The following is a 56,980-nucleotide window of genomic DNA, read 5'->3' as shown; positions in this document are numbered from 1 at the left end:
ACCGCATACTACCTGTCCGCCGTAGTCCAATTAATAACGAGTGTCCCACGACGATCTCCCCTATAGAACAGTGACATCGGGTGACGTCACTGCTCTATAGGACCCTCAGTGACACACTGACAGGAGACAATGGCTCCTGCAGTGCATCACTGAGGTTACCTGAGTTCAAAGTGTCACTTTATATAATTGCTGCATGGGAAAATGTCTCATACAGCAATGCCATAAAGTGAGACTAGGGACTTTTTTTTTTACAGCGGCGGAGGAATACAGTGGCGGAAGGATACCTTCCTCCCGTCATTGTGTTTCTGAGCCCCTAGAGAGCGGTCGCATTATTTGATGCTGCTGCTCTCCACGGGAGATCGTCGTGGGACACTCGTGGATTTCTGCGGACAGGGAGTATATTGGTTGTTTGTTTTTTTCACATTTTTTATAGATGACACTGGCTTCGGGGATCAAAATGACAAGTAATGGTGAGTATGTAATCTATGTTTAATGTAATGTATGTCATGTATGTAATGTATGAATGTACTGTATGTCTATATGTATTTATGTATGTAGAATGTATGTATGGAGTATTTTTTTTTTTTTCATTCAACACATTAGCCGGATGATGGGACTACTACTGTCCCATCATTGGCTAATGTGTCAATCACTGTCAGTGTAGCAGGCATAGCCCGATGGGACTTGTAGTCCCATCGGACGATGCCCGCACTGAGACCCCCGCACGCCGCAGAGACCCCCCCCACGCCGCAGAGACACCCCACGCCGCAGAGACCCCCCCCACGCCGCAGAGACCCCCCAGCACGCCGCAGAGACCCCCGCACGCCGCTGAGACCCCCGCACGCCGCATAGACCCCCCAGCACGCCGCATAGACGCCCCAGAACGCCGCAGAGAGCCCCTCACGCCGCATAGATCCCCCAGCACGCCGCATAGACGCCCCAGAACGCCGCAGAGAGCTCCTCACGCCGCATAGACCCCCCAGCACGCCGCTTAGACCCCCTCACGCCGCATAGACCCCCCCAGCACGCCGCAGAGCCCTCCCACGCCGCATCAAGCCCCGGCACGCCGCATCAAGCCTGGGCATACAGCGCCGGCCGCATAGAATGAGATCCCTGGCAGGCCCGCACAGACCCCGCCCGCACAGAGACACGCAGTCTCCGCCCACGCACCGCCCACACTCTCCCCCCCCTCCAGAACCCCATATAGAAGGACAGAAAGGGCTGATTTACCGTCCGATACTTGAGTCCCATTCACTTGTATTGGTATCGGGTATCGGTATCGGATTAGATCCGATACTTTGCCGGTATCGGCCGATCTTTCCGATACCGATACTTTCAAGTATCGGACGGTATCGCTCAACCCTATTCAGTAAAAAAAAAAAAAAAAATAAGAACCGTGCTCATTCCTTCTTTCCACTATCAATCAATGAACCTCCCAATGGGCCATGAAGTTCGTGTAAAACCATTACAATACAGTGAAACCCAGTGGAAACACTTGAACAAAGCAGTGTTACTCCAAGTCAGTCACACTTCTGTGAAATCAACCTGTCCAGTTATGAAGCATCACTGATTGTGAATCAATTTCTCCTGCTGTTGTGCAAATGGAACAGACAACAGGTAGAAATTATAGGCAATTAGCAAGACAACCACTATGAAGGAGTGATTCTGCAACTGGTGACCACAGACCATTTTGCTATTCTCATCCTTTTTGGCTGTTTTGGTCACTTTTGCATTTCATCATTGCTCTCACCCCTAGAGGTACCGTACAGTAGCACGAGACAGTGTCTACAACCCACACAAGTTACTCAGGTAGTGCAGCTCAATCAGGATGGCACATCAATGCGATCTGTGGCAAGAAGGGTAGAGGTGTCAGCACAGTGTCCAGAGCATGGAGCAAACACAAGAAAACAGGCCAGTACACCAGGAGACATGGATGGGGCTGTAGGAGAGCAACAACCCAGCAGCAGGACCTCCACCTCCTCCTTTGTGTAAGGAAGTAAAGGAGGAGCAGTGCCAAAGCCCCGCATAATGACCTCTAGCAGGACACGAATATCCATGTTTGCTCTGTCAGAAACAGACTCTATGAGGTTTGTATGAGGGCCCGACGTTCACAAGTGGGTTTTGTGCTTACATCCCAACACCATGCAGTGCAATTGGCATTTGCCACAGAACACCAAGATTGGCAGATTCGACATTGGCGCCTGTGCTCTTCACAAATGAAAGCAGGTTCAAACTGAGCACATGTGACAGACGTTAGAAATTCTGGAGACACTATGGAAAACGTTCTTCTGCCTGCAACGTCCTCCAGCATGACCAGTTTGGCAGCGGGTCAGTAATGGCGAGGGTAGGAATTTCTTTGGAGGACCGCTCGGTCTTCTATGCGCTAGCCAGAGGTACTCTGACTGCTATTAGGCACCGGGATGAGATTCTCAGGCCCCTTGTGAGACCATATGCAGATGCAGTGGGCCCTGGGTTCCTTCTGATGCATGGCTATGCTAGTCCTCATGTGGCTGAAGTGTGCCAGCAGTTCCTGCAAGATGAAGGCATTCATGCTATGGACTGGATAACCCGTTCCTCAGACCTGAATCTAATCGAGCACATCTGTGACATCATGTCTCACTCCTTCCACCAACACCACATTGCACCACAGACTGTCCAGGAGTTGACTGATGCTTTAATCTAGGTCTGGGAGGAGATCCCTCAGGAGATCATCCGCCGCCTCATCAAGACCATGCCCAAACGTTATGGGGAGGTCATACAGGCACGTAGCGGCCACCATTTTTGCTATATGCAGCAATACTATATAGTAATAATAATCTTTATTTTTATATAGCGTTAATATTCTGCAGTGCTTTACAGTTTGCATACATAATCATTGTTGTCCCCAATGAGGCTCACAATCTAAATTCCCTATCAGTATGTCTTTATAATGTGGGAGGAAACCCACACAAACACGGAGAGAACATACAAATTCCTTGCAGATGTTGTCCCTGGTGATATTAAATATATATATATATATATATATATATATATATATATATATATATATAGTGCATTTGGGCTGGCGCCATCCAGCAGGAGGAAGCTACGGATAAGGTGGTGTTGCATATTTGCCTCCATTAAGTGATCTCACGCTTTTGAACATTTCTTGTATTTACACACTGGCTACATTTGAACTGTTCTGCATCAACTATTCTACTTCACTATATTTATATTCTTGCCAACTACCCTGGTTCCTCTTTATCATGCCATCATTTTCATTTTATATGTAGATTTATTATTCTCCACCTCATGCCCCTTGCTGTCTTTTGTCGCCCTCTTGTGTTCCTCTATTTTAATACACTTGGATTTTATCAAGCTGAAGACAAATTTGTCGGTTTTTCATTGGCAGGAGCAACATATTTTCAAAATGTATAGAGCATAAAATTATAAATTAATTAAAAAAAAATACACAAATAAGGACTATTATGATTCAAATGTATTCTCAGAATTCCCAGCTTCCTTGGGTGTCTGTAATAAATGCTGCAATAAATTATCACAGATCAGTTGAATTTAAACAAAATAAAGTTATTTTAAAATAATATATCTATGAACATAGATATGACATTAAGGGGGTGGTGTCCTGAATAAGATTATGTACCCGTGTTGCTCAAGACATATGAACAAAATTCCTCTTGTGAAGAAATTTAAAATTTGTGGAATTCTTCATCATACAGTCTTCATGTGATGCTCTGCAATAAATGGACTATACATACCACAAGGGCTCCATTGGAAAGTAACTTGTAGTGCAATATACATTTTGGGCTCATGCACTTTTTTGTATAATAATAATTAAAAAAAAAAAACGTTAAAAAAAATTCTATAATGCACAAATATTATATCATATACATACATTATAAGAAATGTTGTACATAAAGATTTTATCCTACAATATGTTACATTAAAAAAAATTTGCAAAGTGATAGTGGTTATCTACCATAACCAGTGGTTATTTATTGATTTTGCAGTTAAGTCTTCACCCGTTAATAAGGGGGTGTCTTTTGCTGTTGCCAGATAGGAGGTTTTGTCAGTACTTTATTTCTATAAATATATATAAATTTTTATATAAACATTGCAATACTTTATGGATTATCTGGCGCTCTATTAAAAGGGGCTTTATCATTCCAAGAAATAAGGTCTGCAGTCACTCCCTGTGCAAGTGGGCGCCGGTCCCATCAGCAGTCACTCCCTGTAGGAATGGACACCGGTCCCATCTGCAGTCACTCCCTGTAGGAATGGGCCCCTGTCCCACCTGCAGTCACTTCCTGTAGGAATGGGCCCCTGTCCCACCTGCAGTCACTCCCTGTAGGAATGGGCCCCTGTCCCACCTGCAGTCACTCCCTGTAGGAATGGGCACCGGTCTCACCAGCAGTCACTCCCTGTAGGAATGGGCACCTGTCCCACCTGCAGTCACTCCCTGTAGGAATGGGCACCTGTCCCACCTGCAGTCACTCCCTGTAGGAATGGGCACCTGTCCCACCTGCAGTCACTCCCTGTAGGAATGGGCACCGATCCCACCTGAAGTCACTCCCTGTGCGAGTGGGCGCCGGTCCCATCAGCAGTCACTCCCTGTAGGAATGGACACCTGTCCCACCAGCAGTCACTCCCTGTAGGAACGGACACCTGTCCCACCAGCAGTCACTCCCTGTAGGAACGGGCACCGGTGCCACCTGCAGTCACTCCCTGTAGGAATGGGCACCTGTCCCACCTGCAGTCACTCCCTGTAGGAATGGGCACCGGTGCCACCTGCAGTCACTCCCTGTAGGAATGGGCACCGGTGCCACCTGCAGTCACTCCCTGTAGGAATGGGCACCGGTCCCACCTGCAGTCACTCCCTGTAGGAATGGGCACCTGTCCCACCTGCAGTCACTCCCTGTAGGAATGGGCACCGGTGCCACCTGCAGTCACTCCCTGTAGGAATCGGCACCTGTCCCACCAGCAGTCACTCCCTGTAGGAATGGGCACCTGTCCCACCGGCAGTCACTCCCTGTAGGAATCGGCACCTGTCCCACCAGCAGTCACTCCCTGTAGGAATGGGCACCTGTCCCACCTTCAGTCACTCCCTGTAGGAATAGGCACCGGTCCCAACCATCAGTAACTCCCTGTAGGAATGGGCACCGGTCTCACCTGCAGTCACTCCCTGTAGGAATGGACACTGGTCCCACCTGCAGTCACGTGCCAACTAGTTTCATCTGGCTTCCCTCGACATAAGAGCAGCACAGGAGTCTTTGGTACGCGACCACTCACATGGTGAACACGAGGGACATCATGGCAGTATACCCCATATAGGGACTTCTCATAGCCTGGAAAAAAGCCTTGACAGAGCAGTTTGCTTCCTTATACACCTCTTACTCCATGACGATCTTGAGCATGGGCACCTTAGGAAAAGAAATTGCACAGTTTCCATATAACACATGGTGCCCTCTACCTCAGCAACTCCAAGTTTATATGCCCTCTTATTCACCAATATTTGCATCAAAATTAAATCTTTTTATGTGTAAGGAAAATTTATTAAGGGGGGGAGAAAAGAACACAAACAAAACACCCCACTCACCCCTGAATTTTGACTTGTATCAAATACGTTTTAGGCCTCCTTCACATTGTCATGTTTCCATATTGTCACAGCTACCACACGTATCCATTATACCCTATGGTGTTATGCGCATGTGGGAGTTTTTCCATGGACCGAGTCTGTGCAAAACACAAGGAGACATGTTCATTTTGTTTCGACAGCACCGATGACAAGGGCCATTACAAGTCTATGGGTCCGTAAATAATCAATACACCACATTCACGTCTGTGCTTTATACGAACGTGTGAAAGAGGACTTATGCTACTGTGTGCCAGGGTGGAGAAGAAGCCTATGACAACTTGGCGAATGGGCCCGCGTCTCATAAAGGAGTCGTGGGCAAGTGCACGACAGTCTGGGACAAAATTTTGCCAAAAATTTGTCAAAGTAAGCCAACTAATACGTAGTTTAGTCTTTGAGTAAACATGCAAATCTTTATTTTGCCTAGTCTAACTGCATGAGCTATGGTACTGAAAACTTTGGAGGTGAAGTGGTATCACTAGTGTAAGTAACCTGAATGCAGTAAAATCTTTATCAGTGGCTGGCTTCTTCTGCTATTGGTGCCACTCTAGTCGTTTATTTGTTGTACATTAAGAGCTCGTGACTGTTGGATGTGACTTCCAACAAATCAGAAAGCTGCCACAAGATGATGGAGCAGGACAGGGGACAGACGTTGATACCAGGTTGGGGGGTGTGTGTGGAGAAAAGAAAAAAAAAAATACTGGAGTGGTGCTTTAAGACAGAAATTGCAAACATGGACAATGAATGAGAAAGTGTCCAGAATTTTCCCTCAATATGTTACACATGTTGGCGCTTGGGCATTAGGGAACTTACTAACATTGGCACTCTTGACATTCTGCATGCAGGCCCATGTGATTCCTTTTTGCCACATTGAGAATGGGTATCAATATGTTGGAATTCAGTTGATCTTAGACACTTTTGCAGATAAATCAATCGTAACAGAACTGTTGATTATAAATACAGGGAATAATTATGTATATGCTGTGGGCTAAACCACCAGTATATAAATTTGATATTACTCTCTGAAATTTTTGGTTTTTACCCTTAAATTATATCAAACACAATTTGGTATTACTCTATTGATGTTGCATTGACTTTTTGGTTGTCTTATGAATTATTATATTGTTGCTCTGTGTACAAAGTTTAAGTTCTACATATGTATTTAAAAGGGCTATTCCCAACTATAAGGAATGAGGACATGTATGAGGACAGAGCACTATCCTAAAGCTATTAATGTGCAAATCGATCCTATATAAGCAGGTCAATAGTGTTGTCTATGTTAGCATTGTGAGTTTACCTGTGGATTCTCAGCATGGAATACAATTCTGAGGAAAGTCCACAAAAAAACTCAGTGTAACTGCAAGAGAAAACAACATGTGTATGTCAACCCCACGCAGCAGGTCAGTCTACGCCATGTCAAAATTAAGGCAAAATGGAAATGAGATCTCTATAAATCTCACTCAACTTGCTGGAATTGCAAGATGCAGCATTTTTCTTTGTGCAGCGAAAGTATGCAACATAAAAAAATCATCATGAGAACATAACTATACAATGTCATCCTGTAATTACATCTACAGAACACAACGCAAATAGTAAGGAAAGAAAGGCCGACACTATTAAGACCACATACTGTGATCAGAGGAGACTGCAGGACAGCTGGCCAACATCGTGACAGACAGATGCTCTACCCGAAGCAAACGGGTCCTGGATGCAGACGGTGAGAGGAAAGAACATGGCACTCTCGTACAAGTAAATTTCTCTGTGAACTTTATTCCTTGAACACAGGATTACGACATGAAACGGGGTTCCTACGGGACAACAGCTGTTTCACATTCAAATGACGCATCAACAGGTCCAGGTACGAAAGATACAAAGGAGTGTAATTTGTTTGTTCTTATAAGTGGGATCCTTCAGTAAAATGATGTATGTGGTGGTATCTGATAGCTGTCGAACAGCCTCATTGATGTAAAAATTCCCCTCGACAAAAGTACTACATTGCCTTGCTTGTCTGATATGCGGACAATTACATCTTCCCAACTTTTTGTTCTTTGCAACGCAACACATTCCCTAGTGTTGTTTTAATGATAAGGTAGACATGGCTCGGTTTTTATAATGAAATTTCACCTTTTGCCGTTTTGGGTGCTATTGTATTTTTTTAATCTTTGATACGACACGAAACTGGTGGTGTGGTCTCTATTTAATGGTCTCCCCTCCTTTGTGTCTTCTGTACCTGGACCCGTTTATGCATCATTTAGATGCAAAACATTTGTTTTCCCATAGGAATCCCAATTCCCGGCTGCATGTTGTAATCAAGTGTTCAAAGAATAAAGTTGACAAAGAAATTTACGTGTACCAGAGTGCCACCTTCTTTCCCATCGCCGTCTAATTCCAGGACATGCTATATGGAACACAATGACTGTTCATACAGAATTTGTATCATACACGTAATAGAACTTGTCACACATTTAGCATCTGACAAACAAATTTATTTTCCTTTCTGCATGATTGATTTCCAGTCAGTCAGCAAGTAAACATTCAGGTTAGTTCCTTTATATTTTGTGCAGCATTTCCCTTTATGAAACATGAACAAATACACATTTTCTGGTTTGGAAAAGTTAAGAATATTACAATTTTACAAATAATTGCAAAATATTTTCACTTTGCAGCTGATGTCCCTTCTTTGCATAGATTCCTGTACTAGCATTGTGTTTGATAACACGAGGAATATAGCCACAATAAGATACAGCAATCAATAGACAGTATGGCATAAAGACACCTCTTTCTATGGGCACTCTTAGTCCTCAAAAATCGTGTCAGTTGTAATAATAAAAGAACTATAAAGATGGCAATGTTTAGGATCAAGAAGAGTTTTGTATAGGAAGCAGATATTGACGAAGACTTGTTGTAATGTGTTGTCAACATGTGTTGGGAGCCATATGTTCTAATAGGACTAGATTTCTGCCTTACTGATGGCTCATCTACAAAATCTAGAAGGTCTTTCATTTCTTCATCCTCATTTACTGGACTTTCACTTTGAGCCTGAGCCATTTCTTTTTGTCTCGTCTGCTTTTCATTTACTTCTATTTGTGCAAAAATGTTAGGAACAGCATTAATAAACTTGAAATTTTTTGGTCCCTTTTTGGTTCGCTTCACTTTCCCAGTCTGCTTTTGCTGTTGAGAAATTGAAAACAACTTTTCAATGGCCTCCTCTGTGTTCCTTTTATCGGAAAATCTAAGAATCCGCTCTGCGGTCTGCCTAAAGCTGGCGGTGTTCTTTACGTGAGACAAGATTTGTTTCTCTAGTTGTTGAAAGACCGGCTTGAAATGCTGGAGTTTCTGCTCCAGAATTGTCACATAATCCTTTACCTCATTTGGTGAAGAGCTTTTGATCGCTGAACTTTTATCAAACACAATTCTTTGTCGGTCTGCAACCACTTTAGCGTAGATTGACTGATTTGGCATTTCACCGGTGAAAAGGTAGACCGCATAAGCATGGTCACTAGTTGCTAGAAACACATCAACCTGCTGATAGTCTCCATGGACACTGAAACTCTCAACATCAACAGATGGTCCAATGAAAAGGTATATTGATCTTGTGATTGGCTTCCTGAGATGGGTTGTAATATTCACAAAATTAGTTCCATTATAAGGGTAACCATGTGGGTAATTTACAGATTTAATGACTGGTTTCTCACTCAAGCCCGTGTCATCCATCCAATACATTTTATATTGTTCACCTCGGTTCCTAATTATTGCTCCATGAACACCGTCAATGGAGGTTTCTTCAAAGGGAAAGTCTACATTGTGGAAAAAAGTTGTTGTGGCCTTCAAAGTACTACTATGGTCTAGGTGAATATGGTCAACAAGTAGCAGCAGTTGTGGATGGAGTAACACAAGATTCCTTTGAACACTTTTCAGTTTTAGTTTTGGGCTATAGGCTGAATTGCCTTCACCCCTAATGAAAACAATGCCACCTTTCTCCATAGTTGCAGTCACCCTTCCATGAGAGTCGGCAGCTTCTTCAAGCTTATATTTAAGCCATTTTGAAGTACACTCTTCAGTCACCTGACCTTCCCATGGAGAAAAGCAACAATCCGACACAGATGGTGAAAACATTAAGACATTATTTAAATAAGTATATTTTGGTCCATATAAAGCTTCTGTTATAAAAGGAAATCCATTTGGTGCAAATGTGAAGGAGTTTTGGTCTGGATGCTCATGGCCAGCATTAAAGTTTCTCCATCCTTTAATCCAATTGCTGTATTTGTTTTTGTGAACAATATCAAATATTGCACGACCACCAAGCTTTCCAGATTTGAAGGAGAGAAAAGACCTGTTGATTTCAGCAGGTAGAGAGCTCCCATAGGTCACCACACCCCAGTCTTCAAAAAAATGTAATTTAGGAATGCCATAGTCTGGTGGAGGTGTAGATGGTAATGTTGCATCATACCTGTAAAACAAAATATATTCTTTAGTACATATATTCTACTACAGTGAAGACACAGATAATCTACCAGAATTGTTAAAGTCGGAGAGGTTTTTTTTTTTGACATAGTGTGGCCCTGGACAAAATTAAAAGAGGAGCCCCAAATGCTAAGATATAGCAAAGGTTGATAGTTGCTTGCTTTACTCAGGAACTCATGAACAATGATTGGGATGCATATTATACAATCTCGCTGCAACAGTCATTGTTCATGAATACACACCACCTCCTCTTCAGTTCCTTCAGACTCCCGCAATGTAAATTACATTAGTTATAGAAGTAGATTACAAGAGATCCTTCTAGGTTTCCAAGCTTGAAAATTGCACAGATAATGCCAGTACTGTATTACCAGTGCAGTTTCTTGCTTTTGAAAGTAGTTGAGCAAACAGAATAACAGCAACTATGTATGGTCCTGCAGGGTGCCCTTTTTTCTAATAATTTGCCATATTGGGCTCCAATTGGCTGATACGTCCTGATGTCAGACAAATTAGAGCTCAATAAGAGAGGTATATTATATATATATATATATATATATATATATATATATATATATATATATATATATATATATTATATATTTTTTAATCGGCTGACAGAAAATGAAATATGAAAGCATAGCTGTGCTTTAGAGAAGTAAAACGGATATACAAGTTCATGATCCATCAATAAGTAGTGATTTAGTAAATTCAGAGAGGAGACTGCTTGCTTACCAAAGAAACTCTGTGTGCAGAGTACACCACCGCTGACCCTTGGCTGGGGTCCCAGGTCCTTCCTGGACTCTGTTAAGTTGAATCTGTTCTGCCAGCCAATTGCCGCTCCCATTCCTCATTACAAACTTATCCAGAAACACCAACTGGCTCTCAGGGCCGTAGAACCAATTATAGTTTGAATCTGCTATTGCAACAGATCTCTGAAAACCTAGGATAAAAAGGATGATAAATAGCAAACCATACTTTTATTTAAGAAAGGTATTTATATACATACTTCAAAACTAGACAAGGCGCAGTTATACTTTTTTAATTGAAAGTTGGGGGGGCAAGTTCAAAGACTGTAAGCACTTCATTTAGATAGCGGGACTGGATGTTTCCATTTAGTGCACCGTGACATATGTATGCACAACTGGAGCAGGAGTTGCAGGGGGAATACCTCTGTGGCAGATGTGAGCATAATGGTCACCTGGAAGCTCATATTAGAGATCTGGAGGAGTAAAATACAACGCAGAGCTCAATTAAAAAGCTTGGGAGGAGCATGCTGCTCACTGAACAAGCAACTAGTGGGGAGGAGATGTAGGGTGGACAAGTGGGCCAGGATGAACAGTCAAATAGCTGGGTGAAAAGCGAAAATGTAAAAAGCTTAATTTTATACAGTTAAACTGTAGTTTTTTTACCACTGTATCCACTGGGAATTTTTATTTTTTACTAGTATGTCAGAGCACGACACTTCTACACAGCAAATATGGTAGCCCCAGGACATAGGAGACAGCAGCTGCCACTTCAGATGTAAACTATACATGCTCACTAGAATGCCCACTTTGCAGGTGTAGGTGGAGCCCAGTGCCATTTTATTGTAGCGCTTAGCTATAGTTTCCCTCTGTCACAATTATTTACAGTGATCACAGCAGAACAGTCAAATCAAATGGGGAGTAAAGGGAACAGAGGAAACAAAAGTCCGTATGTTAAAAGTGATATGAAACAGAGTGAAAGGCAATAGGGGTGGCTGAGGGAAGTTGAAACCTAGTGAGTGGAATTACAATGAGGCAAACAGAAGGTAATTTTTAATGTAATCTATCGACCCGCCAATACCACTGAGGAGTTGGAGAGTTGGCTGCATAATCTTATGCCACGAGTTGCACAGACTGGAAGAGCAGTGCTTATGAGAGATTTTAACTTCTCAGATACTGACTGGGGTCATGGTTCTGCTTTAGCTGCAAAAAGGATAATCTGTGCAGGATAATTGTGGGTCAGTGTTTGGAAGAATCGACGCTCTGTGGGATCTTGTCAGCCTAACAATGCAGAACTTGTTGGAAATATGTCATGTATTCACACACAGACACAGGCTGGGAGGGTAAAAAAACAAAACAAAAAAAAAAAAAAAAAAAACAACAATATTTTTATAAGGGGGCAAGTTTTCTCAAATTGAAGGCTAAATTTCAGGGCAATGACTAGAAATCATTACTATCAGATAGTGATACAAAAAGATGAATGGGAGTGCTTTAAAGATTTTAGTGATCATACTTCTAGGAATACATTTTGCAGTAACAAGTATAGACGACAAATTAAACCCGGCTTGGCTTACTCCTACAGGTTCCCTTTTAAATGTCTTTGCACCCAAACTCCCATCCAATCAAAACTTCTGGCATGTAGTCATACAGAAATGTTTTTTTTTTTTGTTTTTTTTTTAAGAAGTTACGGTACTGTGTAAAGTACAAGATTTAAAACAGTAGAATCATATTTGGATGCCAACATCATAAACTGACTGTCTTAAGCAAGGCCTAAAGTAGAATGTATCCATTCTATAAAAAATGCTTTAGGATGACAATCTGACAACTCTGTAAAGAGAGGCAAAAAAGCAAATGCAGAAAGTGAGCACTGTCAAGATAGAAATACTGACAGTGGGGATGGAATTAACGTTCCATCCCTTTTGTGCAAAGTATGGCTTCTCTGAACTAACCTCAAACTGTGAAAGCTTGCAATTACAATATTGTTTAAGGTTTTTGTGGTTGTACTTGCACATGCAGCTTTGCACACAAGTCAATGAACAGCCACCACTGCAAAATGTTTCTACTGGACAGAGAAATGGAATTTCTGAAGCCAATGCTAGACAGGACCTAGGCACTTTCCTCTAAATCCTGAGTAAACAACTTTAAAAAGTCAAGGCTTTCCTAGTCATCAGCTACTTGTAGAACAGAATCCTACTCCCGTGAATGCAGTCATAGATCAATTCACACAACTTCAACTACTTGCGCATCAGGGTCTCCTGATACACATTAGATTGAAGTCTACATGGTAAAAACATGTGTTTATCAGGTTTCTGTTTTATATTTAAGTCAAATTAACCCTTTACAAAAATGGATCAAATATGAATGACCAAAAAAAGGAAACGCACAGGTGCACACACACACACACACGACGTATGCTTATTATGATCTGGTCATTGTGCAGTATGCTTTTTAATGCAGTGACTGCAATCGCTCGTCGGGATGTAGGAGAAATGTCGAGCCAGCATGTAAGAAAATAACCTGGTGAGCAAGAAAAGACAAGCCCAGCCCTCAAAATCTCCGTCACTTTCAGAGCAGTTCTCAGCTTTTCATGCTAGCCATATTATCCCCTTACAATTAGAGATGAGCGAATTTGATAGGGTCCCTGCTTATTTGAGAAAAACAAAAAAAAAGGAAACCCTGGTATATTTTTGATAAGATATATGCAGCCCATAGATGCAGCCAAGAGGCCCATGATCACTCATGATAAACTGCAGAGATCTACAACTGAGGTGGGACAGTCTGTCCATAGGACAACAATCAGTCGTACACTGCACAAATCTGACCTTTATGGAAGAGTGGCAAGAAGAAAGCCATTTCTCAAAGATATCCAAAAAAAGTGTCATTTTAAAGTTTGCAACAAGCCACCTGGGGGAGACACCAAACATGTGGAAGAAGGTTCTCTGGTCAGATGAAACCAAAATTGAACATTTTGACAACAATGCCAAACGATGTTTAGTGTAAAGGCACCACAGCTTGTCACCCTGAACACACCATCCCCACTGTCAAACAAGGTGGTGGCAAGCATCATGGTTTGGGCCTGCTATTCTTCAGCAGGGACAAGGAAGATTGTTAAAATTGATGGGAAGATGGATGGAGCCAAATACACAACCATTCTTGAAGAAAACCTGTTGGAGTCTGCAAAAGACCAGAGACTGGGACGGAGATTTGTCTTCCAACAAGACAATGATCCCAAACATAAGGCAAAATCTACAATGGGATGGTTCACAAATAAATGTATCCAGGTGTTTGAATTGAGGTCTGGACTTTGACTTGGCCATTCTATCGAGAATCTGAAAAGAGCTGAAAACTGCTGTTCTCAAACAATCTCCATCAAACCTCACTGAGCTCGAGCTGTTTGCCAAGGAAGAATGGGCAAGAATTGTAGTCTCTCGATGAATAAAACTGATAGAGACATACCCCGAGCAAATTGCAGCTGTAATCGCAGAAAAAGGTGGCGCAACAAAGTATTAAGTTAAAAGGGCCGAATAATATTGCACGCCCCACTTTTCAGTTTTTGAATTTCCACAAAAATTAAAAAATAAGCAATAAATTTTGTTCAGCTTGACAATTGTGTTCCACTTGTTGTTGATTCTTCACCAAAAATTTACATTTGGTATCTTTATGTTTGAAGCATGATATGTGGGAAAAGGTTGAAAAGTTCCAGGGAGCCGAATACTTTCACAAGGCACTGTATATAATAAACCAAGAAATCTCAGCATGATGACAGCATAGATCTAGAATATTTATGTTTCAGATGTCATGAAAACCTCTATGCGTTTCTCCATTTAAGGATCATCAGGAGGCTGGATAATGATGCATCATATTATCCAGCCTCTTGATGATCCTTAAATGGAGAATAGTTTTCAAATACCTCTATTCACACATTTATTCATTGTGAGATATCTCTTTGTATGTATGGTTAGTCCTTGGCTGCTATACGGTTAGTCCTTGGCTGCTATACGATTATACTCCTTTTCCCTATGTTTGTATAAAAGGCTGATTGAATGATGCACCAACATAGGGTTATCTAGGAGGTTTAAGGAAGAGCCGTTGAGGAGCGCCATTTCTCATTTACATGTTTAGGGTGGCAACCTCCATTGTCAGGTAGACATCTGGCATAGGGTTCAGAGTGTAGAGTGAACATAGTGAGCACTATATTTGCACGGTGATTGTCTATTTATTTTAGAAGATATTTTGAATAAAAGTTTTTATCAAAATTATACCAGGGGTTTTTTTTTGTTTTTTTTTCCTTGATTCATTAAAGCCCAATTGATATATGTTTTTTTCAACAACTTTGTCAGGTCCCTGCTAAGGCTTCTTTCACACTTGCGTCGGTACGGGTCCGTCCCTAAGCGTCGGCGCGACGTACCGACGCACGTTGTGAAAATCTGGCATGACGTGGGCAGCGGATGCAGTTTTTCAATGCATCCGCTGCCCATTCTAAAGTCTTGGGAGTAGGGGGCGGAGTTCCGGCCGCACATGCGCGGTAGGAAATGGCAGACGCGACGTACGAAAAAAATTGTTCCCTTGAACGTTTTTTCGTGCCGACGGTCTGCCCAAAACACGACGCATCCAGCGACGTATGGCCATAAGTCGCGATCCGTCAGCAATACAAGTCTATGGGCAAAAAAAATGCATCCTGCGGGCACATTTGCAGGATCCGCTTTTTGACCAAAACCACGGATTAAAAAAAACCAAAACGCTAGTGTGAAAGTAGCCTTATTCGGCAAGCTACAGTGGGGGGGAAATAAATTTATGATCCCTTGCTGATTTTGTAAGTTTGCCCACCGACAGCCATGAACAGTCTATCATTTTAAAGGTAGGTTAATTTTAAACATTGAGAGATAGAATATCAAAATTAAAATCCAGAAATCACATTCAATAAAATTATATAAATTTGCATTTTGCAGTGAGAAATAAGTATTTGATCCCCTACCAACCATTAAGAGTTCTGGCTCCTACAGACCAGTTAGACGCTCATAATCAACTCATTACCTGCATTAAAGACAGCTGTCTTACATAGTCTGTGGACAGAAGTCTTTTATAAAGGTGACTCAGACAGGCTCTATCCTCTACAACACAGGCAAGACCAAAGAGCATTATAAGGATGTTAGGGACAATATCAGATCTGAACTAAGCTTGAATGGGCTAAACAACCATAAGTAAGACACTGGGTGAGAAGGAGACAACTGTTGCTGCAATAGTAAGAAAATGGAAGAAATACAAAATTACTGTCAACTGAAATCAATCTGGGGCACCATGCAAAATATCACCTCGTGGGGTATCCTTGATCACGAGGAAGGTGAGTGATTAGCCTACAAGTACATGGGGGGAACTTGTTAATGATCTCAAGGTAGCTGGGTCCACAGTCACCAAGAAAACCATTGGTAACACATTACCCCGTAAAGGTTTAAAACCTGCAGTGCCCGCAAGGTCCCCCTGCTCAAGAAGGCACATGTGCAGGCCCGTCTGAAGCTTGCCAATGAACACCTGGATGATTCTGTGAGTGATTGGGAGAAGATGCTGTGGTCAGAGGAGACAAAAAAAAGTTAAGATCTTTGGCATTAACTCAACTCACCATGTTTTTTTAGGAAGAGAAATGCTGCCTATGTTCCAAAGAACACTGTCCCTACTTTCAAGCATGGAAGTGGAAACATTATGTTTCGGGGGTGTTTCTCTGCTAAGATAACAAGACTACTTCACCGCATCAATGGGAGAATGAATGGAGCCATGTGCAGTAAAATCCTAAGTGACAATCTCCTTCCCTCCACCAGAACATTAAAAATGGTTCGTGGCTGGGTCTTCAGAGTTGCCAAGTGACAGCCTCAAAGAGGAGTGGGCCAAAAATCTTTATGGACATGTGCACAAACCTCATCAACTACAAAAAAAGTCTGACTGCTGTGTTTGCCAACAAGGGTTGGTATGAAGTCTTGTTTGCCAGAGGCATCAAATACTTATTTCTCACTGCAAAATGCAAATAAATATAAAATTTATACAAGGTAATTTTTGGGATTTTATTTTTAATATTCTCTCTATGTTAAAATTAACCTACCCTTAAATTATACACTGTTCAGGTCTTTGTCAGTAGGCAAACTTACAAAATCAGCAAGGGATCAAATACTTATTTCCCCCACTGTATAGCGCTTACCTAATAAGCTGCAGAGGGAGCCCAGATATATGGAGCGTGCCGGCTGCATGTGTTGTGGCTGTGTCACTGATACAGTAACGTCACATGCATGGAGAGCCCAACACGCAGCTCTCCATGCACGTGTTGTGACGAACACAGCCGCGTCACATGCAGCTGCGGCGCCGGACAGCTCATCAGCCAGCGTGCTCCATGTATCCGTGCTCCCTCTGCAGCTTAATCAGTAAGCGCTATAGCTTGCTGAATAAGCAGGGACCCAATCAAATTCGCTCATCTTTACCTACAATGTGATCTGACTGAGCCCTCTTGCTGGTTTGTCACTCCTCATAGGTTAGGGCATCATCACTCTGCATTAAAAAGAAGATCCTATTTAGAATACCTTGGAATGGAGAACAGAATCATGGTTAGTGGAGTGGAAACTAGCCCAGTACCCGAAATGTGTGTCAGATTATGCTTCGTTTCGGAGTAGGAACAGAGGCTGAGCAGTAACCAGATGACATATTGTTTGAGTATCCCAATATGCACTGGGGGTTCTCAAACTAAAGTGACAAACAGGAAGTTGGTAAAAAAATAAATACCGTAATACAGTGAGAAGAGAGGGAACATTAAGTTATTTTTAAGCATATTATAAAAGCAATTAGATTGTTACATTAAAAAGACATTTAGAACTAAAATCTGTGCTTAGGTCAGACCAACTCTAGCCATAGGTTTCCCTTAAAATTATGCAATTTCTGAAATTATATTAAGTTTATACTGTTTAAGAAGAAAAAAAAAATACTAATTGATATTTGCACATGCACGATTTTCTGTGAAGAGGGGGAAAAAAATGTTTTTAAACATGTTTAATTCCAGTAGGTTCATGAACTCACAGCAAATATTACATTTCATAATAAAAAGATCGTATTTTCATCTGGAAAAACAGTTTTGCTAAGATAAATTGCCTTTTTCCAGAGTCTCTTACCTGGCAAGACAGTTCTGTACATAAAGGCAAAGTGTTCTTTTAGCCAAGGATGGTTGAAATGATTGATATCAAAATGCCTTTGGACAAGAAACATGTACTGGAAGAGTGATCTTGTTGTATAGCTGCCATAAGCCACTCCTTCATACAGTGACCCATCTGTCACATCATTTAGCAGGACTATGGACTTTTCCATGATAGTAAGAACTTGCTTAGTCCAGAAGTAAGCCTCTTGCAAATATCCTTGGGAGAAAAAAAAACAAAATTAAATAAATTAACTTAACCCATGAAGGATGTAGCAACTTTCTACGTTAATTACCAATTCTCATTTTTCAAATCTGACATCAGTCCCTTTATGTAGTAACTAGATGGTAGCCCGATTCTAACGCATCGAGCATTCTAGAATATGTATGTAGTTTATTTATGAAGATTTTAGAATACATTGAATACACAGAATTCGGCCAACCGCCACCAATTAGAGAAGCGTGGTTCAAATCCCACGCCAATTTGCGGCCGGACTGCCCGTGTCGCTGATTGTTCGCGGCCGGCCATGTATTATATAACAGCCCTCATAGTAAATAGCACAGCCCACATATTATATTGCACAGCCCACGTAGCATATTGCACAGCCCACGTAGCATATAGCAATGTGGGCATCATCCCTGTTAAAAAAAAAAAAAAAAAAAAAAGTTATATACTCACCTTCCGTTGGCCCCCGGATACAGGCGAAGCGGTTACCGACGCTCCTCATGCGCTCTGGTCCCAAGAGTGCATTGCGGTCTCGCGAGATGACATAGCGGTTTCGCGAGACCTCTACGTCATCTCGCGAGATCGCAATGCATGGAGCGGTCACCGGAGCGTCACGAGGAGCGGGAAAGGCCTGTTTTGGATCCGACGGACGGTGAGTATATAACGATTTTTTTAAAATTATTTTTAACATCAGATCTTTTTACTATTGATGCTGCATAGGCAGCATCAATAGCAAAAAGTTGGTCACACAGGGTTAATAGCAGCGTTAACAGTGCATTACACCGCGGCATAACGCGGTCCGTTAGCGCTGCCATTAACCGTCTGAGCGCTGACTGGAGGGGAGTATGGAGCAGGCACTGACTGCGGGGAGTGAGGAGCGGCCATTTTGCCGCCGGACTGTGCCCATCGCTGATTGGTCGCGGCAAAACAGGCACAACCAATCAGCGACTTGGATTTGCATGACCGAGGCCGTGACCAATGAATATCTGTGACATCTGTGACAGAAGGACAGATGGAAGTGACCCTTAGACGATTATATAGTAGATAACCGTGGAACACTTCAACACATCCCGGCGATCCAGAGACTGTTTTGTCTTGATACATTGTACGTCAGGATAGTCATAAATTTAGCCGCCAAGATTTGCATTTATTTATAAAAAAAAAAAAAAAAATTTTTTTTTTTTTTTTTTTTTTTTTTTTAAATTCTCAATTTTTATACTCTCTAATCAGATAGTTAAACTACACAAAAATAGTTAATAATGAACATTTCCCACACGTCAGCATCTTTTTTTTTTTTCTTAAACAATCTTTTGTTAGTACGTTAGAATGGCTAAAACATTTATCAGCCATTTTTCCAACAAAACGTTTTTGTTTTTTTTGTTTGTTTTTTTTTTTAGGCACATTCGAAGTGACTAATGGCCTGCAACAAAAAATACCCCCCAAAAAAGTGTTCCCATTTTAAAAACTTCACCCTTAAAAGTGCTCAAAAACCACATTCAGGAAGTTTATTAATCCTTTAGGTGCATCACAGTAATTAAAGCAATGTAGAAGGAAAAGAAAAAAAATAAAAAATTTCCCCACAAAAACGTTGGTTTAGCAAATTTTTCATTTTCACTAGGGTACAAAGGAGAAATTGTATAACAGACTGCATGGCCCATTTTCTCCTGAGACACATACCTGATATGTGGTAGAAAACTTCTGTTTGGGTGCACAGCAGAACTCTGCACAGAAGAAGCACCATTTGACTTTTGGAGACCAAAATTGACTTGAATAGATAGGATAATCAACGTTGCGTTTGCAGAGCCCCATAATTTGTTGTGCAATTTCTCTTAAGTACAGGGATATGCCATATGTTCTCCGAAACTCTGGTTTTGGCACACAACAGGGCACGAGGTGATCGTGATTGCATTTTGGAGTACAATTTTTGCTAGAATAGATTGCGGATGTCATGTCACAGTGGGAAAGCCCCCCCCCCCCCCCCCCCCAGAGATGCCAAAACACTAGAAACCCCACAAGTGAAACTGCAGCTCTCAAATAACTCCTATAGGGTAGAGTGTTTTAATCATCACAGACTTGTATAACATTGGGCTGTTAAAAATTAAAAATTTTCTCAACCAAAATGTTTTAGCCTTAAATTTTCAAAAGGGCCAATAGGAAAAACTGGAGAAAATGGACCACACAATTAACTTAAGAGTACAGAAATGCCCCATATGGAGTCAGAAACTAACTTTCAAGCACAATGCAAATCACAAAAGAGATTGAGCGCCATATCGGAGTACAGATTTGCCTGAAATGGTTTGCTGTTGCCATGTCACATTATTATTATTTTTTATTGTTATAGCGCCATTTATTCCATGGCGCTTTACATGTGAAGAGGGGTATACATAATAAAAACAAGTACAATAATCTTAAACAATACAAGTCATAACTGGTACAGGAGGAGTGAGGACCCTGCCCGCGAAGGCTCACAATCTACAAGGGATGGGTGAGAATACAGTAGGTGAGGATAGAGCTGGTCATGCAGCGGTTTGGTCGATCGGTGGTTACTGCAGGTTGTAGGCTTGTCGGAAGAGGTGGGTCTTCAGGCTCTTTTTGAAGGTTTCGATGGTAGGCGAGAGTCTGATGTTTTGTGGTAGAGGGTTCCAGAGTAGGGGTGATACGCGAGAGAAATCTTGTATACGATTGTGGGAAGAGGAGATAAGAGGGGAGTAGAGGAGATCTTGTGAGAATCGGAGGTTGCGTGTAGGTAAGTACCGGGAGACAAGGTCACAGATGTATGGAGGAGACAGGTTGTGGATGGCTTTGTATATCATGGTTAGGGTTTTGTACTGGAGTCTCTGGGCAATGGGGAGCCAGTGAAGGGATTGACAGAGGGGAGAGGCCGGGAAATAGCGGGGGGACAGGTGGATTAGTCGGGCAGCAGAGTTTAGAATAGATTGGAGGTGATTATTTGTTAAGTCATACTTGTTATTGAATTAGAACACTTCTCTGGACTTTGACATGACATGATGTCCTTTTGCTAATAAAGTATGACTAATTCTTAGGTAGAAATAGAATCATAAATTACCAAAAAGGTAATGAATATTGATTAAGAGATGTTAGGATAAGTTACATTTTAACATTGATCAATAAGTAAAAATCTATACAGTGCCTTGCGAAAGTATTCGCCCCCCTGGAACTTTTCAACCTTTTCCCACATATCATGCTTGAAAACAAAGATACCAAATGTAAATTTTTGGTGAAGGTACACAATTGTGAAGGTGAAAGAAATGTATTGCTTTTTTTAAAAATTGTGGAAATTCAAAAACTGAAAAGTGGGGCGTGCAATATTATTCGGCCCCTTTAATGTAATACTTTGTTGCGCCACTTTTTGCTGCGATTACAGCTTCAAGTCCCTTGGGGTATGTCTCTATCAGTTTTGTACATCGAGAGACTGAAATTTTTGTCCATTTTTCCTTGGCAAACAGCTCGAGCTCAGTGAGGTTTGATGGAGATCGTTTGTGAACAGCAGTTTTCAGCTCTTTCCACAGATCCTCGATTGTATTGAGGTCTGGACTTTGACTTAGCCATTCTAACACCTGGATACGTTTATTTGTGAACCATTCCATTGTAGATTTTTCTTTAGGATCATTGTTTTGTTGGAAGACAAATCTCCGTCAAGTCTCAGGTCTTTTGCAGACTCAAACAGGTTTTCTTCAAGAATGGTCGTGTATTTGGCTCCATCCATATTCCCTGTCCCTGCTGAAGAAAAGCAGGCCCAAACCATGAAGCTGCCACCACCATGTTTGACAGTGGGGATGGTGTGTTCAGGGTGATGAGCAGTGTTGCCTTTAAGCCAAACATATCGTTTGGCATGGTTGCCAAAAAAGTCGATTTTGGTTTTATCTGACCAGAGAATCTTCTTCACATGTTTGGTGCGTTTCCCAGGTGGCTTGTTGCAAAATTTTAAATGCCATTTTTTATGGATATCTTTGAGAAATGGCTTTCTTTTTGCCACTCTTCCATAAAGGCCAGATTTGTGCAGTGTACGACTGATTGTTGTCCTCCTATGGACAGACTGTCCCACCTCAGCTTTAGATCTCGGCAGTTCATCCAGAGTGATCATGGGCCTCTTGGCTGCATCTCTGATCAGTCTTCCTTGTTTGAGATGAAAGTTTAGAGGGATGGCCGGGTCTGGGCAGCACGGTGGCTCAGTGGATATCACTGCAGCCTTGCAGCGCTGGAGTCCTGGGTTCTAATCCCACCTTGGACAACATCTGCAAAGAGTTTGTATGTTCTCCCAGTGTTTGCGTGGGTTTCCTCCGGGCACTCCTGTTTCCTCCCACATTCCAAAGACATACTGATAGGGAATTTAGATTGTGAGCCCCATCGGGGACAGTGATAATGTGTGCAAAACTGTAAATCGCTGCGGAATATGTTAGCGCTATATAAAAATAAAGATTATTATTGGTAGATTTCCAGGGGTAGGATACTCCTTCGATTTCAATATGATCACTTGTACAGTGCTCCTTGGGATGTATAAAAGTTTTGGAAATCATTTTGTATCCAAATCCGGCTTTAAACTTCTCCACGACAGTATCACGGATCTGCCTGTTGTGTTCCTTGGTCTTCATGATGCTCTGTGCTTCAAACAGAACCTTGAGGGTATGTGCACATGTAGAATGGTCCTCTGTGGATTTTTCCGCAGCGGATTTGATAAATCCGCAGGGCAGAAACACCAAGGTTACTTACGGGTAGCCGGTTTTTCCGGAGCCCATGACGGCACACCTGAGAGAGGGGATCCGCCCAGTCAGGACAGGAAACCCTACTGAAAATAAAAGGGCGGTACCTCTCCCTCGCTTCAGTTGGTTTTCAGAGCATGAGAGGCCCCCCTGGTTAGTACACATGGCAAATCCATCACCACATTATATTAACTAAACACACCCAAAACAATAGTGCACACCGAAGGGTGATAAAAGGGGGGGAATATACGGGTGCCGTCATGGGCTCCGGAAAAACCGGCTACCCGTAAGTAACCTTGGTGTTTTCCCTTCCCCCATGACGGCACACCTGAGAGAATTTTGTAGAATGAAACCTTTAGGGAGGGACCACCGCTTGGAGCACCCTTCTACCAAAGGTTAGGTCAGCAGAGGAGGAAAGGTCTAGCCGGTAGTGTTTGAAAAAAGTTGAGGGTGAGGACCAGGTAGCGGCCTTGCAAATTTGGTCAATTGATACCTCAGCTTTCTCTGCCCAGGAGGTAGCCACAGCTCTGGTGGAGTGAGCCTTGATGCCGTCAGGAACCGGAGTGCCACTTGCAGAGTAGGATAAACTAATGGCCTCCCTGATCCATCTAGCAATAGTACTTTTAGCTACCCCGCACCCTCTTTTGCTACCCTGAAAGGCTACGAATAGGGTTTGGTCTTTCCTCCACTGACTAGTCATAGACATGTAATGTAACATAGATCTTCTCACATCTAACATGTGGAACTTTTGTTCCCCTGGATTTTTAGGATTACTACAGAATGATGGTAAAGTAATCTCTTGACTTCTATGGAACTTTTGAACCACCTTGGGGAGATAAGCCGGGTCTGGTCTTAGAACAATTCTGTCATCAAAAACCTGAGTATAAGGAGGGCATATTGACAGGGCCTGTAAATCACTTACCCTACGTGCCGATGTTAAGGCTACTAGTAAAACTGTTTTAAGGGTAAGTAACTTAGGTGATAACTCCTGCAAAGGCTCAAAGGGCTGTTTAGTCAGGGCTTCTAAGACCAAATTTAGATCCCAAGGAGGGATTTTTGGGATAATGACCGGCCGAGATCTACTGCAAGATTTTATGAATCGTGAGACCCATCTATTTGAGGCAAGATTACAATTATATAGGGCCCCCAGGGCAGAAACCTGAACTTTAAGGGTGCTGGTTGCCAACCCAAGATGTAACCCTGCTTGCAGAAACTCTAAGATAGGACCTATAGGAGCCACCTCCCCCAATGGTTCACCCAGGAAGTCGAGGAATTTTTTCCATGTCCTACCATAGATCCTGGAGGTTATGGGTTTTCTGCTTTTCAACAGGGTGGAGATTAACCCTGGAGAGAATCCTTGGCGACTTAGTAACGCCCTCTCAAATTCCAGGCTGCGAGATGGAAGCCCTTCACCTGAGAGTGGGTCACTGGGCCCTGGGTTAGCAGGTCCGGAACCTCTGGCAGGATCCATGGGTCTGTTACCGACATCTGCCTTAGAAGGGAGAACCAAGGTCTCCTTGGCCAAAAAGGAGCTATGAAGATGATATTCGCCTGATCCTCTCTGATCTTCCGGATCACAGCTGGAATCATCACTATCGGGGGGAATGCGTAGGCCAGAGAAAACTTCCAAGGTATCAGTAGGGCATCTACTGCGAAGGGATGTTCTCTCGGATTCAAGGAGCAGAACCTCCTGACTTTTCTGTTGTGGGAGTTGGCGAACAAGTCTATCTCTGGTGTGCCCCAGGCTTGGACTATTTGTTGAAATATCTGGGGGTTTAATGACCATTCCCCCTGCTTTAAGCCTCTGCGACTCAGGAAGTCCGCTTGAGTGTTTTCTGTGCCTTTGATGTGCAATGCCGACAGAGATGACAGGTGTTGTTCTGCTAGTTGAAAGAGTATGTTTGATGCCTGCATGAGGCCTTTGGACCTCGTTCCCCCCTGATGATTGACATACGCCACCACTGCTCGATTGTCCGTCAGGATTCGAGTATGGCGACCCCGGAGTAAAGGAAGAAAATGTCTTAGGGATTTCTCCACTGCCCACAGCTCTTTTTCGTTTGATCCATAGTTCTTTTCTCGTATGGACCAGGTCCCTTGTACAGAGTGAGACCTCAGGTGAGCCCCCCAACCTGTACCACTTGCGTCGGTCGTGATAATGTCTATGACCGGATTTTGCCACCGGACCCCCATTGTCAGGTGGTTTCTCACAGTCCACCAAACTAGGGAATCCCTTACGCCCAGGGAGAGACATAGATTTCCTTCTAAATGCCCTTTTAGTAGTCTTTGAGCTGAGAGAACTTCCCACTGTAGTTGTCTTAGGTGGAATTGTGCCCATTCTACTGCCGGAATACACGATGTTAACGAGCCTAGAAGGGACATTGCCTTTCTCAGAGTCATTGTCGGCTGGCGTATTGCTGTACTGGTCAGATTTATTATTTTGTCTACCTTGTTTTCTGGAAGAAGGCAGAGCTGACGTTCGGAGTCCAGTATTAACCCCAGGAAAGATTGTAATTTTACTGGCAGCAGTCTGGACTTGGGGATATTTATTATCCAACCCAGCTCCCTTAGAGTTGATGTTACCACTGATACTTGATGAGTGCAGTGGGACTCTGATCTTCCTATTACCAGGAAATCGTCCAGATATGGGACAATGACTACATCCCGGGACCGGAGGTATGACATAACCTCCACCATCACCTTGGTGAAAACCCTGGGAGCTGTAGACAGACCGAACGGAAGGGCTGTGTATTGATAATGTTTTATCTGGTTCTGGACATAGAGAGCTACTCTCAAATATTTCTGATATTCCGGATGTATTGGTATATGATAATACGCGTCTTTCAAGTCGATTACTGCCATGAAGCAGTGTTGGAAAAGGAGTTTTATGGTCGTATTTATAGACTCCATCTTGAAAGAGTAGTTCTCTATGGATTGGTTGAGTTTTCTCAAATTTATAATAGTTCTCCAAGAACCATCCGGTTTTTGGATCAAGAAGAGGGGGGAGTAAAATCCCTCTCTCTCCTCCCAAGCAGGAACCTCCTGAAGAACCCTTTTTTGGATGAGTCCCAAGACTTCGGTTTCTAGGGCAGATTGTTCCTGCAGAGACTTTCTTCGGGGAGTTATGATAAAGTTTCGTCTGGGTGGACAGGTGAATTTTATTTTGAGGCCGTCTCTGATGATATTTATGACCCAGGTACTGGGGGAGATGTTTACCCAGGCCGGAAAGAAGAGGGAGAGTCTTCCTCCCACTTCTGGCGTAATGTCATTGGGGGGATTTTTTGGCTGAAGTAGAGGGCCCTTTAAACATATAGCCTGAGCCTCTTTTATCCCTAAAGTCCCAGTTTTTCCTCTCCCCTGGGGGGCGACCTCTATTAAATCTTCTCCTCCGAAAAAAGGGTTTTTTGGACTCTTTAGGGATATTGGGAAAGCCTTTCTTTTTATCTCCTGCATGTTCCAGGATTTCTTCAAGCTTCTTCCCAAAGAGAAGTTGACCATCACATGGGATGGAGCACAGCTTGTGTTTAGATGGTAAATCCCCCGGACAACCTTTGAGCCAGAGGGCTCTTCTTGCCGCATTAGACAAGCTCGCTGCTCTGGCCGTTAGTCTTGCGGAATCTGCAGAAGAGTCTGCTAAAAAGGCTGCTGCTCCTTGCACTAAGGATATATTGGCAAGGATGTCGGTTCTGGGTACCTTGTCCCTTAGCTGATCCTCTATCTGCTGTAGCCAGACCATCAGAGCGCGGGCCGTACATGTTCCAGCGATTGCTGGCTTCAGGCCCCCCGCTGAGGCTTCCCAGATATGTCTGAGAAACCCATCTGCTTTTTTGTCAAGCGGGTCTTTAAGAACACCCGAGTCTTCTAATGGGAGGGATGATTTTTTTAAGCATTTGGCTACCGCTCCGTCAATTTTTGGGATCTTTTCCCAGGGTTCAGAGTCTTTATTCTCAAAGGGATATCTCCTTTTGGATGAAGAGGGCAAAGAACCCATTTTTTCAGGTCTTTTCCACTCTCTCGATTAATGCTTTTATTTTTGCATTAACTGGAAACGTGCGTTTCCTCCTCTCTTCTAAGCCACCAAACATGACATCCTCTAGTGACCTAGGGGTCTTCTCTTCTTTAAGGCCCATTGCAGACCTAACTGCTTTGACTAATTTGTCCACGTCCTCAGTGGGAAAGCATGGACGACCCCCTGAATCACTGTCCGAGGAGGAATCTGAAGAGTGGACCGAGGCTGGAGAAGTAGAGGGAGATCGGGATGTTTTATGACTCCCCTGTCTCTGAGAGGTATCCGACTCTGTAGATGCCTTACGGCTTCTCCCTCTTGGCTCGCTAAGGGCCAATTTCAAGGAGTCTTTAATTTCAGCCTGTATAATGGCTTTAAGGCTAGTGGCGAAATTAGGGGTTTCTTCTTGAATAGTCTTATTAATGCAGTCAGCACAGAGATCCTTCTGATACTGCACTGCAAGCGGGTTTTTACAAAGGGCACACTCTCGGTTCTTTGTTTTACCGGTAGCTTTCCTGGACCCCTAGTGATCAAAACAGAAAAATGGACCCTGTTACCATAAGGGATACATTCACGTAGATCACTCACCACCGCCGACAATCAAGGGTACCGATTTTGGAGGCTGGACAGATGCACGTGAAGCGTCCCTCCTGGACACCGACGAATCTTGCCGGACGGAACGACCACTGTTTCTACCACTTGAGCGGCTGCTCCTGGTATGCTGGTGGCTCGGCAAGGCATCTGGTGAGAGCTCCTGCTGCTGTTGCTGTTGTGAAAGCGGCTGCTGCAGCTGCTCTTGTTGTCCTACTTCCATGGTGAAGTTTTTGGACATGAGCGCGTCTTCTGTGGTCTACCACCCTTTTATGGGGGGACCACTGCACTCCCCGCCTCTCCGGTGCCCAGTAATGGCCCCTCCCCCTCTCTGCCATGCCGCCGGAGTCTTCATTCACCGGCCGGCGTTTTCTTCATGGGCGCCGCCATCTTGGATCCGGCGCCTGCCTCCGACGCCACACGGGCACGCCCATTCCCAGCGTGCCTAGCGTGTGACGTCAGAAGAGCGACCCGGAAGCGGCCGCCGCGCCTGGACGCCGGCAGAGAGGGGAGGGCGGCGTGGCAGCCATGGAAGGAACCCGGTCCTCCAACCATGCTGCGCAACGCCCGCACGGACGCAGTGACCCGGGGGGACCTGCGGACGGCGCCTCCAGGACCCGAACCTCCGACGCACAGGCGCTGCCTGTTCTTCCACGCCGGGACGGGACCTGGGTAAGTTGAACCGCCGTGTTCAGTACAAGGGTCCCTGTCAGGACAGGAAACCCAACTGAAGCGAGGGAGAGGTACCGCCCTTTTATTTTCAGTAGGGTTTCCTGTCCTGACTGGGCGGATCCCCTCTCTCAGGTGTGCCGTCATGGGGGAAGGGAAAATACTGCGTTTTTCCTGCGGATTTACCGCGTTTTTTTGTGAGGATTCCACTGCGATTTTACAACTGCGGTTTTCTATTATGGAGCAGGTGCAAAACGGCTGCGGATTCCGCACAAAGAATTGACATGCTGCGGAATGTGAACTGCTGAGTTTCCACGCGTTTTTTTCCACAGCATGGGCACAGTGTTTTCAGTTTCCCATAGGTTTACATTGTACTGTAAAACTCATGGGAAACTGCTGCGGACCTCCAGCTGCGGATACGCAGCAAAATCCACATCGTGTGCACATAGCCTGAGACTATCACAGAGCAGGTGCATTTATACATAGACTTGATTACACACAGGTGGATTTTATTTATCATTAGGCATTTAGGACAACATTGGATCATTCAGAGATCCACAATGAACTTCTGGAGTGAGTTTGCTGCACTGAAAGTAAAGGGGCCGAATAATATTGCACGTCCCACTTTTCAGCTTTTGAATTTCCACAAAAATTTAAAATAACCAATACATTTCATTCAACTTCACAATTGTGTTCCACTTGTTGTTGAGTTTTCACCAAAACTTTACATTTGGTATCTTTATGTTTGATGCATGATATGTTGGAAAAGGTTGAAAAGTTCCAGGGGGCAGAATACTTTTGCAAGGCACTGTATAAGTATCGTATATACTCGAGTACAAGTAGAGTTTTTCTGCACATTTTTGCTCTGAAAAAGCTCCCCCTCGGCTCATACTCAAGTGAGGGTCCAAGAAGATTGAGGGGGAGCGGCAGAGAAGCAGGTCAAAAGGAGGCAGGAGCCGGCTGCTGTGGCCAAAGCCTGTGACCGCTGCTAAAGAGATGAATATTCACTGCCCTCCACACCATGCATCCTGATACATACGGCTCCCCTCAGCCATTTTTTAGGCTGGGGGGGAAATTTCCATGCCCCCTTACCAGCCCCCAGCTGTCTGCTTTAGCTTGGCTACTTAAAAAAAAAAAAAAAAAAAAAAAGGAAAAAAACATTTCCTATCTCCCCAAAATTTGGGATGAGCCTAATGGTCCAGTGGCTCTATGAACATTAGATTGGTGCTGCATTCCAACTCCTTTCAAGGTATTCCTCAAGGGAAAGGAAACCAGGGGTTTTAAACCCCCATTCTGATAGGTGGTGGTGTTTCTAGTAATGGGACCTCAGAGATCAGAATCACAACATATTCTGTGCACAGGCAATAAATGTTCATATAAAAATTAATGACAGGATTTTTCTGTTAAAAAAGTTCAATGACAAATTAAAGACATGTCCGATAAAAGCTTGGTATTGACAAAAGGCAGCCTCCTAAATCATACATTCACCTTCTAAAGCTTACCTTGATTCATCATGACCAAGCTTCCTGTCAGCAGGGCTACACAGTTAGTAGGCTGATGGTTGTGAAGATATTGAAATCCCCATCCTCTCCTGTAAGAGGTTTCATACATGGTCCCTGAAGCATTAGCGATTACTTCAATAAACCGCTCTTTCTGGTGTCTAGAAAGAAAGTCGTACAGAAAGTCATAAGCAGTGGCAAAGCCTACGAGGGAGTGTGCCAAGGGAACCTCATCCCACGGAGCATCCTTCACCAACCTACAAAACAAATAGACAGCATATGGGTTACTTTTATCATTATTACATATGAATAATACAAAGTATGTAAGGGTTAAATTTATGCAAATTACACAAAGTAAAATGTGCCAGTCATAGGATGCATAATAAATGCATTGAAACAAAGCTTCATCTTATAGATCTAATTTAAACTATTGTATGTAAAAGCAGTTTTCCATATTTTTGCTCCCCTTCCCAGAGCCACAACATTTTGAGTCATAATGACCATGTGAGGACTTGTTTGAGGGACAAGTTGTACTTTTAAACAAACACCACTAGTTTTAACGTATGGTGTACTGAAAAGGAAAAAAAAAAAAAAAAAAAAAGTCTCGTTACCAAGGTGCCACACAAGAAACATCTCATGACCAGTAAGCTGTCTCAGGACCTTCACAACCTTAGGCCTGTTTCACACGTCAGTGGCTCCGGTACGTGTGGTGACAGTTTTCTCACGTACCGGAGACACTGACTTCACATAGACACATTAAAATCAATGTGTCTCTGCACATGTCAGCGTGTTTTCACGGACCGTGTGTCCGTTTGAAAAACACGGAGACATGTCAGTGTTCGTGGGAGCGCACGGACCAATTAAAGTCAATGGGTCCGTGTAAAACACGTACCGCACACGGATGCTGTCCGTGTGCAATCCGTGTACCATGCAGGAGACAGCGCTACAGTAAGCGCTGTCCCCAGCTTGTGGTGCTGAAACCCCCATTCATTTCTGCTCTCCAGCAGCGTTCACTGGAGAGAAGGAATGAAAAATCGTAGTTACTTACCGATAACGGTATTTCTCTGATCCCATGATGGCACCACGGAGAGAGGGGTCCGCCCCCAGGGACAGGAAACCTACAGGTGAAAAAGGGCGTACCTCTCTCCCACATCAGTTGGTTTACAGAGCCTTTATACAGAACTTCAGCTGCAACTCAACATTTGCACAAATTAAAACTTAACCAATTTTACTTAACAGAAGCACCGTGACTAAGCTAATGACTAATACATTATAATGTGCACACCTGTGTGTGAAAAGGGAGGGAATATACAGGTGCCATCATGAGATCAGAGAAATACCGTTATCGGTAAGTAACTACGATTTTCTCTATCCCCCATGATGGCACCACGGAGAGATTTGCATAGATTGTAACTCTTAGGGAGGGACCACTGCCTCTAGAACCCTTCGCCCAAAAGGTGAGATCTGAGGAGGTCAAGTCTAAGCGGTAATGTTTGAAAAATGTAGACTGGGAAGACCAAGTGGCAGCTCTACATATCTGTTGTATTGATGCGCCAGCTCTCTCCGCCCAGGATGATGCCACTGCTCTGGTGGAATGGGCTTTAATATTCTCCGGAATGGTCGCCCCACATGATGAGTAGGATAGAGTGATGGCATCCCTTATCCACCTCGCCAGCGTGGCTTTTGATGCTTTCTGTCCCTTCCGTGGACCCTGGAAGCAGATAAACAGAGCCCTATCCTTCCTGCACTCCCTAGTGGCTGACAAATATTGGACCAGACACCTTTTTACATCTAGGGTATGCAGTGTTTTTTCCCCCTCATTTTTGGGGCTGGGACAAAAGGAGGGCAAAGAGATCTCTCTTGGGTTCTATGAAATTGCGATGACATTTTAGGCAGGTAGAGTCCTTCTTAAGACTGACCCAGCCCATCTTCGAGAATCTGAGTAAAGGGTGGGTATGCAGACAGCGCTTGTATATCGCTAACACGACGGGCCGAGGTTAAGGCTATCAGGAGTGTGGTTTTTAGAGATACAATTTTTAAAGAAGCGTCTGCGAAGGGCTCGAAGGGAGGTTTGGTTAGAGCATTTAGTACAAGGTTTAGGTCCCAGGGAGGAGAGGTATGGAGGGGAATAGGCCTGGATCTACTTGAAGCTCTAATGAACCTCATGATCCAGCGACTTCTGGCTAGATCACGGTTGTACAGAGCCCCCAAGGTTGCTACTTGGACCTGTTGGGTCTGCTCCGGATACTGACATGAATTTTTTCCACACTTTCCCATATATTTTGGTGGTTACAAGTTTCCTACTCTGCAGTAGAGTTGATACTAGATTGGGGGAGAAACCCTTATCGCTTAGTAGCTTCCTTTCAAAAGCCAAGCTGTCATGTGTAGGATCTTTACATTGGGGAGGAAAACTGGTCCCTGGGATAACAGGTTCGGAGTGTCTGGTAGGACCCAAGGGCTTGATATGGACATTTTCCTTAGCCACGAAAACCATATTCTGCGTGGCCAGAATGGAGCTATTACTATCACTGTTGCTCCCTCCTCCCGAATCTTCCTCAGTACTAAGGGAATGAGTGATATCGGGGGAAATGCGTAAGTGAGATGACAGTTCCAGGGAATTGTGAAGGCGTCTAACGCTACTGTGCCCCCCCCAGGGATCGATTGAGCAGAATGTCTCTACTTTCTTATTTTGACTGCTCGCAAACAAGTCTATTTCTGGAAGCCCCCAACGTTTTATGATCTGGTTGAACACTGATTGTTTTAGCTCCTACTCCCCTTGTTTTAAAGCATGTCCTGCTCAAGAAATCCGCAGTTCGGTTTTCTGAAGCCTTTATGTGGAGAGCTGTCAGGGATTTTAGATTGTGTTCTGCTATGTGGAATATGGATTGGGTCACTCCCATTAACGCCCGAGACCTGGTGACCCCTTGGTGGTTTAGGTATGCTACCACTACTTGGTTGTCTGAAAAGACTTTTACGTGATGGGAGCAAATGAGATTTAGAAAGTGCGTTAGGGCCAGTTTTACTGCTAACAGTTCTTTCATGTTTGAAGAAGCTAGTTGTTGATTTTGGCTCCAATTCCCCTGTGCCAATTGATCGTCTATGTGTGCTCCCCACCCCCAGGGGCTTGCGTCCGTTGTTAGGATTTTTTCCGTCGGTAGTGCCCAAGGAACCCCTTTGGTTAAATTCACTGGGTCTGCCCACCATAGTAGGGAGTGTATTGTGTTTGACGAAATACTTAATCGCCGTCTAAATTTCCACGCAGAGACATGCTTGAATCTAATGTTTCCCATTGCAGGTCCCGGGTGTGACATTGTGCCCACTGTACTGCTGGGATACAGGCGGTCATAGATCCCAACAGGGACATCGCTTTTCTTAGAGTAGTGACCGGGGATGTTGTCATCTGTAACACTGTCATTTTTTGGATCTTTCCCTGTGGAAGATAGCATTTCTGCGTGGTTGAGTCTAGGACTATCCTCAAGTATTCCTGTACTTGGGTTGGCACTATTCTGGATTTGGGTATGTTCAGTAGCCAACCTAGACTCGTCAGTGAAGCCATGACCATCTCCAACTGTTGTTTGCAATGTTGGGATGAAGTTCCTACCACCAAGAGATCGTCCAGATAGGGAACTATTAGAACATTCTGTTCCCGTATATGGGCCATTACCTCGGACATTATTTTTGTGAACACCCGTGGTGCGATGGCTAACCCGAATGGGAGAGCCATGAACTGGTAGTGTTTTACTTCCCCCTGGATAGTCACTGCCAGTCTGAGGTATTTTTGATGGTTGTTGTGGATAGGCACATGGTAATACGCGTCTCGTAAATCTAGAACGGTCATGAAGCACAAGGGAAAGAGCATCTTTACACAAGATTTTATGGTCTCCATTTTGAAATGTTGAATCTCGAGGAAATGGTTTAATCTTTTGAGATTTATGATCCTGTGCGATCCGTCCGGCTTTTTGCTGAGGAAGAGGGGGGAGTAGAAGCCCATGCCTTTTTCCTGGTTGGGGACTTCTTGTAACACTCCCTTCTGAATTAAGTTCACAATCTCTTCCTGCAGAGCTGACTGTTCGTGTGATTGTCTCTGAGGTGTTATCATGAAGGAATTGCCGGGAGGGGTGTGGAATTTCAGTTTGAGACCTTCTCTTATGTTTAGTATCCAGGTACTGTTTGAAATTTTTTCCCAGGCTGGAAGAAAACAGGCCAATCTCCCTCCGACCTGGGGAATACCTTCATTGTGATTTTTTTTTTATTGTCGGCGGGGGGCTTGTTGAATATGAAGCCTTTCTTATTTCTTCTATCCTCCCAACCATCTTTGTTCCCTTTTGGGGGTTTTCTCCGCATGAACTTTCTGCTCCGAAAAGGACGCCTGTAGGACTGATTGGGGAACCCGGGAAAAGATTTCTTCTTATCCCCGGCTTTGTCTAGGCTGTCATCCAATGTTGACCCGAATAAGAACTCGCCTTCACATGGTATTGAGCATAATTTGGTTTTGGTTTGCAAATCCCCTGGCCAGCATTTTAGCCACAGAGCACGTCTTGCGGCGTTTGAAAAGGAAGCTGACCTAGCCACCAGTCTGGCTGAATCAACTGATGCGTCGGCCAAAAATGCTGCTGCACCTTTCATAACGGACACTGACTTTTGAATTGTCTCTCTTGAGACCTTTTCTTTTAGTTGGGAATCTAAGTGCTCGAGCCATACCATTAAAGCACGGGCAGTGCAGATGGCCGGTTTTAATCCACCTCCTGCTGCTTCCCAGGAGTTTTTTTTTTTAAGAAAGTCTCGGCTTTTTTGTCCATCGGGTCCTTTAAGGTATCCATGTCTTCGAATGGCAGGGCGAATTTAGAGGCCTTTGCTATGGCCACATCCAATTTTGGCGCCTTACTCCAGGATGAGCAGGCTGGGTCGTCGAAGGGGTATTTTCTCTTAGGGGTTAAGAGAAATTTTTTGTCAGGTTTCTTCCATTCTCTTTTAATTAGGGAGTGAATCTTTTCGTTTATTGGGAACGCTCTCCTTTTCTTTTGTTCCAGACCACTGAACATGATATCCTGCGCCTTTTTTTTTTTTAGGGCGTTCGTCTACCAGACAGATTGTTGCCCTGACGGCTTTTACGATGGCGTCTGTCTCTTCAATAGGGAAGCAACTGCGTCCCCCTTCTGAAGATAGCGAAGAGGATTCGGAATCTGATGAATCACTAGAATCAGATATTTCGCTTCCCGACTCGTCTATACTGGATTCAGGGGACCTATGGCTTGATTTGCGTTTTTTTTTTGAGGTCTTAACGTCCCTAAGGGCGCTTTCCACCTGGCTCCTTTTAATGATTAAGTTAGAAGCAAACGCCGGGGATTCTTCCTGAATTGTTTTTTCTATGCAATTGCTGCATAGCTTTTTCTCCCATGAGGAAGGTAACTCTTCCGGGCATATAGCACATCCCTGTGCTTTGATTTGGTTATGCATTTCTTTCCCTAAAAGAAAAGAGTGACCTTGTATTAAACTCAGGACGTTTACGTAGATCACTCACCTTCCTGTGAACCAGAGATACCGTCTCGGGCCTGGGAACTATATCCACCGCTGGATTCGTCACAGGTCGTGCGGTTTTCGCAGAAGCTCGGCTGCGTTGTGATCCTGAGCATCCGCTGCTGCTGCGCTGCTGGGAGGAAGCGTTTCCTTTGCGCTGATTCTGTGTGCGCTGGTGCCGCTGTACCTGCGCTTGCTCAGGAGATAGCTGTATGATCTCCTGTGCATCTTGCTGCTCCTGGTCGCTCATAGTCTCCACACTGTTTTCAGTGAGAATAGCTGAGCAGCGATTCCAGGCTGCTCAGCCGTTTATATTTCCCGCTCGCAGCGCCTAACTTCCGGTTTTCCAGGCTCCTGCACTGACCCGGAAGTGCTCCCGCCGCGCCTGCGCACTAATTTGCGGCCAGTCTCGCGCGCCATTCCTCTGCTGCGCTCCCTGCTAGTCGCCGGCTCCTGGGGCCCGCCGCCGCCTTTATTGGAGGTACACCTGCCGGTGGCCGCCGCCACCATCCTCCAGTGCCCCTCGGCGTCTCCTGCCGATGCCCGCCTGCATACCTGCTTCTGCCTCGGCGGCGAAGGCGCCGGCGTTCCCTCTGTCCCGCGTGTCCGGCCTCCAGCTTCACCGGTATCTCGTCTGGGACCCCATGGATCGGTAGCCGCCGCTACCCCCATGCGCCGCGGTACGGAGGCTATCTTGGTGACCGCCGTCACCTGCCTCCTTCCTCCCCCTTTTTTTTTTTTCTGGGGAAGACAGACTTGATCCTTACTCCCCATTTCACCTGTAGGTTTCCTGTCCCCGGGGGCGGACCCCTCTCTCCGTAGTGCCATCATGGGGGGATAGAGAAAATCATTGTTTTTTTATTTTTTTTGTGGTTGAAATAGAGTTCCCGGTAACCAACCCCCTCCCAACCCCTGTGCGCCCGCCGGAAATAAAATACTCACCCAGCTCCCTCGATGCTTCCTCTCAGCGCCGCAGCTTGTCCTGTATGAGCGGTCACATGGTACCGCTCATTACAGTGATGAATATGTGGCTCCACCCCTATGGGAGGTGGAGCCGCATATTCATCACTGTAATGAGCGGCACCACGTGACCGCTCATACAGGACAAGCTGCGGCGCTGAGAGGAAGCATCGAGGGAGCTGGGTGAGTATTTTATTTACAGCGGGCAGGCGCTGGTTACCGGGAACTTTATTTCAACCGCAAAAAAAACAAAAACAATGATTTTTCATTCCTTCTCTCCAGCGAACGCTGCTGGAGAGAAGAAATGAATGGCGGCTTCAGCACCCAAAGCAGGGGACAGCGCTTACTGTAGCGCTGTCTCCTGCACGGTCCGTGTGGTACCCAGTCGGCACACGGCTGCCACACGTGTGCTACACTGATGTGCCACGTGAGCACATGGACACGGATAGCTCCGGTACAGATTTTTCCGGTACCGGAATTTTCTGGACGTGTGAGACTGGCCTTACTGTTGCAAAACATACTGATGTCATTACAGACGAAATTCTAAACTACTGAAGATTTGTCCAAGAGCCAATGACCTCCTGTGTAGAGCTACAGAAAGACCTGGAATCGGCAGATGCATTTAACCTCCATGGCCTGTATGAACGCTCACCACACAAGACACCATTGCGAAACAAAAAGCATGTTCAAGCACATTTACAATTTTGTCAACAGCATTTAGACAAGCCTGTGAAATACTGGGCGAATATATTCTGGTCCGATGAAACCAAAATTGAACTCTTTGGATGCCATAATACACACCATGTTTGGAGGCCAAAAAAGCACCGAATAGCACCCCAAATACACCATACCAACATTGAAGTTTGGAGGTGGGAACATCATCATGGCGTGGGGCTGTTTTTCAGGATATAACACTGGCAAACTTCAGGTATTTGAAGGAAGGATGATAAAGATTAAACGAGGATGGACATTTCAGCAAGAAAATGATCCAAATCCACAAAAGCTCAATGGGTTTCAGAGAAACAAAATAAAGCTGCTAGAATGATGGGCATGAGATTAATTATGCATCTCATGTCCAGGGCATGCTGGGATTATGGTAAATATCTGATAACAGGAATCAAGCAAGCTCAACATGAAACAGACTTTTGTAGAACAAACAAGCTATTTCGACATTGAATATGTTACATTTAAATTTAGTCAAAACTAGTTTATTTTTTTAACTGGACATTAGAATAACTACATTTTCATATAACAACATATCTAATAGCTCATAATCAAGCAATATTAAAGGTTTTTACTCACAAGCGTCATTCAGAACATCTGTGCTAGTAACTGACAGCACAGCATACATGAACAGGGCGATATCTCATCAACGAATAAGGCTACGTGCCCATGAACAGGAATAGCAGCATTGTGGACTCTGGTATTTTCCCTGCGTTTAAAATGCTGCGTTCTACATTGCAAGCACAGTTGATGGGGATTTCTAGAAATCCTATGCATACTGCGCTTCTATTTAATGCTGCATAAACTCAACTGCGGTGCAGGTTTACGAGTCGCAACATGTACATTTCTGTATCAGAGAGGCTTGTCTCCGCTGTGTATTTTCAACAACAGCATGTCATTATACGTGGTAAATCCGCATGTTCCCAAGCACAAGAGTGCGGTAATTAGAACGCTGCAAAAAAGCGTTCAAAACGCTACGGCACATGGACGGACATTACCATATTACATCTAATAGAAAAACATGGTAGTTTAGCTGAGATTGCAATATAACTCAACTGATTAGCCAGTAGAGATACTGAACATACGATGCAAGTATGAGTGCAATCACAGGTAAACCGTTATGTTTTTAGTAGCTGTAATATGGTAATTATGTCTGTTAATCATTGACGAGATTTTGATGGTATTCACCCTGTTCGTGTACCTACTTTGTAGGTTTCTTGTCACGGGGTTGCCACGACAGACGTGCCAGAAGACCTCAGCATGTGATTTCTCCTACTCCTGTACGGACTAGAAGAACTTCACCTTCATATTAAAAAGGTGCAGGTTTCTTCTTGCAGTGCAGGGGTTAATCTCCGTTGAGAGCTCCTAGAAGCTTTCCTGGACTCCAGCAAGTAAGCATTGCCAGAGTTAGCTTCATTGCTGCATGGTTCAGGAGTTGGGTGAATTTAAGGCTGTTGATAGGAGGAGTGTCTGCACAATACAAGAACCTATTTTGGTTTTTCCCATCCTTCACTACCCAGCGTCTCCCTTTTTTTTTGCAAGTGCATTTTAATGTATGATTGAGATTTTCTTTTCTCCGGGGAACAGGTATAGCTAGGGTACCCCTAGCATTAGGGACAGGGAAGGAGAAGGAGTCTGGGGCATTGCTTGCTTAGACATTATGCTCAGAAAACTTTAGTTAAAAATTTGGTTCCCTCATCGCCCTGAAACGCTGTTCAACATATTTTGCAGTTTTTTTTTTTTTTTAGTTCCATGTATAACATCTGTTGGGGTCACAGTCTCCACCTTCAAACAGATTGAACATGATGAGAAAGCAAGGAATCAGCTGCAACTCAGACCTCCTCTTCATGTTCAATCCATAAGCCAGAGACAGTGACGCCAGTGATGATTGGGCAGTGGGCAGTGGGCATCACGTGTCAACACCGCACAAGAGCTCCAGGACCCAGAATGCGGACACCGCAGGAACAGCGCTAGCATGAGGTGCGAGTTTATTTATTTATTAAGTAGTTTATATTGGTGCCGAACATTTATTTCAAGAAGGGGTTGAGTGAAGAGAAGCGCTATTAGCACTCAATCTCTTTACCCCATAAATGAGAGGTTGAGCAACCTCTTCTCTATTGCAAAGTTTTCACATTGATGTCAAGTCCATGGATTAAAATTTCAAGACCTGCATGCACATATAAAAAGAAGCAGATTCTGTTTACCAGCTAGGTGTTAATTGGGGTATGTCCCTACACATCAAGATACTGTCTAATTAGTGCTGACAATGTCAAATGCTACAGACATACCCTTTTGGAATTACAAACTGAAGTAGTGTGAAAAAAGCTGCTCCATACAGAGGCAACTGTAAGGGCATGCATATAAAAAAAAAAAAAAAAAAAAAAAAAAGGAGGGAGAGAGCGCAAGAGGACGGATCCGGCATTTGCTAAAATGGAGGCATATGGCGCCGCATCCGTCCAATGATCTCTCTCATCGCTGTCAGTTTTCTCCGGCCGCCAGGAAAACAATTTGACAGATCCACAAAAATGAATGACCTATTCTGACTAACAGGACAGAAGATGCTTAGAATCAAGTTATGCAAACTAAATGCTAATGTAAGTACAAACTCGTGTGCCCTTTCCTGCTTGGGCTGCTTTCACACAGTTTTTTGCCATCAGGCATAATCCGGCGAATTTTGGAATAAAACAGATCCGGCAAAAGTTGCTGCCGGATAGTTTTTTGTTTTTTTTTTCCTCTTTCAGACTTGTATTAGTGATGGATTGCTATGGATGGCCTCACATTTCATCCGTTTTTCGCTGGATCTGTCAAATTGTTTTCCTGGTGGCCGGAGAAAACGGACAGCGACGAGAGAGATCATTGGACGGATCTGGCGCCATAGGCCTCCATTTTAGCAAATGCCGGATCCGTCCTGATGAAGGCAAAAGAGCCGAAATGCGCGTTGGGGAGGATGCCATCCAGGAGCCCGGGATCCATAGATCGACTGAGTGAACATTTACATCCAATCCTTCCTCCTTCATCATTTTCTCTTACTGTCTCCACTACAGTACTACCGTATATACTCGCGTATAAGCCGAGATTTTCAGCCCAAATTTTTGGGCTGAAAGTGCCCCTCTCGGCTTCTACTCGAGTCACGGTCGGCGGGTGAGGGGGGAGAGGGCGCTGAGGCATACTTACCTGCTTCCGGGGCTCCTGGCGCTCCCCCTGCCCGTCCCATGGTCTCCGGGTGCCGCAGCTCTTCCCCTGTTCAGCGGTCACGTGGGACCGCTCATTAGAGAAATGAATATGGACTCCACTCCCATAGGGGCGGAGCCGCCTATTCATTTCTCTAATCAGCGGTAACGGTGACCGCTGATAGAGGAAGAGGCTGCGGCACCGAAGACCAGCTGTCTGGGGGAAGGAGCGGGACGCCGGGAGCAGGTAAGTATTACATATTCACCTGTCCGCGTTCCACCCGCCGGGTGCCGCTCTGTCTTCCCGGCGTCTCTCCGCACTGACTGTGCAGGTCAGAGGGCGCGATGACGCATATAATGTGCGCGCCGCCCTCTGCCTGATCAGTCAGTGCAGAGAGACGCCGGGACGGGACGCTGAGGAGCTGCAAGCAAGAGAGGTGAGTATGTCTTATTATTTTTATTGCAGCAGCAGCAGCAATGGCACAGCTTTCTATGGGGCAATAATGAACGGTGCAGAGCACTATATGGCACAGCTATGGGGCAATAATGAACGGTGCAGAGCACTATATGGCACAGCTATGGGGCAATAATGAACGGTGCAGAGCACTATATGGCACAGCTATGGGGCAATAATGAACGGTGCAGAGCACTATATGGCACAGCTATGGGGTCATAATAAACCGTATGGAGCATCTATTTTTATTTTTGAAATTCCCCGGTAGCTGCTGCATTTTCCACCCTAGGCTTATACTCGAGTCAATAAGTTTTCCCAGTTTTTTGTGGCAAAATTAGGGGGGGGTCGGCTTATACTCAGGTATATACGGTATTTTATTTTTTGTCACTATGTGATCAGGTATCACATCTAAATGTTTTGTATGTGTTGAGTAATGGTGGTTTTAGGATTTTGACAGGCACTGGTTATTTCACAGTTTTTACGTTATTGTAGGTTTATACTCACTTTATTTATGCTGTTTGATAATTTATTGTTTGTTTATCAGTGAGACAATAGTCTGATATTTTAGTGTTCACCCACATTACTGAGTGTGATCACTTATTATTTTCTCACAATTCTGTGGTTTATTTAATCATATGTACAATTCTTGCCTCCTGGATATACGTCCCCGTTGTCTTATGAATACAATATTTTTATACCATGTAGATTAAGGCACTGTGGCCTAAAAGCTATATTTGCATTGGTTTCTTTTTCCCTTTAAATTGTTGTTTTTACCTGATATTTTATACAAATAAAAATTATTTTATACTGGACTTCTGGTCGGTTTTCTGGTTATCCTTTGCTTTTAATATTGTATTCTCAGACTGTCCGGCTCACTAGCAGTCTATATCCTGCGGAAAATTATAGTATATTATTTTCTTTTATTACTTTCCCACCACATTTACTGTGAGCGTTCTTTTGGTTTATTTATTGACATTCTTAACTATCGTCAGAAGAGCTAAAGATTTAGGGTATGTGCACACGTTGCGGATTCTCTGCGGATCCGCAGCGTTTTTTGCAGTGCAGAAACGCTGCAGATCCGCAATTGATTTACAGTACAATGTAAATCAATGAGAAAAAAAAAAAAATGCTGTGCACACTTTGCGGAAAATCCGCTGCGGTTTAAAAGAAGTAGCATGTCACTTTTTTGTGAATCTGCAGCGTTTTTGTACCCATTCCATTATAGAAAACCGCAGGGGTAAAAAACGCAGCAAATCCGCAAGAAAACCGCAGCAAAAACGCAGGTGCGTTTTCTGCCAGGAGAGACAGAATCCGCACCAGAAATTCCTAAGCCTAATCCGCAACGTGTGCACATAGCCTTAGTGCAGAATTGGTGCAGAACTGCAGCAGATTTTTCTGCTGCAGAACTGCACTGTGATTTACAGTACAATGTAAATCAATGTGAAAAAAAAAAAAAAAAAAAGCTGTGCACATGGTGCAGAAAAATCTGCGCAGAAACGCTGCAGATTTCAAAGAAGTGCATGTCGCTTCTTTTGTGCAGTTCTGCAGCGTTTCTGCACCCCTCCATGATAAAAATCTGCACAGAAACTACACCTGCGTTTTCTGTCCAGAGATGCAGATTTAGTGCAGAAAATTCTGCACCACATTTCCTACGTGTGCACATAGCCTAAAGGCATGCTGTATCGCATGATCTCCCTGCATCTCCGCTCTCCATTCGGCGGACCGTAGGTCGCTTTGAGCCTGCGACCTACAGAACTGTGAAGAGCACCAGCCGAGGTGGGGAGGGTACAGCATGATGTCCTGGTGTGCATTGGTGCTATGACACATTGGTCTTCTGCATATTGCTTGTGGATTTGTCAGGATCCTGGATTAGATGAGAAAATTTTTTATTTTTTTTTAATTAAAAAAAAAATAAAAATAATTAACTATTAACTTGTAGTGCGACTGTGGGGACATCAAAATATTGGAGACACTCATACAGTGCAGGGATTACTATGGGAGCAAATGGAAGAATAATTTGTGTTGAGGAGGGGTCATCGTACTGTGCTATTTTCAGGAGGGGAGAAAGTGGACCACATCATAATGTGTTTTGGGGAAATTGTGCACACTCTTTTCTAGGGCACTTACACAGGGCATTAATATTTTCTGGGGGCAATTTTACCATATACAGGGCACAAAAGGAGACAATTTTACTTTGTAATAAGGAGCACAGTGGTGGGCATTGTGTGGGACAGTAAGGGGAGCCAAACAGCAGGTGCAGTAATAAGGACACATACAGCAGCAGTGGCTCAGCATTAGGGCTTGTACCCATCACCATGAAAAAAAAAAAAAAAAGGTAGATTTCAGTCCAGAAAAGTCTGACGAGTGTCACGCGAGCACAAGCAGTTGTTAATACTAGTGATAAGCGAATATACTCGTTACTCGAGATTTCCCAAGCACTCTCGTGTGTCCTACGAGTATTTAAAGGTGCTCGGAGCTTTAGTTTTCAACACTGCAGCTGAATGATTTATATCTGTTAGCCAGCATAAGAACATGTGGGGGTTGCCTGGTTGCTAGGGAATCCCCACATGTAGTCAAGCAGGCTAACCGATGTAAATCATCCAGCTGCGGCGAAGAAAACTAAATCTCCGAGCACAAAAAAAAAAAAAAAAAAAAACTTCGAGGACATCTCGAGTAACGAGTATATTCACTCATCACTAGTTAATACCCATCATCTGGAATTGCTCTATGTAGTTTACAGTTTTTCAAGGAAACATTCTTCAAGAGAAAAAACTGCTGCTGCTTTTTTATATTTTATTTCAGTTGTGTGTAGTTTACAGAGCAGGTTTTTTTTTGTGTGTTTTTTTTTTTTTTAAATAAATTCATTTGATATCACCCCCTATGTCCTTCGAAAAGCCAGCAATTTATTCGTTTTTTGGTGTCCCTCATTTTAAATAACCGGGAAAGGCTATGTATACAGCTGTGAGCTGATATTAATAGCCTGGGAGGCTCCTTGGGTATTACCCCCTTCCCAGGCTATAAGCATCAACACACACACACACCACATGTACAGCAAGCTAAACAAGCACTGTACTAATTCCATATGTGACTGACCTCTTTACATCTACTATATGTGTATATATCCAATCTATTCTTTCGGGTCACGCTGACAGAAGTAAAAATTGGATGGCACTCACATGGACCTCAGGTGAGCTGTGACTCGTAGATTTAGGCTATGTGCACACGCTGCAGATCCACAGCGGTTTTGATGCTGCGGATTCGCAGTTTTCTCATGAGTTTACAGTACCATGTAAACCTATGGAAAACAAAATCCGCAGTGCCCATGCTGCGGAAAAAAAAAAAAAAAAAAAAGCGTGGAAATTATTTGTGCGGATTCCGCTGCGCGTTACACCTGCTCCATAATAGGTATATTACAGGTGTAAATCTGCAGGTGGAATCCGCACAAAAACCCACAGTAAATCTGCAGTGCGGTTTTCCTGCGGATTTACAAAAACAGGTGCGGAAAAATCCGCAGACATCCCACCTACGTGTGCACATACCCTAACATTGGTCAGAGTGCAAAGTTTTTATTGGAGGAAAAGTATAATAGAAACGTCACCGCTTCTGCATTTATCACCCACTCCTGGTTTTGGCTTACAGATACGGAGGTAAAATACTGACCTAATACTGAACTTGTGAATGTGGCCTTAGGGTACTAGTAGAATGAGAAGTTATGCAGGTTGGGAAGTGAGGAGGCCGATGCTGGATATGTGAAGTGAAATGCGACTTTGTTGTAATCTCTTTAGACAAGTTATGGCTGGAAGAAACTGTTAGGTCATTCTGGGTCAATTTGAAAAGATGTGAAGAGTGAAGGACAGCTGTAAGGAACTATCTGTAACCTTATATTTTCTGCAGGACTGGTATCTACCACAATTTTGTCACTTTTTGGCAGTAATATCTGTATGTCTTTGTGTATAGATAGTTCCCCTACACCTATGATTATGGTGCATCACCATGGTTGTAATCAGGGTTACATTGTTAGTTGCCAACTCAGATGTTTTGCCCCCTTGAACTGAACCCCTAGCTTTGTCTAACTGATTAACATATATTTTACAGGATATTATCTATTTTTCTAATTTGTATGTGTGCTTTATACATTAATCTACAAAAACTAGTTCATCAGGAGTCACCCCCACTACCCCATACATCCATCCCATCATAGCCCTGTTTAGACTATAGCAGGGCCAAACTATGAACAGTAAGGAAACACTGCAGTTTTACTGAGTAATAGGAGGAGATATAGACTAATATATATATATATATATATATATATATATATATATATATATATATATATATATATATATATATATATATATATATATATATATAGTCTATATATCACAATTTTCAGGAAGACTTATTGGATAATAAAACATGCATCAACATAAAATATTTGAAATAAATAAATCTACCAACTAGGCTGTGCTGCCATTCTTTCCATGTATTCTCTTGCCATGCCGAGTGCTTCAGTGTTGTCAGGATTCAAGACGCAGAACATCGCAAGTGCCCCCAAATTGTTGCCGTAAATTTCATTCCATCTGGCAGAGAAGTCCTTAGGGTCCCACGGTGGGAGGTATTCCGAAGGGTTGGTGAGCATAGTGTGAACGGCCTTATTAATGCGTGATGCAATGTGTTGATGGGTGCCTGTAGCTTGGGCACGCAGCTTCTCCACATCTCCCTTAGAGAAGTACAGCATGGGATAGCCATCATATTTAGCATTAAGGAATGGGATTTGAGCATTTGTACTGTCCTCTGAGCCATGTACAATGGCACAACAAACCAAATATATTAAAAACACACTGGGGGCTCCCCGTGTGTGTGTCCTCATTGTAGCATTAAATCTCCAGGCCAGATGTTATGCCAGACCATCTTTGATACAGCCTAATGGGAAAAGAAAAAATGAAAAATAAATGAAAATGGTCTTTATATGCAAAGAAAAGTGCTATTATTTGATGCGTAAAGCTATTGAAGAGAAAGTGAATACTACTAATTCTATCAATCTTATGACCCGTTTTCTTGGCCTTATTTCAGGCTTTGCTAGATCACCATTCTGTCAGCCACCACCAAAAACTGTTATGGAGCAAAGTCCACAATCCCATGAAAATGAGGAACAGAACATCCAGCGAGGGTCCAGGTTTCATGTTCCCCAGCAGAGGACTTCTGCATTTGTGTTTTGTCAGTATTTAGATCTGTGGACTGAAAAATCTGAATTCTACTACACAAATTTACTTCACACTTCTGTGTTAGGAAAATAAAAGTGACACCAGCAATACATTTTTCCTTCTACACATGTACAATCATTTTATATGGAGCCGGCTTCTATTCCCTCAGCTATAACCTTTCCCCTCTAAAGAATGTAAAGAATTCCCAACTTTCCTCAAGGGATTTTAGGCCTGTTTTAACCCAGACACAAAAGCGCAAAGTAACACTTAATGGGTATAACACACAAGAAAGATGCCCATTGATTAGATTTGCATTCATTTAGGTACATGACCCCCCAGATTTCGTATCAATTACGAGCGCAAGTTCCCATTACTTGTGTTTGCAAGGGTGCTCGGGTACGCAAAGTATCGCAGGCACCCAAGTGACATAGTAGAGTTCCCATGGCTGCAGGTTTTGCAGCTGTTAGGCACAAAACATGTGGTTGCAGGGACTCGAACAAGTCGCTTAGCACCCGCGATACCCTGTGCATACCCGAACACCCTAGGCAAACTTGTACTCATCACCATCTACTACTACTAGATCTTTCAACACAAGGTCGGTGAGGCTGATGGCTGCCCTTGGTACAGACATAATTCGCTGCCCATCTCCCAAACAGCTAAACGTAACCTTTTTCTGGGCAAAACGATTCAAATCAACATATATATTCCTTATATGCATATTGCCTCTTCAGTGAGGAAGGGGAATATAGCGCCACCTGTTGGAAGCAGCGATCCTACAAGTCACTATCGACCCTTTAACGAGCCTTGCAATACGACTTATGACAAAAGCTAAATCAGAATCTCAATTTGCTGACAAGCCAGGACGTGGCAAATAAGTCTCCTTACATTAGCACGCCAAGGCCGGTAGGTCACCCTCCACAAGGAAAAACATTAATTTGCTTACTAAATTTATATTTTAAGTATTTATGGATACTTTCTGGGTAGCAATAAATATTTTGGGAAAATGGGCCATTATACAGTCATGTAACAAACCTGATTTATTTATAGTTGCAGATACAGAGAGATTAAACCCCTTAGTGACCACAAATTCAACTTAAAACAGACCAGAGATGAGTGGTGAAAATGCAGCAGCTGTCAGCTGTACACTACAGCTGACACCATGCTGCATCAGTCACTATCAGTGTTCGCACTGACCATGGACGCTTAAGGGGGTACGGCCATCTCCAAGATCCTATCCCAATAGGTAGGAGTAGTAATATTAGCAAATACTGCCAATGAGAAATTTAGTATAGTTGTTCTGATTCACTAGATCGCTTACCTCATGTTCAGGGCATTGCAGTAGCTTAGGTATCCATGGTTACGTCCACTAAGTGCTGTCTGTCACTATATGAGTGGTCGCAATCATGGATATCCAAGCTACTGCAAAGCCCTGCACATGGGGCAAGCGACATAGCAAATCAGAAGAACTATACTACATTTCTGATTGGAAGTACTTGCTTTTATCATCATTATTACACCTAGTACATATTGTCAATAGGGACTACAGAATCTACATGGTTAACAGAGTGTGGGGGCTTTATCTTTAACTCCATCAGCACCCCGAGATCATGCCTGTGTGGTCCTCATGGTTGCCATGGCAATTCACAGCCTTAAGAGATGACAGCTAAAGTGACCTGTTCAGAAATTAGCAACATTTAGGAGGAAAAATGTATTTTTACCACCTCTCATCCCACTTGGTATTAACTCCTGAAAAGCACCTATAAGGGTTAAACTATCTGACAGCAATCTTTGAATATGTTGCGGGGTGCCGTTTTTAAAATGGCATCACTTTTGGGTCCCCCCCCCCCCCCCCAATATATACGTCCTCTAAAAAGTAAGTTTTCAAAATGCGCCGGCACACTGTCCCAGAAGTATTTCGCTGTGTTCCGGGACATAGTGCGCCGGCGCATGCGCACTAATGGTTATCGCCTTTGCCCGCAGTTGGGCAAAGCATACTGCGCAAGGCAAGATTGCTTTGCGCACGCGTTAACTAGGGAGGAAAGAGATTCAACGTCAAGTCAATTTCGCGGCCAGCGGGAAAGAAAGGGGTTAATAAAAGACCCGAAAACACCGCCCATATGACCCAAAAAAGGACCCACCAAATTCAGGTGACAGGTTCCCTTTAAATGATTAATGCACAGGTTATACTGAATCCTCTCACAAAACTATATACCGATCTACTCAGCTATATCTCTGCCCTATGGCATGGTGCCTGCAGATTGGCTTTATGACCTTTTGACACATTAGAGCAGGAATGAATGTGTCATTTGGTGGGGACGGCCTGACAAAGACTGGCAATCCCGGCATTTTTGTAGCCAACAACCGTGAAACATGCGGCCTCACATGTCACTGAGCAGCCTAGGCAAACTTGAGCAAAGAGCACTTGCGCTCGCTCATCACTACCTCTAACCCAATGGTTCGAGCAACCTAAAAATGAGGAATGACCTGCCAGGATCTCTAGCAAGCTGCTTTTCAATCGTCTTCAGGTTGTGAAAAGTCAGCCATTTGCCTAGGTAAGCTCTTGTCTCAGGTGGCTACTCTCACTTTCCTTTGGGAGGGTTTTTTAAATATACAAATAGTCGTTTCTTTCCAGATATCTTACATCTATGACCCATTTATGGCTTTATAGACTATCATAAAAAGTAAACATGGGTCCTTGATACTCGTAAAAGCAACAGAGGGGACAGCCCGTTCTATGGACAAGATCAAAATATGGGTAGCCAATACCTCGCAATGACATATACAGTGATAAAGTGAACCAGTGCTTAATTAAAAAATGGTTGGACCTTAATTATTAGAAGTTTTCAATTGACAAAAACCTGATGCAGGAGGGAAACGTCAGTCAGGCAAAACTATGTTCCCTGTCGTGAAGAATGCATACCTGCCATCCTGACAAGGACAGTGCCCAAGTGTGACCTGTCCCTCTAAAAAGGTCCTTGGACAAACCCTCCCTACACGTTTCATCACCCTATAATGGGGACTCCTCAGGGGAGATGAATGTATATAAAAGGAATAGGGTCCTGGGTAATAGGAGTCCTCCTAAGTGTCAAAAAGGACAATTAGGGGGTGCTGTAATAGTATCAGACGTACTACATGTGACAGACTGCTGTGCAGCACATGGATCAAATGCTTGATGAAACGTGTAGGGAGGGTTTGTACAAGGACATTTCTTAGAGGGATAGCTCACAGTAATGGTAAGATCCAGCCATTTTTAATAGAGCACTGGTTCACTTTAAGGTTGGTACATGTCAGTGCGAGGTACAGAGTACCAGTAATTATACTTCTATCTGCAGGCTCTTAGGTCTCACACAGGGGCAGTCAGTTCTAGGCTACCCCAGTGTGACATGTAATGATACGTTGCACCGATTTTACTGCAGTGAGTAAAAATTGAGCACAGACAATTGTGATACTGACTTCAGACAGGTAGTATAGCAGATGTGACAGTGCTGATAGAAAGGTTTGTAATGTGACAGTGCTAAACTCAGCTGTTCTGTCCCTTCCCCTTAAAGGCAATCTGCCAGCAGATTTTTGTTACCTCATCTGAGTTAAGCATGATATAGGCAAAGAGACCCCGAATCCAATGATGTATCACTTAGTTTACTGGGAACAGCCATTCACACCGTTTTTTTATATTTAGCAACACAGAAGAGCTGAAAAGCTTAACCCTGACCCCACCATGCTGTCTAAAGTCCATAAACACAGATGTTTATCACACTAGGTGCTTGAGTTGGACAGAATGATAATCACCAGATGATAAAACCTTTACTATTAATAAAACAGCAGACAGCCAGATTTAACCCCTACCTCATGCGGTCCTCAGATTACATAACAAAAACCTACTGACATTCATTTTAAAAAGGAGAGATTATATATCCGGCACCCTCTCGGATCAGTTATTTCCACCAGAAATGCTCAGTTGCATAGCTCAACTCCTTCAACGGAATAGTGGCCAGTCGGGTACTACACATCCGTTTCAAATAGGTGGCGGATATATAGTGCCCCCCTGCGGTCACTATACAGTTGAGAGCGCTGTGATGTGCAGCCACGCAGCTGAGCAGGTCCAGCATCGAAGCAGCGGCGGTCACATCCCAATTGATGACTTATCCTAAGGATAGGCTATCAATTTTAAAGTCCCAGACAATCCCTTTAACATTTGGCATAATTGCCTCCGATAATAAAAGACACAGGTTCCCATTAAATTTACAATTAGGGGCTGGATCATTTTGATTGCAAAAATAGTAACAGGCTATAAGCCACAGACTTCCACTCAGGAGCCAGTCAAGGAAAGAAAAAATAAAACCAGGCACAACTGATTTGCCCCTGTGGGTTGGTCAGAGCTGGATGAAGCACAGGATTCCTGCAGGTCATGGACAGATCGCCCTGTGAGCAGCCATCATCACCCTGCACAGCTTCCCCAGCAGATGACGTGCCAGCTGTGACTTGTGGCTTACCAGGGATTACACACAGATGTAGCAGAGCGGATCCGGTGCCACCGCACATGCTGGCCATTGAAGGTTCTCATAGGACTGATGCAGGAAATAGACTGTGAAATGACAAACTCAGCTGCACTCCATCACTACGATGAGAGGGGAGGGGGAGAAAAGTTACTCAGAGCTCTCCCCATGTCATGACATAGTAAAGACTGCAAATACAGCGCAACCCAGCCATCGGCCGCACTCACCCGGGTCCTGAGCCAGCACAGCGATCCGCTAGCCCTGACACTGTGCCCCTAGCATCCCCGGGAGGCTGCGCCAGCACACGGAGCTGATGCTGCTGCTCCGGAGGGTCCCGACGTGCCAACTAGGAGGGGTCTACAACTTCTAGGGGGCGCAGAACTACAACTCCCGGCGTCCCCATGGAGGACAGCGCAGACAATAAGGCATGTCTCTTCTGTCTGCTGGAGCCGTGCTGGCAGCGAAGCCCCACCCCGAGCAAGAATTTAACCCTAACGAGTGAGGGTCTGGGAGGGAAGAGTGGGAGTCTATGAGCTGTTATGCGGTGCAACGTCAGCACGGGTATAGGAAGGGACTGGGAGACGGTGGAGCTGAGGTAGTACCCGGTGACAGGGCTGACCAGAAGATGGCCACTTATTCGGTAGTTCCTTCTTCACGGGGATGGGCTTTTCACTGCTCACTACTTACTATGGAGGTCAAAGAAAAGAGTGAATAAGCATCCTGGACATAAAAAAAAAGCCATTAAAGTGGGCACCGAGAGTGTCACAGTGTTAATCATGTTGGTGGCATACAGACAGACCGGAGCAGTTTGTGGCGTTTGCAGCCGACAGTGGAAAAGAAGTAGTGTGAGACCTCCTATAGTTTTTTTTCTCGTATCCTCTTTTGGCTTTTAAAAAATTGCATAAAAAAGAAAAACAAAAGTTCCATCTCTGACTCCAGCCTGAAGCCTGGTTCACGCCGAGCTTTCAGGCTGCCATCACACTATCAGCATTTGGTCAGTATTTTACCTCAGTATCTGTAAGCCAAAACCAGGAGTGGGTGATAATACAGAAGTGGTGCATATGTTTCTATTATACTTTTCCTCTGATTGTTCCTCTCCTGGTTTTGGCCTTCAAATACTGATGTAAAATACTGACCAAATACTGATAGTGTGACGGCAGCCTCAGAAGGATTTTGGAGCCAATCTGCTCCGAAATCCTTAGCCCACATTGAGTATTTGGTCAGTATTTCACATCACTTTCTGTAAGCCAAAGCCAGGAGTTGAACAGTCAGAGGTCTGACTTCTGGATGTATCACCCACTTCTAGTTTTGGTTTACAAATACAGAGGTAAAACACACTGACCAAATACAGAGGTAAAACACACCACTGACCAAATACAGAGGTAAAACACACCACTGACCAAATACAGAGGTAAAACACACCACTGACCAAATGCTGAGGTAAAACACACTGACCAAATGCTGAGGTAAAATACCCTGACCAGGCAAAACAGACAGCTGGGGTCTGCAACCCTCAGCAAGTCTGGTTATCAAGAATAGAAGGGTCCCCACGCTGGTTTTTTTTTTTTTTTTTTTAAATTTAAAAATAAATAATTTTTTCATAACCAGCCCTGTTAGTTTTCCTGTCACCCCCCCCCCCCCCCCCCAGGTCGTTTTTAAGTAAAAGAGCCACCTTCAGCAGCACTAAGGCTGCATTCTGTGAAGGCGACTCTTATGTTTCTTATCCCTAGGAACACAGAAATAATGACTTTTATAAATTTCTAGCCATACCTCTGTTGTGTCCCGGAGGTATGTCTTCTCCCCCGGTGTCACCTCCCTCAGAGTGGTCAATCATGTCTCTCTTGCGTCTGTGCGCCACCTCCTGTGTGCCTGTTACATGCCCGGCGCCTGCAATCAGTTCTCGGGCATGCGCGCTGCCCGTGAACTTACATCAGGTGCCTGTACCTGCATGTAGTGGAGGCCCCAGCTCCCGCCCTACAGTGTGTTATGATGCATTCACACTGCGGGCTGGGAATTTGGCGCCTGCGCAGTGGAGCTGGTCACCATGATCCATTGAAGATAGTGCCGATGTCTCGCGAGACTTCAGCACTTCTATCGAGGAGCACGAATTTGGCTCCAAAACACAACTAGTTCTAAAAGGACAAAAAAGGAAAGACTAAAAAAAAAATTTAAAAAATTTGCAAATTCTTAATTGGTGCCATCGTATGTGTAGGCTGAGGACACGATTCATAAGGGCATTTTTCCTAGTTTTCTGATGTAAATATCAGTGACTTTTTGATTTGTGACAAATTCATCAAAAGATTAGTGCCTAATTTCAAGATGTCTTTTGTGGTTTGGTATTTTGGGGATGTTCACATCAGTGTGGCCTTTTCAGGAGACACACACACACACACACACACACACACACTAAATTTGGCTCCACTCTATTGTAATTACCCTGTGACTTTTCCTGCTAAAAAGTCAAAGCCAGGTAAATAGAAAAAAGGCTTGGGCATGGCGCATACATCTTGAATCACTTGCGCCATTTTGATGACTTTGGCAAAAAAGTCAGTGAAAAAGACAAATCAAAAAAAGAATAAAACTAAATTAAAAAAAACTCTGCAAATGATGAATTCAGCACCGAGCATTTTTGCTATGTTTTTGGAATGGAAACTACTCAGGTGATTTGGAGAGTTTCCAATGTGAACAGACCCTTAGGATTTGTGCACATGGAAGTTTTTTTGAGGCTGTCGAAATGTTTTCTAGTGTAAACTGCTTAAGCACAAGCTCTTTCATTGGGGAGTTTTTTGTAGAGTATTCTTTGCTTCCTGAAGAATTTCTCAAGTGTTTTGCCTTTTTTACCTGTATCCATGGGGTAACATTTCTCCTTACACCTGGTCACATGACTTAGGGTAAAAGCCAAAACCACAGTTTCAATTTGCAGACACTGTTTTGTTTACTGCCCTACCAAACCAGATCTCACATTTGCACTGACGAGGGGCAGTACCCCGAAACAGTGACTGTAAATTGAGATTCTGGTTTGGCTATTATCCAAAGTCATGTGACATGGCTCGTTTAAGGGTCGACATTGACTTCCAGGATGACTACTTCCTATAGGTGGCACTAGAGTTCTAGTCCTCTTCCTCTGAAGAAACAATTTGCATATTTTCCAGAGGAACATTGTGGCTTTAAGTCTTCACATCTCGGCATGCTTAATGTGTCACTCTACCCAAAGAGAAACATTACCCCTTGGATACCAGTCAGACACCTCTCTCACTGACAAACCAGATCTCCACTTTGTGTTTCGGGATACTGCCCCTCGTCAGTGCAGTGTCTGCAAATTGAGATTCTAATTTTGACTTTTATCCTAATTCATGTGGCAAGGCTCGTTAAAGGGTCGACATTGACTCGTAGGATTGCTACTTCCAATAGGTGGCACTGAAATTCTAGTTCTCTTCCTCTCTGAAGAGACAATTTGCGTTTTTTGCCCAAAACATTTCTTTCCAGCCTTTTAACTGGATATTGCCTAGTTTGGAGTATTTTGTAACAGAGAAGTAACCTTTTTCTTTTCTACCACCAGGTATTTTTCAAAATTATAGTAGGAAGAAAAACTACAATAAATTACTAGCAAGTCGTTTGACAATAGAAATTTATACAAGGAGTTTGTCTAGTGTTAAGCAATTTTTTAAGTGTATTTCGAAGTGGACCCACTCCTAAAGAATCCTCAAAAAGCTTTGTGTGCACATACCCTTAAGCCTTGCTCACACACTTTATTTTTCTCAGCAAATCCACTGCAAAAACTAAGTATCGTAATTGATATCCGAAAAAAAGCATCATCATATTAGTGAATCGTAGTAAATAGCTAAGACCGGGGTCACACTTGCGAGTGTGATGCGAGAAATTCACACGAGTCTCTTGCATCAATGCCCGGGCCGGCACTCGGGACCGGAGCATCCAGCTGCGTATATCTCTATGCAGCCGCACAATCTGGTCTCGAGTGCCAGCACTGGGTATTGATGCGAGAGGCTCGTGTGAGTTTCTCGCATCACACTTGCAAGTGTGACCCCGGCCTTAGTCCAATACAAAAAACATCAGGTGATACCAGGGACACTGCAAATCCCTGCTCTGGGGCACTGAATCCTGATACTTCCTACGGATGTATGAAAATGGCACTGTCACTGAGCGACAATTTACCCTAAGCTGCCTAATAAAACCCTATCACATAAACTTGACTCAGGGCAAAAATAATGGTGGTCACTGCACTGCATGCCTAAAAAATGCTTTAAAAACATTTCTTATTACCGTAATTACACTGGAAAATCCACATTGCTGTCCATTTAAGTTTTTTTTTTTTTTTTTAAATAAAAATCTCTTTATATGAACTCCCCGTTCGGAAAAAAAAAAAAAAAGCCTTTTCACTTCTTTGAAGCAAATCCTCATAGGATTTTCTTAGAACTAGGCAGTATTGCATCAACAGCCTGCAGAAAATGCTTCAGGAAAACAAACAAACAAACAAAAAACAAAAAAAACACAGCTTGAGCCAATAGAACGCTGAACTACCCCAACTCCACACTATCGGAGGGAAATGACAGAATATAATGTAACAGAGTACAAGGTAAATAGTTAAATAGACATGACAGCGTAAGCATGTAGATGTCAGGAGGGGGCAATTATCGCCTTCCACTGGGCACAACATGCCTCACCCCTGAGTGTGAACGGATGTTCTATCAACAGGGAGTGTACAAACTACTATGTACATGTGTACTGACTAAGCCGCCATCCTTAGAAGAATAGATTACTGAATTTGATGATATTCTTAGGTTATGTCCACACGTTGCATTTTTGCTGTGTTTTCTTCTGAAGGCAAAACCTGCTCTCTTGGCAGTAAAGTAGCTGCTTACAGAAAGCACATTTTCTCTGTTTTTTTTGCCGAGTTTTTAAGTTGGGTGTTCACACGATATGTTTTTGCTGCTTTTTTTTTTTAATGCAACCTTTAAGCTGTGTTTTGCAGTACCAGCAAATGCTTCGAGAGTTCAGAAATCTCATGTACACACATTGGTTTTTCTTCCTCACGGATGTGGAAAACTTTCATTTTTACAAATTGCAGCATGTTACTTTCAGCATTTTTTCATCCATAGAAAGCAATGAGTAAGTGCAAAAAAAAAAAGCAGCAAAAAAAAAAGCAGCAAAAAAAAAAAAAAAAAAAGCAGGTATCAGGTTTTGCTGTGTTTTCTGGTGCAAAAACCTTAAGGAACATGCATCATGTTTTTTGGGGACACTAAACTTTATCAGCACGCACAAGAGACAATAAAAGCGCAGCAAAACCTGCTTTTTGTAGGCAGCTTCTTTTCTGCCAAGAGTGTAGGTTTTTCCTGCAGAAAAACCCGACGCATGAACATAGCCTTGTGTCTCATCTCATGCAGTCTCCTAAAAAAAAACAAAAAAAAAACAAATATTGCAACTTCCTTAGGTTTTTGCACTTATTGCTATCAAAAGGTGAAAAATAAATAATAATAATAAAACTGAAAGAAGGCACATGCTGTAGTTTTCAAAATCGCAGCAGTTTACCAATTCACTCAGGAAACAAAACAAAAAAAAAAAAACACATATATATATATATATATACACCCGCATGAGATTTCTGAAATCTCATGGCTTTTGCTGCTACTGTAAAACGCAGCTTAAAGTTTGTAGCAAAAAAAAAAACAGACAAAAACGCAATGTGGGAACAGACATTGTTGAAAGGGTCTCCTTCATCAAAATTACCCTGCACAACTGCAATAATTTCCATGCACTCATTATGAAAGAAATACTATTAACACGAACAATAACAAATGACAAGAATACCCAACAACATCCAGAAATATATTATTATTTATAAAACTTTCAAATGATAAGAAAACCTCACAATAAAAATATACCCAAGTAGATTTTAGGGGATGGTCATAGTTACAAATAAGGACCCTTTTCCAGAACCCAGGTATCTATCTGCAATTAATACCTCAATGACATCTCCTTTGGTGCCTCCTGATTTTGCCACCATAGTGTGGCACTTATATTTCTTTGGTATAACCTTATACTTGGTAGGGGCCTCTTCATTGCTCCCTGGACTCTCTTCACCAGAGATGGTTTTTCTACATAATTACTTACTAACTGAAGGTGCTTCTCTCTCCCCCAGGGACTCCTTCCTGAAGGTTTGTACTTCCTCTCTTGTTTGCAATATTTGCATCTTTTATACCCCTTGTATCACTCCACCTATACACTCCCACTCCAACCTTGAAATGCTAAATGTCATCTTATGGTCAAAGTGCACTTTCCCTGCAATATGCATACAAAGGATTCTAATTTCATCTTCCTGATTATCCTTCATTTGTGTTCAGATCACACAAAATGAAGACTGCTGGCTAGGTGATAAGGCCACATTCACAGGTTAAGTACCATATTTGTTCAGTATTTCACCTCAGTATCTGTAAGCCAAAATCAGGAGAGGAACAATCAGAGGAAAGTATAAGGCTGTGTGCACACGTAGCATATTTTTCGAGTTTTTTTCGCGGTTTTTCGCTATAAAAACACTATAAAACCGCGAAAAAAACGCTACCATTAAGCATCCTATGTAATAGAATGCATTCCGCATTTTTTGTGCACATGCTGCATTTTTTTCCTGAGCGGAATCGCATTCCAGAAAAAAATGCAGCATGTTCATTAAATTTGCGGAATCGCGGCAATTCTGCAGCCATAGGAGTGCATTGATCTGCTTACTTCCCGCACGGGGC

At 43.5% G+C, this 56,980-nt stretch overlaps 1 protein-coding gene across 4 annotated transcripts; it reads right to left on the bottom strand.

The window, feature by feature from the left end:
- Positions 1–8,096: 8,096 nt before the first annotated feature.
- Positions 8,097–56,473, bottom strand: DSE (dermatan sulfate epimerase). Of its 4 annotated transcripts, XM_077289502.1 has the most exons (7): positions 50,456–50,728; positions 50,226–50,350; positions 44,986–45,454; positions 29,711–29,964; positions 17,979–18,218; positions 10,823–11,030; positions 8,097–10,079 (listed from the first exon to the last, which is right to left on the bottom strand). In XM_077289502.1, exons 3-7 carry the CDS (start codon positions 45,399–45,401, stop codon positions 8,327–8,329), a joined length of 2,871 nt encoding a protein of 956 aa, XP_077145617.1. In that variant the 5' UTR covers positions 45,402–45,454; positions 50,226–50,350; positions 50,456–50,728; the 3' UTR covers positions 8,097–8,326. The 4 variants fall into 4 exon arrangements, with proteins under 4 accessions (XP_077145617.1, XP_077145618.1, XP_077145620.1 ...); XM_077289503.1 differs by lacking the exons at positions 50,226–50,350; positions 50,456–50,728 and adding an exon at positions 56,358–56,473; XM_077289505.1 differs by lacking the exon at positions 44,986–45,454 and having other exon boundaries at positions 50,456–50,687.
- Positions 56,474–56,980: the final 507 nt, after the last annotated feature.

This window comes from Ranitomeya variabilis, chromosome 2 (genome assembly GCF_051348905.1).
Source record: "Ranitomeya variabilis isolate aRanVar5 chromosome 2, aRanVar5.hap1, whole genome shotgun sequence".
Taxonomy (NCBI): domain Eukaryota; kingdom Metazoa; phylum Chordata; class Amphibia; order Anura; family Dendrobatidae; genus Ranitomeya; species Ranitomeya variabilis.
Note: the sequence above shows the minus strand (reverse complement) of the source record. Positions and strands in the feature narration are given on the sequence as shown.

What these genes read in the sequence shown, in the direction of transcription:
- DSE (XM_077289503.1), bottom strand. Translation starts at nt 45,401, where the DNA reads ATGAGGACACACACACGGGGAGCCCCCAGTGTGTTTTTAATATATTTG. An exon ending in CTTGGTCATGATGAATCAAG is followed by an intron (nt 18,219 to 29,710) that starts GTAAGCTTTAGA and finishes TTTTCTCCCAAG; the next exon opens with GATATTTGCAAGAGGCTTAC. An exon ending in GTACAGAACTGTCTTGCCAG is followed by an intron (nt 11,031 to 17,978) that starts GTAAGAGACTCT and finishes TTTTTATCCTAG; the next exon opens with GTTTTCAGAGATCTGTTGCA.